This window comes from Lissotriton helveticus, chromosome 3_1 (genome assembly GCF_964261635.1).
Source record: "Lissotriton helveticus chromosome 3_1, aLisHel1.1, whole genome shotgun sequence".
Classification (NCBI taxonomy): Eukaryota; Metazoa; Chordata; class Amphibia; order Caudata; family Salamandridae; genus Lissotriton; species Lissotriton helveticus.
The window spans coordinates 676,911,763-676,983,851 of record NC_136061.1 but is presented as its reverse complement, the minus strand read 5'-3'; positions in this window follow the sequence as shown (position 1 = coordinate 676,983,851).

Sequence of the window (72,089 nt, the reverse complement as noted above, 5' to 3'; positions counted from 1 at the left end):
ATCCGAGTCGCGAATGAACCCCACTTTGTTGGGCGCCAATCTGTAGAGGTGGACCTCAGCAAGACCTACCAGTGCTAGGTGTTCGCCCTTCTCTGCACACAGGTATTTAGACCAGTGAATAGTAGTTGGCATGGAAACTGAAAAGTCAAAGAGATAGTTTATTAAACCTCATGAGGTGGAACTAGATTCACACAACACCCTTCGGTAGAGTATGAAGTAGCACACGAGTAGAAGAACCATGGGTCTTTTATACCCACACAGGGGCTCAAAAGAAGAGGGTACAAGCATACATAGGAGAGTTACATACATAAATGGTCATACAGAAATGCACAAAAGTACGAGGTGCCAATAGTTGCTGACTTTAGTAGAAACATCTTGGCCGTAACAAACCGAAACAGGTGCATGGGCAGCTACAAACTTCTCTGCTCATGTGCAGAGTAGCAGAGGCGAAGTATAGCCAGTTCTTTTTTGAGCAAGGCACAATGGCAAATGACAGAGAAGAAGGAAAGAGCACATGGCGAGCACATGGCAGACAAAATGGCGGCTGGAAACAAGATGACTTCAGCTAAATGCTAACATTGATCTCTGCCAAATTTCCACATTGCTGTAAAGTGATGTGCTCTGGGCACTGTAGCATACCTGTGGAAGTAGTGCTAGTTTGCGTTTATACAATACAGGGAGTGGGAAGCGAACTACTCACCCCTACCGTTCTCAAGAGTTGTGGATGAAACAATTAGCTCATTGCTGTAAAGTCATGTGCTCTGTGTAGTATTCCAATGTAAGTCATAGTAGAATGTTAATATGTAATTCTACTAGAATGTAAGTATGTAATGTTAGAATGTAGGGCTGTCATGAGGGGAACCTTGGGGAGTTTGTACACGGTGCTGGAGAAGATGGTTGCCTTGTTGTCTGCTCCTGTTGGTGGCTGTTTAAGGTGTCTTGTTTTCCTGTAATAAATCTACTTATCAGATCCACTGCGTTCTGCCTCTTCACTATGTTGAGTTCCTCCTCCAAAGCCCAGACACTGCAGGAACGAAGAATGGCCAGATCCACTACCCTTGCCCATAAGCTGCTCACTAGATATCATACAATGAGTCAGCAGAGGGACAATAGACAGGGGGCGGGAAAGAGGAACAGACAAATAAGGGACACCGGGACCGCTTCCTTCAAGTCTTGTAAGAACAGGGGATTTCTGCCTCCACGTTTCTGTACCTACAAAATAAGTCATACATTACACACTATTATACTTCCTTCGACAGCCCCCATAGCACCCCGCAAGTCCAATTCATGACCATGCCCGGTAATACACAGAAAAAACCTCCTTACCCTTAGATGATACAGCAGGAGTCTTGTGGAGAAATCCAGCGCTGTATATCAACAAAGGGCAATCCAAGGGGGGAAATGACAGGGTTTTAAAGGCTTTTCCTTTATCTTAGAGCCTTTGATAAAGGGGGAAAAAGTCGTTTCTGCGACAGAAAAAAACCCCTTTAGTTCCTCAGTAACCGGGTGAATGATTGGGGAAGTGGGGAAGTATCCGGCACGAACATCCAACGAAGACGGCTTCCGCTGCTGCATCGGCTCGCTCCGTAAGGGTCTGAATTTCGCTCCGTCCAGCACAACGAAGCGAAAGGTAGCACAGAACGCGGAAATGTGTCTCACGTAAGTGTCGAAGTTCGTCAAACTACAAGTCACTACAGACAAAGATCCAGCCGGACTGCTACTGTTCGTCCAGTAAAGAGGGCGCTGGAGCCCCAGCCACCCATTAACCCGTCCGGGCTATAACTCCAAAGGATTACAAAAAGAAGGGGCAAAACCAAGGGAAACAAAGGAAGAAAAACGGCTTCAGGGAAACAACAACAGGGAAAACAAGAACAAGAAAGGAAAGGGCAAGAAGTTCCAAAGCCTGTGCCTACGAGCCCGTAAGCACAGCAACAACACAAGGAATAAGTAATTAACCAGAGCCCAGGACCAGGAACCAAACGACTAGATACCAAGCATCGTGGGAAGGGAGAGTCCAGCTTTTAACTCCCACAGGTAGGTCACGTGATCACACAGACATGGTCATGAAAAGAGGACTAGGCTCGATCCCATACACACTACATAAATTTGGCGACGAGCGGGAGCAGGTAAAAAGAAGGCAGCACTCACCAATATTTCAAAATTGCTTGCCTTGTGCTGAAGACCCGTTTCCTTTGTGTAGCTGTTTCTACTAATCCCAGGGTCATCGGCTCATTGAACTATGTCATCCGACCTCTGGTAGGATTTATATTTTTAGATTTTGAGCTTCCTCAGCCTCTTCACTACACTCTGGTCGCTGTACTACCCATGTGTAAGTAGTGTTAGTATGCGTTTATACTAACCAATGCATCATGGTCCTAGGGAGCGCGACTTCCCAGGCGCAACTCATACAATGTCCCGGGGTGTGCATCCCCGGGACATGTGTGTTTGCTATTAGAGGGCGGGTGCATGGCTTCCACCCTGTGATAGCAAATTCTTGTTTGACTAGTTGAAGCGAGAGGAGGAAAAACTCGTATCGCTTTAATAGAGCAGATTCAGATGGTAAAAATGGGAGAGAAGCAAAAAATAATGTTTTGTGGCTAATCCTATTATTATATTGCGGGGTCTCTTTAGGACTGTGGATCTTAATGTTACTTGTAAATTAGGCGCGGGAGGGCACAGAGACGTTTCGCAGCCCTTGGGACAGTCACCTTCCCGGTCATTGTTTACTAGTTGTTCAGGGCATTCCAGGCCAACTGAAGTCCGGGGATCGCCACCCTCTGGGGCATTACTTAAATATGCAGTCCCTGAAGCCTCGGTGGTCCAAGGCAGTGCCTTATTGGTTCTGTAATCACACGGGCAGTACTCAAGGTGTTATAAAGTGATACACTCATAGAACCCTTGCAGTTGTAGAATTACCCAGGCTTCATTTGTGTTATAGTCAGTTGGATTATGTTTGGTAGTTGCCCCGCTAAATCACAAACATTTTCCCTCATAATCTCCTATAAACAGACGATGTTTACAGTAAACTATGGACAAGTGTTGTTAGAAAAAGAAGGCCTATACACTCAGCTATTTATTGGAAAAAAAATAACCTTTATTAAAACACGTATAAATGGAAACGTAAGTTTATAGGAACAAACAACAGTATAAAATGAAATACGTGAGTTGGACTCCTGTGGAAGAAGCGTTCAAAACCTGCAAGACAAAAATGAAACATAAGTATGTGTGCCATGTGGAAGAGGTAAAGAAAGGTAGTCTGAATGAAAGGACGATAGTGAGAGGGAGAGGGAGTGGGTGGAAGGGACAAGAATAGAGGGAGGAGGAGACAGAGCGTCGGCCTCCTGTACCCAGCCCTCAGTGTTTACCCTCCCGTCGCCCATTTGTCTAGGACGCTGGGGTCCACGAGAAAGAGTGTGGTCCAGCAAGTCCTTAAAATGAAACATATGAATGAGGCCAGAGTGTACATTATTAGCTATGGGAAGATTGCTTGCCTGCACCTGTGCACCCAGGGTGCTGCACCCCAGCCTCTTCCCCCGCACTGTGCTTAATTGTAGGTCCTGCGCACCAAGGCTTCACTTCTCACCTGCCACCAAGGGGTGTCCAACGACATGTTGGTGCAAGCTCTGAGTCCGGAGTATGTTTGTAGAGTAGGAGAGCAGGTCTGCGGTCGGGGACGGTGTCTTGATGCCATGATGGAAGGCGTCAGAATGCCCAGGACATTATCGCCTGGTGAGCTCCCGCTCCGCCCATTTTGGGTCCATCAATTCAGTGTCTGAAAAGGGAAAAATAATTTAATGGTGGAAACGTCTGGAGGTAAATGAGGGTTTATTTCAAGCTTAATAGAAAACAGCCGTTGAGTGCATCCCTCGTTTTTGAAGTACGATCTGCCAACTGTTAGCGGTAATCGTGGTTCACAGAGGAGTAGGAGTGCATGAGAATACACAAGGTTAAATAATAATATGTTATATGAAGGTTCACATAGAAAGGAACAGAGCGCATGGTAGAAGCATAATGTGCGCCTGTATTGCAGTGGTGGAAGGCTGTGTGCATGTACACTTAGTAATGATCTCAGTATAGTGCCCTAAAAGCCAACACTAATGGTTAAGGGTAGTGCACAGCCTATATTTCTACGTGTTCCTCCCAAAAAATGTCGTGCTCTCCGGTATCACTCCCCTCCTGGAGTGTAGACAAATATTAAATGAGTTGCAATCCTACAGCCTGTAAGATTGTCACCTGAGGCACCAATGGTCTGCTGAATGTCCTTCAGCTACTGTGATTCAAATAAATAATTCTCTGAACTCAATTTCTGTTTTGTTCTTGTTTGTGGGTTTTATTCCAATGTTTCATTTCAAGTTTACTTTTCACTTGTTTTCATTTTGTCATCCCAATACATTATACATGATCCAATGCATTTCGGCAATCTAATGCGCCTTCATCAGGGATTATCTTCGGTAACGCCGTTAGCGCGTGTGCTTCTCTATCTCTTTGCTTTCAAGCACGCGCGCTAAAGTTTATTACAGTTAGAAATATATAAATGTTTAAAATATTTTAGATTATCGCTTGCTCTCATATACTGTTTAAAGTTATTTAGATATACTTTTGATACAAACAAAATGAGGGAATGGCATACCCGGCGCGACACTATATGTGTGTGACATAACACAGGGTCTGGCAGCGTGTACGCATCGCCTACGCAACGCGCAGTGGGCGTGACCCCATACGTACATGACGTAATGCGTGGCTTGGTACTGCGTACCCATCGGATACCAAAGTAGCAGCTGGGGCAACTTCTTGCGTATATGATGCTACACGGGACGCGGTGCCACAAACTCGTCGGATACGAAATGCGCATCATTTATGAGTTTAGGGATATGATGGATCGGATTCACGTGGTGATGGAGCTTGGTACGCTACCGGTATGGGAGTGCAGTTAAAAAAAAAATTAGAAAATAAATATACATATTGTTTTGGGAAGATATAAAACATTACATAATTTTTAAAGTTAAAAAAAGAAGTATAATAGAGTTCCAAAATATAAAAAAAATTATAAAAATACAGGTTTTATAAACATTAAAATATGAAATTAATATTTAAAAAACCTTTGAAATTCACTGAATAAACCATAGGTTTTACAGACGTTATAGTTAGGAACTAGCATTTAAAAAATCCTTAGAAATTCACTTAAAACACCATAGGTTTCAGGGGCGTTATAGTTAGTTGAACATTTGACTCATATAAAACCAGAGAAATTCGCCTGTTATAGTTAGTTGAGCTAACTATAACTCGCTCGCCCGCGATGCACTGCTGATGATGTCACATATTACATCACTCATGACATGGTCAGTGACATTACTGATGACATCTCAAATGACATCACTGCTGGCATAACTCATGACATCATCCAGTGAATGTGTGTTACTGTAAAGGTTAAATATGTTTTATATATATATGCCAAGGTGTATTGAAGAATGAGTGCATTTACAAGTGCCTAAAGGAATTATTTTGTATTTGCGTGACTGACTGTATAAGTGATTGAACGTGTTTTACGGAATGCATAGGTTAGTGACTAAACTGTGTAAAAGTCTGTATTAGTTTCTCCGTTGGTGTGTAAGCAACTGTGTGGGTTGCTGAACAGCTACATGAGTGTCTATATAGGTTATTGATTTGTTGTCTGAGTATCTGTATGGGTCCCTGAGTGTCTGTGTGGGTGGGTGCATGGGGGAGTGTATGAGTCTGTATGAAAAAGCACTAAAGGTGCCCCCTAAGAATTTCTTTTAGGTCTAGAGGAGGGGGGAAACGAAACTGTACAATATGTAGAAAACCTCTGAACTGACCTCTCTGATTTTACAAAATGGTGTAACTCAAAAAATGTTTTTTTTAATAAAAGACAACGCACAACCATATCCAAATATCCAAGAGACAGTGACTTTCTTTTGGATTACATTTTATTTATCTTTCATTTCTTTTTATGATGAAAAATATATTTTTTTGCATTTCAAAAGCAATTTTGTTGGTTTTTACTAATTTTTTTATACAAAACAATGTTTAACAATTAGGTAAAAACTAATCACAAAATAACATCACAAACTTCTTCATACATGTTGTCAAGACAGAACCCCACAAAGACAAATATATATTTTTTAAAACTCGGTAAAATCAGCCTTATACATTCATTCAAGACAATCTCACCATTCAGTCTACTCACACATACATACTCTCAAATTCTACAAGAAATATAGAAACAACAGACAAAAACTGAGATTCAAAGACCCATTTATGAGATATTATTCAGATATTTGCACTGGGCACTTTCCCCAATTTCTTTTAAACGGTTGTCCTTCTCTTAAGGGTCCTTCTTTGTTGGTTTCTCAGGTGTCTGTGTACGGCCTAAGTGCGTTTCGGTGTAAGCTAAAATTGTGCCACCTTCATCAGGGCCAACAAATATATATTAGTATTCTTGTGAATCTGGGGGTTCTTCACATCTGCAAACAATATAATAGGCATATATGAATATGTGCATTGTCTTTGAGACTCCTTATTAGTTTAATTTCTTTATTATCTGTTTTTTTCTAATTAAATGTGTGCTCAGTGAAAGAGTAAGATCATAGATAGAATAGCATGAAATAAGAGTAACAAAGGGTATAAAGACAAGGTGGGAGGCTAGTTAGCCTAAAGTAATCCCAGAATGTGTATAGATTATAGTTTTGTGCTGAGCTATCACCAAAAGAAAAGGAATGTACAATACTATTACCTACTGGTATACTCTTACAAAGACTTTTAGGGGTAATGTACTCTGGTTAAATACCTCTTTATCCTATGGGGAACACACATAAGAGCTGTGTCAAAAAACATGTTCTAACAAAAACTGGTTAGTAGTCATCCAATGATTTAAAAACAGAAATGGAGATACCTACAGGTGTTTGGATATCAAGAGATATGGGCTCTTTTTTACTTGATGCTTATTATAGCATGTCTTAGTATGCAGCTGTATATGTTTTTTTTCTTTTTTGAGTCTGTATCACATCTCTGATGCGTTTTTATCTTTCTTTAAAATGGGAATGAAGCACCTGCAAACTAAAACATGCAAGCTGTTATATAGGAAAAGCTCTCTCTATGTATCAGAAAGTTGTCTGGGCATGCTAATGATCTCACCTTATCAGTAACTTCACGTTCTATGTGATGTCCTTATTATGTTTTATGACTCTTCTGTTCACGTTGAATGTAATCAATGCGAGAGGAGTAATCAAACATTAATACGACAGGGGAGAGAATGTATGGAAAGTACACAACCAAATGATTAAAAAACAAGATTGCATTTATTCATATGTGAACTTATTCATATTAAAAATGTTTGTTAATAAAAAACATGATAATCCAATAATTGCATAAACAACTCAATAATACAGTATTTATATACTTATAACACAATTACATAAGAAAGTCATAAAACAGTGGCAAACAATGTTAATCGACGCGCGTTTCGGCGTTGTTGGGAACGCCTTCTTCAGGAGCTACAATAAAATCTGAAAAACATATACAAAGCAAATTTAAAACCAAAAATTGCAATCTCAAGTTTCAAATTGAACAGTGAGAAGTACATATGAAGAATATATCTTTAACTGTGCTTACATAACAATGACTCCCTACTTGTATAGCTAATAGATGTAGCTACACAAGGTACAGACTAATGATTTTATATTTGAGCAGTGGTCTATGAGCAGGGGGGGGAATGTAATGACAGTTGCGAAGTGTCTTTTCTGTTAAACAAAAAATGAAACGATGTTCAAACCAATTACGCCTCTCTGGTTGCACAACTCCAAAAACGTATTACCACTAAACTTTCCTAATTCAGATGACGTGGGTATTACCGATGCGCCTCAGAACGCTGGTTATTTTTAGACGCAAAGCTGTATAACTATCGGGCGCTTAGACAAGGGATTATTATTAATGCTCTAGTCACATAGGTCCTCCCCTATTTCACAGTTATTTACCTTTGTCGTGTTCCGTCTGCGCCGGTCACGTCTGCTGTGTCAGTACTTCCAAACAGGGGCTGTATTGTTGGTGCTGCCGGTCTATTTGTAGCGTGAAACTAGCACGGAGGGTTCCTGTCGCGATATTAGCATCGGTCTTTTCCGGGAATTATGAGAAAGAGAGATAGGACTAAGTAACTAGAAAAACTAAGTTCTTCATATCGGGGAATGCCGCCGCCATTGTTTAGAATTACATAGAAGGATACTTAAAGTGTGCACATTGGAAATGTACAATTATAAAAAGAATTAAAAAAAAATAATCTATATAGATCTTTTTATATTTATTTAATTGTACTATACTACGATCATGCATTTGTCAATATCGACATTTATGGAACATTAAAAACCCATATGCATCACATTGCAAACATTAATACCGGAGCTGCCAAATGATGTTTTCTATTATCAAATTAAAGGGTACAATGTGAATGGCCATGCTTGTTATATGGCTAGGTATCTTTTATGTGTTGTCGCACGGATGGTGTCCTGTGCTAAAGATATCGGTTAAAGAAGAGGGGATCATAGCGGCAGTCAGTGAGTCTGACAAAGTAAAATCTGCCTACAATGGGTAAAATACATTTCATTTTGTAACTATCCAGATGATTTCCTCATTTACACCGTGGCGGACTGTGTCCAGAGTATAAATCCAATTTGTTTCACGTTGTTTTCTTAGCCTGGTGGTATCTGTGCCTGGTACTGTTCTTACTCGCTCTAGAATGAGCCATCGCATGTCTTGTTCTGTGTGTTTTTGGCTTTGATAATGGCTGACCATAGGTGCATTTGATTTCCCTGTTCTTACGGCTGATTTGTGTTCTGAAAAACGCAAGCGAAATTCTCTTGATGTTTCGCCAATATATCCAAGTCTGCAGGGACATAGTATAAGATAAATGAGGTTTGAACTTCTACAATTCGACATGATTTTAATGTTGCCTGATTTTTTTACCATATGTCCAAGTGTGACTGATAATGGCCTGGTCACAGGCGTGGTAGTTGCCACATCTGTGGTTTCCCATTGGTAGTGGACGTCCGTCCATGGTCATTTGACTGGGCAGTGTGTTGATCTTAAATCTACTATGGACCAATTTATCTTTCAAATTCTGGTTTCTTCTTAATGCTACTAATGGTTTTTCCATGATAGTTTCTTCTTCATTGGTGTTTAGAATTTTCCAATTTTTCTCTATCACTCGTCTAATTTTATAGTTTAGACTTGAGTGGTCCACCACACAGACAAGTTTTTCTGTAGCCTGTTTTGGGGTGGTATTGAAAAGGGCATCTCTATTGAAATACTTTTCTCTCTTTAGAGATAAACGTATTAATCTCTTAGGGTATCCCCGAAGTAACAAACGATTTTTAAGTTTCTCTGCATGGTATGTGAAATCTTTCATGTTCGTATGTGTAGAAATTCCCCGAAGGGGATTGAGCCTTTTTGGCAAGAAGGGTGGTAACTACTATGTTCCAATATTATATTCTTTACCGTAGGTTTCCTGAAAAGGCTCACCGCCAGCTCACCTTCTATGTTTTTGATCCATATATCGAGGAATTCTACCTGTGCTGTTGAATAATTGCTAGTAAATCTCAAATTCTTGTCTGCCATGTTTAACCACGAGATATATTCTTGTAAGTCCTGTTCTGAGCCTGTCCAGATAAAAAACATGTCATCAATAAACCTATGCCAACTTGTGACATTCCCAAAAAAAGGTGCTACTTCATTGAAAATATGTTTTATTTCAAATTCTCCCATAAAAATATTCGCTATGCTGGGGGCACAAGATGCCCCCATAATGCTGGGGGCACTAGATGCCCCCATACTGATTCCCTTGATCTGTTGGTGTAAATCTTTTTTAAATTTGAAAAAAGTATTTTGCAAAACTATTTCTAGACACTCTAAAATGAACCTGTCTGGTCTCTGCCCCGGTGTCCTAGCTAGGAGCGCTGCCACCGACTCCATAGCTAGGTCCTGGGGGATGTTCGTATAGAGCGACTCTATATCAAGGGTTACCAAAAATTGTGTAGCGTCATTGAATGGGGTATGTTCCAAGACAGATATCATGTGTCCGGTGTCCTTTATGTAGGACCTGTAATTGGTGGTGAGGGGACAGAAGAAAGTGTCAATGTAGTTTGACAGAGGTTCAGTGCATGAATTTATGGACAACACTATGGGCCTCAAGGGCAGAGTGTATGAATCTGTGAATAGGTGTCTGAATGGGTGATTCATTGGTTGTATGGATTAAAAAGTACACCTGGGAAGGACTGTATGGGTGAGTTAGTGTGTGTATGGGTGTGTTGGTAAGTGAATGAATGTCTCAGTGGTATATCTGTGACTAACTACATATGTTTGAAGGCACTATATGTGAGTTTTGGAGTATATAAATGAGTAAACGTGAGACTAAGTTATTTGGAGAGTGCGTGTATAAATAAGTGTCTGCTTCTGTCAGTGATTGTATAAGACAGTAAATATGTGTTAGTATCTGTTTAAATAAGTGATATGGTATGTCTAAAAACAACGCAGTTGGTGTTTATGACTGTATACATGAGTAAATAGGTATGTGATTCATTCTTTACTTTACTGACTAGGTGTGTGAGTAACTCTATGGATGAGTGGCAGAGTGTGACTGCATGTATAGATGTATGAGTGCATATTATAGTCCTGTATTGAAGAGTGGCTACAAGTGTAAGTGACTGGATGTGTGTGTAGACCTAGGAAATAGTGAGTGGTTTGTACTTTATGGCATTCTTGTGCGTACGGTTTCAAAAATAGTAGTCTGCATTTAAGAATGGGTGTATTAAAGTTTACATTAGAGCATCAGTATGTGCATCAGATTATCACGTGGATGATGTCATGAGTGATGTCATGAGTGATGGTATTTGAGATGTCATCAGTTATGTCACTGACCATGTCATGAGTGATGTAATATGTGATATCATCAGCAGTGCATTGCAGGCACACGAGTTATAGTTAGCTCAACTAACTATAACAGGTGAATTTCTCTGATTTGTATGAGTCAAATGTTCAACTAACTATAACGTTTTTTTAAAATGCTAATTCCTAACTATAACGTCTGTAAATCCTATGTATTTTTTCAGTGAATATATATAGACAGATAGATAGATAGATAGATAGACAGATAGATAGATAGATAGATAGATAGATAGATAGATGGATAGATAGATATCCGGCCCTGTCATCAATCCCTGCTGTGCACAGCCAAAGTTAGGCACCCACACAGACTTGGGCTCAAGGTCTCACAAGTGCAGTGTGGGCTTGGAAGCCAGCAGAAGGCTGGCCGCCCATCGGATTTTGGGTGCATGGCCAAAGACATTTGTAGTATGAGGTTTGGAACCTGCGGGGTTTGGATGCAGAGCCTGGCAACTTGTGATCACCCCTCCCCTTGGGGGTTAGGCACCTACAGGCAGAGTTATGTGCATGACCCGGTGCTGCCAGAGGCAAGCACCTGTGGCCAAACCTCGCCACATATGCGCAAATGCCGTGCACAGTGGCGAGTTGGTGCAGGATTTCAAGAGTGGATTTGGTGACTGCTCAACTTAAAATATGATAAAAAGCACCGAAATTCACTGAAGAAAAATAAAAGGTTAAAGAGATGATATAATTAGGTTAATTAATAAGATCTTATCTTACATTTCTTTTTTTTAAAACAGAAATTCACTGAAAAAAGGTTAACTTGACATAATTGTTAGGTGTTGAAAACCAGATATAACCTTCACCTCATTCACACACTGCTTATGATGTCACATATTACATCACTCTTGACATGTTAAATGATATCACTCCATAATGTCTGATTCATTATGCATCTAATTCAAGCACTGCGTCGGAGGCCACCCCTAAAACTGACAACCATTCAAAACTTCCATGCGGGCTAACCAACACTGATTAGTCTGCATCACCAGAGATTTGGACTGGTTTTTCAGAAAACGCAACCCCTAAAGGAGGAAAAATGTGCCATAGTCAAGATATTGTTGAGATGGATATTGTTGAGACTTATCAAAGTCCTTTCCCACTAAAAAACTGAGCTACAGGTTTCTCTACTTTGGTGAAACAGCAAGGGGCTGATGATAACCCAAAGGGAAGTGCAAAAATTCAGGAGTTGAGGTTTTACAGGGAAATTGTAGGAAACAACGGTGAGTAGGAAAAATGGGCACTGAGAGGTATGTTTGCTTTAGGTTTAGGCACAGCATGAAGTCCTATTCTCTCAACATATCTTTTAGGATGTAGCAGTGGCAAAGCTGTAAAAAAAGATCTGGACAAGGTTTTTTTATTTTAATTTAGACTGAACTTTAAAACGCTCTTTTGATTTGCTTTTCTCAAAAATATACAGATACAGAAAGCACCATATTGTGTTGGCCTATCAGAAATATGTTCAGGTGTCGAGAAATAATTGCCAGTAACAAACACTGGCAAAAATTGGAGGTGGATATCCTCCACTTTGAAGTGTTTCTACACAGGGCTGGATGAGCTCCTTATTCCATTGCACATTTCCCCACTGGTGCCTCTGCCACATTTGTCAGCTCCCCGAGATTAATTGCAGCAGGCACAGAGAGCCTTCAAGAGAGACAGAAAGAGAGGGCAAAAGGGAGAAGGTAGAGAAAAAGTGATCAGAGAAGGAGATGCAAGAAAGGAGAGAGAGAATGGATGGATGCGATGAGGTGAAGGGAGCAAGGCTGGTTTGAGCTTTTTTGCCAGGACTGCTCTGGTTCCCTAGTCTGGCCCTCTCTGAACAGTATCCATGTGTTTAAGTCTTTGATATTGATGACCAGCCAGCAACCACCTTCCTTCTTGTCTACAATGAAGATATTGTTAGAAGTTGGGAGAGAGGCTTGATCTAGGGTAGTGAGAAAACTCCAGGTGCAAGTCTCTCACATTCTGGAAACTCCAATCATCCTGGGTAATCTGGGTCTATGATACCCGCAGCCCCTAAAAGGTTTTGGCTCTATGGGAAAAAAGTCTTCTCCCTGTTGATATTCGACTTAGTAACCTATTTTTCCGTGGATAACCTTTTTAAAGGCAAAAAGGAATACCGGCCAGCCTACTATTCCCTGCCTCTGCTGATCCTGGAAAAAAAATGTTGATTGAAAACTTTAGTCAAAGATACTTTGACCTTTTCTAAGGAACTGGCAAATTTAGACACTTCCTTTACAAGGGGCTCACCACCTAAAACACCCCCAGCCAATTGACCAGCATAATTACTGGCTATGTCGCAGAGTTTATGGTCAATCGTTAACTGAATGGATCTGTGTCTCTCTCTGTGAGGAGGGCACAGTTTCTGTTTCCCAAACACATATAGCCCATTGGGCCAAGCCCGGTAGTATGTCGGGGTAACAGAACTATCATGCTCCCTGGCTGTTAAGGTCAGATCCAACATTTTTGAAAGAGGACTTGAGAGATTCAGGCGTTCTTCTTAGCAGGTCCACCAGGACAACTCAATACCATTTATGGATCCTTAACCCACTACCCAAAAAAGCATGATAATTTGGGTCCATCTGTGTTCACAACTTAACTCTCAGAAGAAGGGCGATGACACTACATCTTTTGGTGACTGTGTACTTCCTTGGATATTGGTTTCCTGAGCCAATATTGTCTGAAGGCTGCTGTTCTTGCTAAGGAAACCCAATCGGAGGAATGTGGGTGCACAATCTGCTCTGAGTTGAACGTAGTACTTAGAATGCCAGATGGAGCTATGGTAGAAGGGTCTTCCACAGCACTTTCCCCAGGATGCCTGTATTCGGACACTGGATGCCATGGGGGACTTTAAATCCCCTCCTGAGGCATCAGAGTTGACTTCTACAAACTCTTGACACTGATTATTCAGAAACAAAATCTTTCTTAGTATCAGCTCTCTAAGGCAGGCACCCTAGAGGTTTTTTGGCCTACTAAGCCTTCGCTGCCTGCAGAAGGGACCTTAGTTGCTGGGGCCTGGAGGGCTGGGGTATCTGGCACTAGTAGGAGGGAAGAAAAACGTCTTCTATTGTTGAGGCACGGGGCCCAAGGGGGAGACACAGATTTTTGCATGGATTTTTTAATAGATTGGTACATAATTAACTAGTTCTTATTAAAAACCTAATGCTATGTTCCCCAGGAGTGAGGTCAATTCTAGTAGGATTACCTTGAGACATCTTTCTGAAATGGAGAACATTGTGGCATTTTCTATTACAGTCTCAGTCACCGCACACCCATATCCAAATATATATTCACTGAAAAAACCAAAGGTTAGAGAGATGTTTCAGTTAGACTCAGATTGTACAGGCACAAACCATAGACATTCTGCAGTTTTAGGCACCTGAGCTAACTTGGACCCCCTTAATGCACTGCTTATAGCCTCACATATTACATCACTCATGACATGGTCAGTGCCATCACTGATGACATCTCTAATGACATCACTGATTGTATCATCCTGCGAGTTTGAGTGTTTTGTAAATGTTTTTCACACTGAAAAATATATAGAGGTACTACATGATTACATTTATTTTCTTTCTGTAGTATGAATGAGTTTTAGTATTTTTCACATATACATTCTGAAGTGTAATTCTTCTTTTAAAGAGGGTGTACTATTTATCAGTGAACTAGCCTCTACACTGACACATGTCCCCTGTTGATATATGTGTATAGTAGTGCTTTGCAACAGTCTAATTTATTCATTGAGACTTCACTTCACAATGATGGCTGGGTAGAGTTCTGTTTTATGACATGCTGACCAGTATCCTTAGACCTGTCTCCTTTGTGATGAATGACTGTAGTACCAAATCACAATAAATTAATCTGTGAAGACTTTTCTCTCTGGTGATGACTCAGTGTAGTAGACATTTACAAAAAGACTGAACTCTCTGCTCACACCTTTCTCTCAGATCAAGAACGAGTTTACTAGTGGTTAGTGACATAGTGCCTTGTCCACTCAGACCTCTGTACTGGGTATGTGTTGTAGTCATATGTGTAAAACTGACGTCTGCACTAAAACCTCTTTCCATGTTGATTTGTGGTGGTGTTGGGTTTTATGATAGAGTAACCTATATAGAAAGATTTCCTATTTTAGTGATTCGAGTAGCGATTTATAAGAGACTGGTGACTGTAAGGGTTGGTGAGTGGGTGTGTGAGTATCTGTATAGATCTGTGTGTGACTGGGTGCATGAGTGACTGTATGAGTGTGTGAGTGGATGAGTGAGTGGGTATGTGAGTGTATGAGTGGGCTTATGAGTGGCTGTATGTGGCTGTAAATGTTTATCTGGGTGTGTGAGTGGCTGTATAGGTCTGTGAGTGTGTGTGTGATTGGTTATCTGGATGTGTGAGTGGGTGTGTGAATTGGTGTATGGGTATGAGAGTGAGTGTGAGTGTGTGAGTAGGTGTATGGGTCTGTGATTGGGTGTCTGAATGGCCATATGGGTCTGCGGTTGGGTCTATGAGTGGTTATCTGTGTGTCTGAGTGGGTGTGTGAGTGACTGCATGGATGTGTGAGTGGTTGTGTGAGTGGCTGTATTGCTGTGTAAGTTGGTGTGTAAGTGGTTATGTGTATGTGTGAGTGGCTGGGTGTGGGAGTGATTATCTGTGTGTGTGTGTGTGTGTATGTGAGTGGCTGTAGGAGTCCCTGAGTAGGTGTCTGAGTGGTGTATGGGTCTATGAGTGGACGTGTGAGCGACTAAGGGACTGTCAGTGGCTGTATGGGTGTGTGAGTGGTTTTATGGATCTATGAGTGGGTGGGTGAGTGAGTGAGTGACTATATGGATCTGTGAATGGCTGTGTGAGTAGCTCTATGGGTGTGCAAAGGGGTGTACGAGTAGTTATGTGGGTATGTGAGTAGCTGTATGGGTCTGTCAGTGGGTTTGTCAATGGCTGCATGGCTGCATGAGTAGCTGTATGAGTGGGTGTGAGAGACTGCATGGGTGTGTGAGTACTTCTGTGAATGAGTAAGTTAGGCTTGGCAGAGTTCACGGTGTTCCACATCACGCTACACAGAGTTCTGCCAGTGGCACCGTGTGACAAGTCGTGCTACTTGCACGGAATTTTAGAACCGGCTGTTTGTCCCATGCTGTAAAATCAGTGTGAAAGCTACCACACGCATCGCAAGAGAGCGCTTGTTCTTTCTGCCGCTCAAGTAGATGTTCAAGTAGAGCTGCAGCATCCTCAACACGAGCGGAAGGATTCCTCAATGTGAGCTGTAGCGACCAGCCGTGATCGCCTGTGTTGAGAAATCTCAGAGGAGGTGGTCTGGAGTAAGATTTTCCTCGTTCGTGCTCACCAACTTAATGTCGGCAAGCAGCAGAAGAGGACAAACTCTGCACCACAGAATTTTCAGGAACTCTATGCGAAGCACGGAGTGGAAAACCCTCTGCAGACTCCTTCGGTGGAACAGAATTTCACACCCAGACCTGGTGTAAGTGATGATGTGTGACTGAGTGTGTGAGTGGCTGTGTGAGTGAATGCTGGTGTGGGTGTGTGAGTTTGCAAATGTCTCTATGGGTATGTGAGTGGGGGTATGAGTGGTAGGGTGGAAATACACGCACTCACAGACCCACTTACACACTCTTATACCCTCATAAGAGTGTGTAAGTGGGTCTGTGAGTGTGTGTATTTTATTTTCCATTGGGACTGGATCTGTGGATCCATTGAGGAGTCAGATGCGGGGCACTCTGAGCACTATGCTGAATCTTTGGATCTTCTCATGTACAAAATATTTTTTGGGCCAATTCCTTGCCCATCAGGGGTCCCTCAGTGACTGCTCTATCCCATTCATGGGGTCAGTGTATCTCTACCATGACCCCCTTCTATTATTTTTCACATTTAATTTCAGAGGTCGGGAACATGTCCCGATACATAAAATGGTGGCTACAACTTTCCCCTCAAGCTGCATCCACCAATCAAGGTATTGCTTGTGGCACATGGATCCGCGCCCTTTGATATCTATAAATCTTTTTACTTTAATCGCTCCAAAACTACTAAATGGAATTACAACAAGTTAAAAACAATATCTTTCTGGACCAATATCTAACCATCTTCCAAATTTGGTGTAAGTCTGTCCCGCTGTTCAGGTTGTAGCCGTGTCTAAAATCCCTATGGGAAATTACATTGGAAAACACATTTTGTGATGCCCTCTTATTCTTAGCCATTGCTTGATAAATCAACCCAAAACTTTCAAGACAGCAGCTGAAGAGAGTGGCAAACTAGTTTTGAAAATTATGGAAATCTTGTGAAGATTCGTTAAACGTGCTAAAGTTGATAGCAAAGCAAAAAATACTTTGTCTGTGGAAACTAGGTCTTAAACTTGAACTATCCAATCGGCAACCACCAGTAAGTAATATATATATTTCAGTAAAAAAAAATTATATATATATATATATATATATATATATATATATATATATATATATATTTATATATTCAAACACTCCTCACTCCGGAATATGCCGCTGCCTTCCAAATCAGCGGGTGTGTCGTCGTTCAAAGACCTCCGTAGTTAGGTCTTTAACATTTCTCCTCTCCCATGTAGCAAAGCACCACGAGTTGACGACACCATGTGTTGGCCAATGTAATTTATTTTAAGTCAGCCTGAGGCCTGTCTTAAAATAAATTACTTTGGCCAACACATGGTGTCGTCAACTCATGGTGCTTTGCTACATGGGAGAGGAGAAATATATATATAAATATATTATAATATAATATAATATATTTTCTTCAAAGAAACACTCGCGCTCAGATAGAAAACCAGGATTTAATCCACAAAAGTTTACGCTTTTCGACAGCAAGCTGTCTTGGTCATACGAATTGTATGTGTCTACAGGAAGTCTTATACATGACTGCTAACACAAAAAACTGACTTATGATTGACAAGTAGCCATTGAAACAACAGCGGCCATTACTGAGTGTCCAAAAAATGCCGAAAAAATGCAATATAACTATTACATGTTAAGAAACTCCACACTTTGAGTTGTCATTACAGACCTTCAACCGACATCGATAATATATATACTAATCACAGATACAATAAACATTGGTGATGTAACGGCTGATCAAATGTACTGGCGATAACATTACCGCTCGAAATTGGACACGTAATGCGCTACATACGGTGTCCTGCAACCTGGTGAAATTTTGCTTGGAAAACACACTTTAAGGTCATATTGAGTGTGGCTGCGACATAGTGCCTTAAAGTACTTGAATTCGACATGGTGTCAAAAATGTAATACAAATGTAACAGTTTTATATGGCCACACTCGAGACTTGCTCTGGGTTGCATGCAGCATAGTGCCTAAAGAATCAAAAATTGCATAAAATTGCAAGAGCTGTCCATAAAACAAGAGGCAGGTGTGGAGAAATGTAATACGTACATATACATGCTATTATAAAATAGACTCAAATGGCCGATAATATCAATCCAAAATACTATAACATTAAGCAGTCTGTATAAGGTCCCTCAAGCAAAAGGAAAGGAGGTGCCCAAAAGATGAATTTAGTGTATAAATAGTGAAAATTATATAGAAAAAAGTTGAAAATTAATCTTATCTGTGATGGACCCACAGGACATGGAAGAAAAGGGTAGGATGTCTGGAACGGATGAGACAGTCCGCAACTTCAACAACCCTTCCTTTCCTCCTGTGTAAAGAGAAAATGAATAGGTGATATTAAAATCAAGTCATACTAAACTATTACATCATAGTTCAGTTGTACAATTAAAAACAGGTAAATCTGTATATCAGATGAATACAATACAGATAGCAAATATAGCAGTTCCGAAAATAGACATATAAAGTTATTCATAACGTAGGTGTGTTGATAATTCTTCGTCCAGATTATGGCCCCCGGGTACTTGGTTTCGAGTTCAATTATCCATTTGGATTCTCGTTTACGTAGGAGAAGGGTTCTATTCCCTCCCCTGGGGCCAGTGTGGACTTGTTCCAAGGCAAAAAAACTGAGTAGAGAGCTATTGGATAAGTGGAAAAGCTCAAAATGTCTGGCAATAGGGTAATGCGGGTCTTTTTTATTGATGGCACGCATGTGTTCAAGTACTCGTTTTTTTGTCATGAGAGTGGTGCTGCCCACATACCACAGTTTGCACGGACATACCAAAACATACACACAGTAGGTAGACTACATGTTAGGAAATGTTTTGGGCGAACTATATCCCGGGATGCAGACGGTTTTAACCATACCGCTGTTTCAACAGTGCCCACAAGGATAGAAAGCTTTAAGGTTGTGTTCACTCGCTGGTTTTCTAGATGTTATATAATTGTGGACAATGTGGCAAAACATGTGCCCATCGCTGTGCCGCAAATCTGTTTAAATAGAACACCATTAAACATAAAGATGTTGTTGGTAAGGCACAGTGACATCATTTCCAACAGCATATTGGTATGATACAAATATTCAATGGGTCTATTTTTGAGGTAATGGAGACATTTCTTGATGCCCTCAGTGTGATTTATGATGGTATAAAGAGAGTTGACATCGAGGGTGATCAGTAGATCACCTGGTTCCCAAATTACCCCTTGCAGTTTGTTCAGGAAGTCAGTACTATCCTTGACATTGGATGCAAGTCCTACCACATAATCACGTAGGAAATAGTCTACATATTTCGAGACATTTTCTAGGTCACTGCCTATAGATGACACAATAGGTCTCCCTGGTGGTGTAGTGGAGTCCTTTTGCTCCCATTTATACCATCATAAATCACTCTGAGGGCATCGAGGCATGTCTCCATTAAATAGACCATTCGAATATTTGGAATATACCAATATGCTGTTGGAAATGATGTCACTGTGCCTTACCAACAAAATTTGTATGTTTAATGGTTTTCTATTTAAACAGATTCACGGCACAGCGATGGGCACATGTTTTGCACCAAGTTTTGCCAACCTCTTCCTTTGCAAGTGGGAAGAGACCATCAGACAAGATTGCACCCTAAGTCTATATTTCTCTAAGATTAAGCTTTGGCTTAGGTATATAGACGACCTTTTCCTTATCTGGACAGTACGGAAGAACTGGCCACAGAGTTTATTAGTAAACTCAACAGCATCAAGGGAAGCAGGAGGCAAGATGGCGGTCGCTTGAGACCGCGGTGCGCACTGACAAGAGCTTGGCTGAAAGTATGCGGAATCGAAGCCTTCTTTTGAACAACTGAGGAAACCTTGACTGAAATAATGGATTGAAAACAATGGAGAACGGGACACCTGCGAACCTGAGAGTGGCCACGAAAGACCAAGTGCTAACGTTTGGATCCCTAATTGGCCTTTCCATCATCCGATATCTATGCACACTTAATAATAGTCACAGGAACTGTTGCCTGACCTACCTTGTGAGCGCACAAGAGCAGAGTGGTGCTCCGATCAGCGGCGAGGGCGGCATGGCTCCAAAGAACGTTGCGGTGGCAGCAGCAGCAGCAGTCCCGAAGGCAAAGGCAAGGGCGGCGAGAATGGCTGCGCGAGATGCAGCGGACTCGGCCGGACGGACATGTCCTGAGCCTCCCCCGGGTGTAGGAGTGGCCGGGATACCCGAGAGGACCCCGGCCAAGGTCCCCAACAAGGCAGGAGCAATCCGGAAGGGGAGCCAGACTACTCCCTCCGTTGTAGACCTCCTCCGACAAACACCGGCAAAACTCCTTCCGGGTCAGACCGGGAGGAGTCAGACGGCAGCTTTGCACACATCAGTGCCGGTTCCCGCGGAGGAAAGCGAGGAGACGAACAGGGAGGCGAGCGGCGATGGGGCGAGTGCTGAAACAAACGCAGTCGGGGCAAATGGTAACAGGATGACACAGGAGATCACAGTAAGTACTTTACAGGCTATACAGACTGGTGGGGGTGATGTTAGTAAAAACGATGTAGAGGTGGAAGAAACACAAATACAAATACAAACAGAAAACAATTCATTGTTAAGAAACACCACTCCTACCACCTCTATAACTCTTGAGGGTATTAGCCATAAAGGCAATCAGCTGCTAACGGATACTTGCGCCCCTGGCAACCGGCTTGTTAGTACAAACCAGATATTCTCCCACTAGTAGAGTTAACAGAGCTAACAGGGATAGTTGGATCTCTGACTGCTCAACCGCATGAGAATACTAAGGTAGCTGATAAGGAAAAGGACAAGGATCCTAGTGACTTTTACTCATTCTCGGATGAGTTAGGGTGGTCTGACTAATCGGAACAAGATCTATGAAGATGGAGAGAAAGTCGGGAGGCAATTAACCCTTGGCACCCGCCAGAAACAATCTCTTAACTTAATAACTAGTATAGAACTGGAGGGCCAGGAGTTTACATCACCTGAGGACATACTAGATACCTTCAGAAAATATTATCAAAAGCTATATCAAAATGAAGACATTTTTGATTCTGAAGCTACTAAAGAAGCTCTTACTAACTGGGTGATTGAACCTGAAGGAAATCTAGGCATAGACGAGGTTACTAGGCGAGATCTGGAAAGGGATATAACATATACTGAAGTACAATTGGCCCTTGCAGAATTAGCTTCAGGTAAAGCTGCAGGCCCAGACAAATTGCCATTGGAACTCTATAAAATTCTGGGTGATATTATAATACCTCTTCTTCTTGATCTATTTATGGGAATCCAAGGGAGTGGTATTCCCCTGAACTCATGGAGGGAAACTAATATAGTTATATTCCCAAACAAAGATAAGCCCCCTAACCTACCCTCATCATATCGCCCAATATCATTGATAAACTCGGATTCAAAATTGTATTCTAAGATTCTGGCTAATCGGCTCAGGGGGATCATCGAGCATCTGGTCTCCCCATGGCGACATGGCTTCATTCCGGGAAAGGGCACAACGGATCATACCCGTCGGGTTATAACACTATTTGATGTCATGAGTGCGGTGGGGGGCCAGATGTCGATGGTCCTCCTTGACGCCGAGAAGGCTTTTGACCGAGTTTCCTGGGAATTCCTATGGGTAGTGTTAGAACAAAATAATCTGGGACCCTGCTTTATAAAATCTATTAGGACAATGTATCACTCCCCCAAGGCTAGGGTTCTGGTGATGGGCCAGGAGTCTGGTTTATTTGATATACTTAGAGGTACTAGGCAGGGATGTCCCTGCTTCCCAATTCTATTTGCCCTCTATATAAACCCTTTGATTCTGAAACTACTTGCTAGTGATGCAATTAAACCGATTACGGTTGGCCCCTTCGACACTAAGATATTAGCATATGCCGATGACGTGGCGGTCGTAACACCTGATCCCACAGAGGCAATCTTAGAAATTGAACAGATCACCCAAGCTTTTGGTCAGTTTTCTGGGTACTCTCTCAATAGGGGTAAAACAATGGTCATATGTACCGCAAATACTCTCTTTGAAGATTCTAAAAAGGTAGAGAGCGCAATCTATTTAGGAGTGTGTATAACCCCCAAAATAGATAAGATTATTGAACTAAATTATGAGCCCCTTCTCCAAAACATAAAGAAAGATCTAAAAAGGATTGATAGCTTACACCTTTCAATTATTGGCAGAGGTAATTTCCTGAAAATGAACATACTCCCCAGAGTACTGTATCTATTCCCTTAATCGTGGAAGATAAGATCATCAAAGGTCTTGAGTCCAAAATGAGTCAATTTGTATGGAGCTATGGAAAAGTAAGGAGATCTATGCGTTATCTCTCCCTCCCATTTACAAGAGGGGGTCTAGCAATCCCTAACATAGTACTATATCTCTGGTCCTCGCTACTTCAGCAAATGATGCCATTATGTCTTATAAAAATATCAGAGCCAATCATAGGAGATAATTATATACCATCAATCTATGAGTTGGCAATCGGATGTAAGGCTAATGGTCTATTATTAAAACAAGTTGAACCATCATACTTCAAGAAAGTCAAGTTTAAGATAATAACTAGTGCCTGGAGAATTTGGAGGAAAACTATAAGGTATCTTAGTGTTCCCAAATTTAATCAGTATACTTCATTATGGCACTCCTCTTTGATACCCGAACAAGGCAACGACGACATCTCGAGGAGATGGGAACATTTGGGGGTGCTCACTGCAGGCGACTTTCTACAGCCAGGCCATACTAACCGGTTCCAGTATCTACAAGATAATTTCTTAGTTCCGAACACCGACTCCTTTAAATTTATTCAAATCAATACGTTCCTTAATCTGAAAACTCCCGACATTTCTTTAAGTAATATCCCCTTATTAGATTGTTTGGGAAAGGCTACAACTAGGATCAGTACTATTTATGACATCCTAATTGAAAATCAAGGCGATGATATTGAGACTACGGAAGTGGGCTGGGCAAGGAAATTAAACAATTCCAACATGGATATTGATATGTCCCTACACCTCCTAACTAAGCTTTTTGTTTCCTCTAATCTGAAAGCCCAGTTATACAAAACAATGTATAACCTTTATTATATACCCGCCAAATTACATTCTTGGGGAAAAAGACCGAACTCAGACTGTCCAAGATGTGGAATGAGTCCTGCACATTTGATCCACATGCTTTATGAATGCGACAAATTAACACCTCTCAGACAAATGATAGCAGGCTTCTGGCAAGAAGTGTTCGGGCATACTTTAGCTGAATCCCCCACTCTTTATATTTTGGGATATGATAATACGCTTACGCATACTAACGAAGAGAAAACATGCCTCTTCCTAGGAACCGCAGTATATAGAATAATACTCCTCGCCCGATGGAAGGATTTGAATCCTCCTAACTTCCAAATTTGGTTGGCCCGGTTCTTAGGTATCTTTAACCAAGAGAAAGCGATCTTTGCATGTAAGGGTATGAAGGCCAGAGCTCAGGGAATTGGAAGCCTATTGAAATTTGGAACAACAGTAATAGATCTCTATAATGAATTGATACCTGCAGGGATAGCTATGTGAAAACCGTTAATATAAATTATTATATATTGCTTTAAAATCTACCATTTTATTGGATTGTATTAATGAAATTTTATCATGCTGAATTATGTGATAACAATTTTTCTACTATATGTCAGTCTCTTTTGTACAATCCTTATGTGTTGCCAAATAAAGATATTTAAAAAAAAAAAGTAAACTCAACAGCAACATAAGTAATATAATTTTGACAAGCAATATGAGTGGACAGTCCATTGAATTTCTTGATATTCTGGTAACACCCAAAAACAACGTCTTGGAAACTAGCCTCTTTAGAAAAACCACGGCCGGCAACACACTCCTTCACGCTCTCAGCAGCCATCAGGACACCCTTAAATGGAGTATCCCCTATGGGGAGCTGTTGAGAGCGAGAAGGAATTGTGGTAGTACAGCCACATTTGAACAAGAAAAGGAAACCATGATTAACCGATTTTGAGACAGAGGGTACCCTGAATGGGTACTTGAAAAGGCCATCAACAGAGTAAATCAAGTTGATCAGGCACAAAGTTTGATCCCTAAAGATGACAATAAAAGCGCCGAAATACCCAGCAGCTCTGACGAAACCAATAGATTCATATTTACCTATAGCGGCAATCATGATCAGATACGTAAAATACTTGCCGATAAATGGGACATTTTGACTAGTGATCCAATTATTGGGTCAACGTTTGCGTGTCGACCCAAGATAACCTATAGGAAAGGCCGCAGCATCAGGGACATCATTGTCCACAATGATTTAACATCTAGAAAACCAGTGAGTGAACACAACCTTAAATGTTTCTATCCTTGTGGGCACTCTAAAGCCTGTCGAAACAGCGGTATGGTTAAAACCGTCTCCATCCCGGGATATAACTCGCCCAAAACTATCAATCAATTCCTAACATGTAGTCTACCTACTGTGTGTATGTTTTGGTATGTCCGTGCAAACTGTGGTATGTGGGCAGCACCACTCTCATGACAAAAAAACGAGTACTTGAACACATGCGTGCCATCAATAAAAAAGACCAGCATTACCCTATTGCCAGACATTTTGAGCATTTCCACTTATCCAATAGCTCTCTACTCAGTTTTTTTGCCTTGGAACAAGTCCACACTGGTTCCAGGGGAGGGAATAGAACGCTTCTCCAACGTAAACGAGAATCCAAATGGATAATTGAACTCGAAACCAAGTACCCGGGGGTCCATAATCTGGACGAAGAATTATCAACACACCTAAGCTATGAATAACTTTATATGCCTATTTACTGAACTGCTATATTTGCTATCTGTATCGTATTCATCTGATATATTGATTTACCTGTTTTTAATTGTACAACTGAACTATGATGTAATAGTTTAGTATGACTTGATTTTAATATCACCTATTCATTTTCTCTTTACACAGGAGGAAAGGAAGGGTTGTTGGAGTTGCGGACGGTCTCATCCGTTCCAGACACCCTACCCTTTTCTTCCCCGTCCTGTGGGTCCATCACAGAGAAGATTAATTTTCAACTTTTTTCTATATAATTTTCACTATTTATACACTAAATTAATCTTTTGGGCACCTCCTTTCCTTTTGCTTGAGGGACCTTATACAGACTGCTTAATGTTATAGTATTTTGGATTGATATTATCAGCCGTTTGAGTCTATTTTATTATAGCATGTATATGTACGTATTACATTTCTCCACGCCTGCCTGTTGTTTTATGGACAGCTCTTGCAATTTTATGCAATTTTTGATTCTTTAGGCACTATGCGGCATGCAACCCAGAGCAAGTCTCGAGTGTGGCCATATAAGACTGTTACACTTGTATTACATTTTTGACACTATGTCGAATGCAAGTACTTTAAGGAACTATGTCGCAGCCACACTCAATATGACCTTAATGTGTGTTTTCCAAGCAGAATTTCACAGAGTCGCAGGACACCGTATGTAGCACATTAAGCGTCCAATTTTGAGCAGTAATGTTATCCCCAGTACATTTGATCAGCTGTTACAGCACCAATGTTTATTTTATCTGTGATTAGTATATATATTATCAATGTAGGATGAAGGTCTGTAATGACAACTCAAAGTGTGGAGTTTATTAACATGTAATAGTTATAGTTATATTGCATTTTTTGGGCATTTTTGGACACTCTGTGATGTCATCAGTGATGTCATTTGAGATGTCATCAGTGATGTCATCTGTGATGTCACTGACCATGTCATGAATGATGTAATATGTGACATCATCAGCAGTGGATTGCGGGTGCGTGAGTTATAGTTAGTACAACTAACTATAACGGGGGACTTTCAATGGTTTTGTACGAGTGAAATGTCCAACTAACTATAACACCACTGAAACCTGTGGATTTTTCAGTGAATTTCTGAGGTTTTTTAAATGCTAATTCCTAACTATAACATGTCTGAAACCTATGGTTTTTTCAGTGAATTTCAAAGGTTTTTTCAAATGCTAATTCCTAACTATAACATGTCTGAAACCTATGTTTTTTTCAGTAAATTCTAAAGGTTTTGTAAATGACAATTTTTAAATATATTTATTCTTATATTTATTTTTGTGATACTGATTTACTCATTTTTTTTAAAACAATTTATTTTTAGATATTTTATTTTTTAAATTACATTACATTGTGTGGCCCCCCTTCTTTTTATTTTTTTGGGCCCTCGACCCCATCCCCTAGAGCCTGACCCGCAAATCTAAATGTATTAAATTTTTTTTTAGGAATGGGATTCCTATGGAAGGAAATACAAGTTACTTGTAAGTATGCTTGGAACTACTTTTCATGGTCATTGCTGGGCTAAAAGATGCTCCTGATAACAAATGAATAAATCGGAATTCGTTTTACGGATGACTTAAGGTGAATATTTTAAAGTTCAAAAACTGCACACTTAGAAGAATTTTCAACTGAAACCAGTCAATGTCAGCCTATGAAAGGAAATTCACTTAGCAGGTAAATAGTGTTATTATAACTTTTTCTTACTCAGGGGTGGATCCTAAATCCAGCACTGCTGCATCACCTCTAAACAGTTGAAAGAATGCAAATTACCAAAGACGCTGGGAAGCCCACGTCTCTTTTTTTTAAAAATATCGCTACAATGCACGGATCATACGCACACCCTGCAAATATACCCAAATTTATTTTAAATGGGGCCAAGGGGGTCCTTGTGGAACCACCTGAGCAGACCTAGAGGTTCAGGGTGTGTCTACCCTCCCCCTTTTCACGTTTTAAACTCACATTTCACATGCTTCTTCAGCCTCCCTTCTACCGAGGCATAAAATGGCTGCCAACAGTTTCAAGTTTTGAATGTTGTCAAGCGCTTGACAGCCAACTAGCATTCAGCGCATGATTGGAAGGCTGCGCTTATGGTACAATGACAATAAGCGGAGTATCCGTATTCAATTTTTTATGGGAATGGAGCCGCATGGCCCCCCCTCCCATGGTCAATTCCGGGCACAGTGGTCACCACCCAACGGGGCATGGCTAATAATATATTATCGTTTTATGGAGGAGGGCTGCATAGCCCCCCTACTGAAGACACTTCAATCCCCGGAGACCTCATTCCCCGGGGGCGGCCTTTTTTAAAAAAAAATATTATGGCCGTCACCGTTGGGGACCGTGCGAGGGTCTTCAATTCCCCCACTGGCACACCGGCTCCCCGCCTCCTGCGGTAGCCGGTGTTCTATCAACATCCGAAGTCCATCTGTGTATATACCACCTAGGAGTTGCCTTCACTTTGCGCATGCATGTTTGTAGTAGCACATCCGTGTTAATATTACGTATGCGCACAATACATCCCACCGTCTGGCTATGTACCCCTAACGTATTTCATTTTATTTGCGCATGCTCAATTACAACATGCCCAATCACAGCTCTCACACCCAGTGACATCATGCTCAACCAATCATCCTTATGCAAAGCATTTATAACCTGCCAACCTTCTCGAACTTTTCCTATTCTCCAGTCACAGCCATTGATAGTGTTCATATCCGCTTCTTCGTAGGTGAGCACATTTTTTTTTTTAGAATAATTAAATTAATTAATCTGAATGATCTTTAAATACCGCGTAAATGCACATTTTTGTTCAATTTGACAATGTTGTTTTAAGCACGCTTTCCTACTTTTTTTATCGTGAAAATCGACTTCGGAACTTTTGTTTCTAAGCAAATCACTTAATCCTGCCGCCTTTAATTTTGTAAGTAGTGCGCCACGTGCTGCTTCCTCCTCATGCAATGCACATGTAATCAATTGACCAATGATGAATGTTAGCACGCTCTTCATGTTTTTTAATAATGTTAAACTTGATTTGCTATCCCTAGTTCTGTGCAAATCACTTAATCCTGCCACGTTTCTTTAATTTGCCAAGCGCCACGTGGCCATTCACGCGGCAGTGTGCCACGTGCTCTTCAACTTAATGCGATGTAGTTTTTCTCATGTAAGTAGTGCATCACGTGCCCCATGCATTGCAAAAGTAATATTTTCTGCAATAGTGTATTTTAGCACAGTTTCCAGCTCTTATACCTCCAATATCTTACATTGGTAGGCGATGTTTCTAGGCAAATCACTTAATCCTACCACCTTTATTTTGTAAGTAGTGTGCCACGTGCTACTTCCTCCCCATGCAGTTCACATATAATTGATTGACCAATGTTGTATTTTACAACGCTCTCCGTGTTTTTTAATAATGTTAAACTTGATTTGCTATCCTTAGTTCTGTGCCATGTTTCTTTAATTTGCCAAGCGCCACGTTGCTGTTCCCGCAACAGTGTGCTACGTGCTGTTCAACTTAATGCGATGTAGTTTTTCTCGTGTAAGTAGTGCGTCACGTGCCCCATGCATTGCAAAAGTAATGTTTTCGGCAATAGTGTATTTTAGTACGGTTTTCAGCTCTTATACCTCTAATATCTTACCTTGGTAGGCGATGTTTCTAGGCAAATCACTTAATCCTGCCGCCTTTAATTTTGTAAGTAGTGCGCCACGTGCTGCTTCCTCCCCATGCAGTTCACTTGCAATCGATTGACCAATGTTGTATTTTACAACGCTCTCCAAGTTTTTTAATAACCTTAAACTTGATTTGTCCCCTGTTCTATCTCATTATACAGATATCTCAACCATGAGACGTAGTGGTCACCACAAGCTGTTTATTCATGCCCAAGCACTATACCAGATAGTGGTCAACCACTCGACATACCATATCCACTGACTGCTCTCCATATGCTATCAGATCAAGGCCAGGAGTTTGTAAATGAAGTGAGTGACCAATCTCTGCCTAACATTTGTATAATGCAATTCTATCTTCTATTTTGCTTCCCAAATATTACCTCTGATGATTGCTTTTCAACCCCAATCCTATTGAGAACAAATGTTTTTAAGTACATTAAAATTAATCTTGGACATATGAACAACATATACATTTTTAACTCTTTTTTCAGTTTGCAGAATGTTACATAAATCAGCAGCAAATTGCCGAGGTTGAAAAAAGTATATCCTCCTCTTCCAACTGATTACACCGATGTCTCAAATATGGCATTTACTAGTTGTCTGAACCTTGGAAATTCACACATTTTTAATGGATAACATTAAGGTAAATACTCTCAATATGAGTAGTCGACAAGTTAAAAAGTAACAGATATAAGTACTTGAGGGGTTTTTGGTATCAGATAATGTCCAATTCACACTTGTATGGATTAGTCTGATACAGGGTGGATCTCTGTATAACTAATGGATGATTAGGTATTAGGATGGCATACAAAGCTCCCAACCTTCTTACGTTTTCTCTTAAAGGGTTCCAAATGGGGACGAATATTAGGTTGTGCAGTAGAGGTTGACGGTGTTGCTTCACTGGTACTTGGGCCTTCTCATGAAGCAGAAGGAGTCTCTCTCAATATCCTTAACTCTTCCCTTCCAAAGTTGACCGGATTCTTAGTCTGCAAGTCCTTCTGCATACTTGCAATTCCACACCAGTACTCTTTATTGGGGTGTCCTCCTGAAAGCAGTCTTGCATATCCGGCAAGTAACAAACCAAAGCGGGGTTCAAGTTGAGAACTCTGTTGGTCACAGTGTTTACACAAGGTAAGCAGAGTGGCCTAGATATTCAGTACTTCCAATTAAATGCATTAGAAATAAAAGAGCCTATTTACAAACTCCTTGCACCACTTTTGCGTCACTTTCAACATGAGAAAAGTAACACAAAAGTGGCACAAGAGTTTTATAAATAAGCCCTAAAAAATATTATCCTGTATAATGACTTCATCTCTCACCTAATTCTGTCTCATCTGTGAATCATTTTAAAGACCAGTTCATCTGTAAAATAAATATGATGCACTAGGCACTTTTATACAAACACCGTTTGAATGCAAGCCTATGACATAAGTGAAATCTATCAGGTACACTGCACACATTAAAAAAATAGAAAATATCGTCAAGTGTTACTTTGACTTATAATGTGTGACCTCATTTAGTCACATCGATCTAATTTTAAACACTCATTTTCTTTTTTGTTTTGCAGAAAAACTACACTACTTCTATTGGAGCCCATATTATATGTTGTTTGTTATATTGTTTTGTTAAAGTTATGATTCTAGTTATTTATTGTATTGTTATCATTTAGTTATACTTCCAGTTATTTATTGTTTTAATAAAAGTTAATTAAAAAAGTATATACGTCTTTTTTTTGTGGGGGTAGCAGTCCACAATAGAAATGATATTTATAATTTCAAGTATAATTCTGAGGCCAGTTCTTCACCAGATATTTACCAGAGTGTATAGCTAGAACTTACGGTTCCAATTCAAAAGAATAAAAAGTACGACGCCATTAGCAACATAGTGTGGTGAACTTATAACTTCTGTGCTCACATAAGTGTTCAATGAACTGTTACTATAGTAACAGGCAGAAAGCCGTTTGGGGGTAGGGTTAAAAGTTACTGGCTGTACTGAAACCGTTATATTTACCCTGGATCCTCTACATGACAGAAAGGAAAGCAAAGTAAAACAAAACACTGTGTAGCAGATTTACAACCCCCTTGCACCACTTTCGCATCCAACCCCCCTACAAAATTACAAGTCTGTGAGCCTCAACAACCCCCCTCAAGCTCCGGGAATCACCACCCCGAGAATTTGGGTATTACGGGAGGCAGACTGCTTTGATCCTCTGCCGTAAACTACTACGACCGGCTCCTGCAGTGTCCCGGGGTGCCTACCCCCGCTATACTAGTGTTTGCTTTGACAGAGCGGGACTCTCACGACTCCCGCCCTCCCATAGCAAACATAGTTTGCATTTTGAAAGACTGAGCAGTGAAATCTATTCTCACTTTCAAAATCCAAAGCAGATTGCATTTACATATAGAAATTAGCATCTACCCATGCATAAAAGCAATACTGGCTCCCGAAGAACGCAAAAGTTCATCACACAATGTTGCTAAAAAAACAGCAAGTGTGCTCGACTTCTCAATATACTACCTTATCCTACGTAATGTTATTTTTAATCACATTCTGATAACCAATAAGAATCATGCTTTTAAAAATCAAAAACATGCACCCTAGCTTTCTGTGTAGAATGTTGTCAAACAACCAATCATTTCTTTTCTGTTTTAACTTCACTTTTCCCCCAAACTCCCTTTGTCTATTCTAACATATGCCAAAGGCAGAAATGGAACTACTCCAATCTATTTTGTCCACAGATTGAGAAAGCTATGAAATAATGTGAATAAATAGGTTTCTACTTTTCTCCGAGACTGTTGAATGGTGTCCATATACCACAAAAATCTGCATTTCAATATGCATGGCATCTATAGGAGAGATGCTATACATTTTACAGATGAAGGGAACAGAGTCTTTCTCATGAACTTAAGACTCTACATCGGTACTTACTTGTAACTACTAAAATCTCTCAATAAACACATGGGCCCTTTTTAGAGCCACCCAACATCTATACATTTAAGCTTGATGTATATCTCAAAAATACATGCTTCTTTTTTTTCGGCGGCGAAATGCGCGGATCCTACGAGCATCCCGTGACTTTTTAAAAAAAAGAAAAATACTATCTTACTTTTTTGGCCCTACAGGTCCTTATGTGACCCCCTGAGCAGACCTAGGAGGTCAGGGTGTGTCTACCCTGCCCCCTTTTCACACGTTCCACACATATTTCAATGACTTCTTCAGCCTCGCTTCTACCGAGGCACAAAATGGCTCCCAACAGTTCCTGATTTCGAATGTTTACAACCTCTTGACAGCCAATTAGAATTGAGCTCGTGATCGGGATGGTGCGCTTATCCTACGAGGCCAATCCTTGCACAATCCGCGGATCCTCCGTGCCCATAGATATATAAATGATTTTAACCGTAATTTTCAAAGAAACTACTGAACAGATTGACACCAGATATGTGGAAGGCACAAGTCGGAACTGAGGACTACCTCTCTGCCAAATTTGGTGTAATTCCGTTCAGCCGTATGAGCTGTAGCCGTGGCTAAAGGTCCCACGGCAAATTGCATAGGGAAAACACGTTTTGGGACCCCCCTTTTTCACAGCCACCGCTTCACTAATCAGCCTCAAACTTGTTGCAGATTTCGTATGGATAATAGGTTCTATCTATAACTACCTACTGGCAACCGCCATTAGGTTATATATATATATATATATATATATATATATATATATATATATATATATATATTACAGAGTACAGTAAGCTTACAGTAAGCTTACAGTATGCACCTCTAGATATACTTATGATTTTACTTTTGATTTTCTCAGGAACTACTGAACGGATTTACACCATTTAACAAAAAGGCCCATCTGCGAACAGAACTCTACCTTTTTGCCAAGTTTGGTGTAATTCCTTTCAGCCGTTCGGGCTGTAGCCCCAGCTAAAGGTCCTATGGGAAATTGCATGGGGAAAACGTTTTGGGACCCCTAATTTTTCTCAGCCCCCGCTTCACGAATCACCCCCAAACTTATATATATATATATATATATATATATATATATATATATATATATATATAACCTAATGGCGGTTGCCAGTAGGTAGTTATAGATAGAACCTATTATCCATACGAAATCTGCAACAAGTTTGAGGCTGATTAGTGAAGCGGTGGCTGTGAAAAAGGGGGGTCCCAAAACGTGTTTTCCCTATGCAATTTGCCGTAGGACCTTTAGCCACGGCTACAGCTCATATATATCAGCTCAAATATATATATATATATATATATATATATATATATATATATATATATATATATATATATATATATATATATATATATATAACCTAATGGCGGTTGCCAGTAGGTAGTTATAGTTAAAACCTAGATTCCATAGGAAATCCGCAACATTCTATTTGGAATAACTTTTGCGCCGGAATCTTCACGAATTTCTCCAAGAAGATGGCCTGCTCCGCTCCGCTCCTTCCCTGAAAGTTTGGGGGTGATTCGTGAAGCGGGGGCTGAGAAAAATTAGGGGTCCCAAAACGTTTTCCCCATGCAATTTCCCATAGGACCTTTAGCTGGGGCTACAGCCCGAACGGCTGAAAGGAATTACACCAAACTTGGCAAAAAGGTAGAGTTCTGTTCGCAGATGGGCCTTTTTGTTAAATGGTGTAAATCCGTTCAGTAGTTCCTGAGAAAATCAAAAGTAAAATCATAAGTATATCTAGAGGTGCATACTGTAAGCTTACTGTAAGCTTACTGTACTCTGTACCTTCCCGAGCACAAGCTGAATGCTAATTGGCTGTCAACTGTCTGTCAACACTCTAATCCAGAAAGTGTTGGCAGCCATCTTGTGCCTCGGTAGACTGAGGCACAAGAAAGCAGAAAAACAAACGTGTAGAATGCAAAACGGGGGCAGGGTATAAACACCCTGATCCCCTAGGCCTGCTCAGGGGGTCCCACAAAGACCCTCAAGGCCCCCCCAATTTTTTTGGGGACAAAAATCACAGGGTAGACCGCAGAAAAACAAACGTGTATAATGCAAAAAGGGGGCAGGGTAGAAACAGCTCGACCCCCTAGGCCTGCTCAGGTGGTCCCACAAGGACCCTCAAGGCTCCACTTTTTTTTTTAAAACCCGGTCTGCTTTTTTTCAAATTACCCCCCAGGGGGACCAAATCCCGGGGGCATAGTGAAAAAGAAGTATGGGGGGCTCCAATCCCCCCCACACTGCCCCGGGGACCACCACTCCCCGGGGCAAAGCAACGCAGCCCCCTGGCGCATACTGTGGGTTCCAGGTGGGCTAGTTGGTCCCCATGGACCCACAGTATGCAAGGGGAATTGGTTCTCCCTCTGCAAACGCGCCAAGGGGCTGCTTTGCAGAGAGGCGTAAAAAGGGGCGTGGCCTCATTACATGTCTCTGCAACGCAGCCTCCTGGTGCATACTGGAGGTTCCCGTGGGCTAGTTGGCCCCCAGGGACCTCCGGTATGCAAGGGGACTTAATCCCCCAACTTAGAGCACTCTACAGGGCGCGTTAGCACAGTGGTGAAGGTAGGGGGCGGGGCTTGAGGTGATGAGAGTGCAAACATGCCCTGAGGCATGTTTTAAGTTGGGGAATTAATTCCTGTTCAATCCAGAGGTCCCTTAGGGGGCAACTAGTCCAACAGGTATCTCCAGTAAGCGCCACGGAGCTGTGTTGCAGAGTGTTGTAAAAAGTTTATAAAAAGTTGTAAAAAGGGGGCGTGCCCTTTGAACAACTCTCTGCAAGACAGCTGCCTGGCGCATACTGGAGGTACCTGGTGGGCTAGTTGGCTCACAGGGGACCTCAGGATTGAAGAGTAATTAATTCCCCAATCTAGCTCACTACTATTCCTGAAAAGTAAATTTAACTGTACTTACCAGTAACTTAAATTTCCTTCCATAGGATATCATTGCCTGCTATATAAAATATATATAAATAAAAAAAATATTACATAAAAAATATATTTATTACAATTTCAATATTTTTAAAAACATTTTTTTTCAATTTATATTAAAAATTTGTAATGTAATTTAAAAAATAAAATATCTAAAAATAAATAGTTTAAAATAATGTAGTAAATCAGTATAAAAATAGTATAACAATTAATACATTTAAAAATTATCATATACAAAATACTTTGAAATTCACTGAAAAAAACATAGGTTTCAGCCACATTATAGTTAAAAATTAGCATTTAAAAAACCTTAGAAATTCACAGAAAAAACCATAGGTTTCAGCCATGTTATAGTGAAAAATCAGTGATGTCATTTGAGATGTCATCAGTGATGTTATGAGTGATGTCACTCACCATGTCATAAGTGATGAAATATGTGACGTCATCAGCAGTGCATTGCGGCGCGCGAGTTATAGTTAGCTTAATTAAGTATAACGGGGGAATTTCAATGGTTTTGTATGAGTGAAATGTCCAGCTAACTATATCATGTGTGAAACCTATGGTTTTTTCAGTGAATTTTTAAGGTTTTTTAAATGCTATTTTTTAACTATAACATGGCTGAAACCTATGGTTTTTTCAGTGAATTTCTAAGATTTTTTAAATGCTCATTTTGAACTATAACGTGGCTGAAACCTATGGTTTTTTCAGTGAATATATATATATATATATATATATATATATATATATTGCAGCTCCATTCGACCCTTGCTTCAGAGACGAAACGCACTCGCGGGAGTATATTGCAAAGAATTTTATTACGGCTTTCTGACCAAAACAAACAGACGCGTTTCAGACCTCTAGTCCTTCGTCAGTGTTAGTGTGTGCCATGTTACCCGGCACAATATATACATTTCACTTCCTGTCATGTGAAAAGGAAAAACGGACAAAATGTGCAAATATTTACAATAGGGCAGCCATTACTAAGTGGGTTCAAATGCTTAACACAGTGACATATTTATAATGTGTTTTTACACTTATGATATACTAATGCCCCTTTCATTATACTAAATGAAAACAATCTTGCTGTGTATCAGCATGTCATGGCATTTCTAACGCCCTATTCACGAATATTTTCACTATATACATTATGGACACCGTTCTGTACAGCGTAATCCTTGTACAGTTGCATTACGGGTTAAGATGTTATCTTCATGTTATATAAACATATAAATATAACCCAAGTCGGTGAAAATTATTCAAATCTCGCCGTGTATCGGCGTATCACCGACATTGACAGAAACGGCCAGATCACAATGCAACATGCATCATCATTTCTGTGATATAACATTACAAGTTACAAATTTACATTATCAATAATTTCCCTTCATCAACACAATAATCATACCAATAGGGAATAACAAGGATACATATCCCAAATATGACACACTAGGAAGATGTCATCTTAGAACAGTATACATCGTACACTCAAAATTGAGCCGTGTATCGGCTTACCCTAAGGATTATGAATTCGCACAAACCCTGTTACCAGTTTCAATGCATATGGATCCATATGCCCCAGACCAAAGGTAAACGATAAAGAAAATTTGTGTTCATATTTGATAGGGAAAGGAAAGGAGAAATGAGACAATGTGAAGGTGAAAAGCAAAGAAAAGAAAACTATTTTCTCTACAAAAAGATTCTAATGGAAGAATCTTCGAAAAAAGTTAGAAAAGGCTAAAGGAGGTTAGGAAAAGTTAAGAAATCAAAGGTTCAGATAAATGAAAGGGAATGCATTCAACCTGCACCCCTGAAGCTGTTACAATTACAGCAAAGATGAGGACAAACCGTCTACAAGCAATACAGTTCTTAATTCATCAAATCTGCTTGTAGCGTTCCATATGCACACACATATATAGTCCACCCACTGCATGTTAGATATTCATTTTCCCATATATATATATATTTTTTCACTGAAAAACCCAAAGGTTGCAGGGACATTGTAGTTAGCCTCAGATTTCACTCATACAAAACAGAAAGTCAGCGCAGTTATAGTAACGTGAGCTAACTATAACTCAGGCCCCCGCAATGCACTGCTTATGACCTCACATATTTCATCACTCATGACATGACGTGGTCAATGACATCACAGATGACATCTCAAATGACATCATTGATGACATCTTCCACTGATTTTGAGTGTTTTCTAATGTTTCTGAGTGTTAAACACATATACTATGGTATCACAAAAGTTAAATTAGCTTACTTTGTGCCATATGTATCAAGAATATTTCCAGTCACCAAAAGCCTGATTCACAAAATCAGGCCGTTTGCACTCGGAAAAATGCATTTTGGTATGCATCATTCCCAAATTGAGATTCGGTAACATGTTACCGAATCGAAGTTTGGAATTGCGAATACACACCAATTTGGTGTTAGGAAGGGGTGTGTTTAGGGCAACCCTTACTAATACCGAATTGCAGTGATATGTAAGAATATTTGCCTGCCAGAATTTGGTCACTAAACATTTGTATTATGCCTCCACCCATTTGCAAACAGAAAGGCGTTTCCCAAGGGACCCCTGCCTCTTTGTGAAGGTGCATAAAAATCTTTTTTCAGAGCAGGCAGTGGTCTCACGGACCACTGTCTGCTTTTAAAAAATGGGAAAAAACTTTATTTTTTTAAACCCAACCAATTTTCCTTTAAGGAGTATGGGCTGCATTAAAAAACAATTGCTTTATTTAAAAGCAATCACAGACATGGTGATCTGCTGACTCCAGCAGGCCACCATCCCTGTGATTTTAGCGATTCCTAATGGGTTGCAAATTGCAACCTACCTCATTAATATTCATGAGGTAGGTTGATTTGCGACGCACTAGAAATCACTAGGAATAGTGATAACCTGGTTGTGATTCCCAGAAAATCGCAATTAGGTCTTCGCTATTCCTAATATTGATACATCTGGCCCTTTGTATACTACTCATAAGAGATTCTATTTTAAAACATAGATTATGGGAGTGTCTGTGTAATTGTGTATCTCCGTGTGTGTCTGTGTGTGTGGCTGAATGAGTGAACAAGTGAGTGTGCAAGTAGGTATGTGGGTGAGTTAGTAGCTATATGAGTGTTTGTATGGGTGAGTGGTTGTGTAAGTGGTGTATGGATGATTGAGTGGATATGTAAGACACTGTATAGATGAGTAATTGTGTGAGTTCTGGTTTGGGTGAGTGAGTGTGTGTGTAAGTGGCTGTAAATGGTGAATGAGAGGGTACATGAGTGGCTGTATAGGTGAGTGAGCGGTTGTGTGAGTGGGTATTAGAGATGTTGCATGGGGTGTGAGTGGTTTTGTGGATGATATCATTAGTGATGTCACGAGTGACGTCACTGATCATGTCAAGAGTGTTGTAATATGTGAGTTCATGATCATTGCATTAAATGGGTGTAAGTTATAGTTAGCTAAGGTAACTATAACTGCTCAATTTCTATGGTTTTGTGTAAGTGAAATCTGAGCTTAACTATAACGCCTCTGTAACCTTAGGCTTCTTTTGTGAATTTCTAAGGTTTTTGAATTCTATTTCCTAACTATAACATCCATGTAACCTTTGTTGCTTTCAGTGAATTTCTACATGTAAAAAAATCTATTTCCTAACTAAAACGTCCCTGTAACTTTTGTTTTTTTTCAGATAATATTTATGGTTTTTATGTTATTTCCTAACTGTATTTGTATGACAACTCACCCTTGAGGCGGATAGCCGGGGGTTCTTTGCGCTCCCTTGCGCGCTGAGCATTTATTGGTTGTGATTGGGTGTTATTTGAACGAAAAAGACACTCGTTTTTTAAACATTGTTAATATTTTAATCAGGAGCTTTTTTAGCAGCCCCCACCTAGAGCGAGACTCACATCGCTCCAGGGCCCCCCCTCGTGTCCGGCAGCGCCACTGTTGCTAGGCGCCAGGCACCACTAGACAATCTTTAGGCGCCATCTTGGCCTGGGGAAGGATCGCGGGACTGATCTCCGCCCCTCCACCCTCCGAGGAGATTTAAGGGCTGATATCACCGATCTACGTGGTATTTGTATGACAACTCACCCTTGAGGCGGATAGCCGGGGGTTCTTTGCGCTCCCTTGCGCGCTGAGCATTTATTGGTTGTGATTGGGTGTTATTTGAACGAAAAAGACACTCGTTTTTTAAACATTGTTAATATTTTAATCAGGAGCTTTTTTAGCAGCCCCCACCTAGAGCGAGACTCACATCGCTCCAGGGCCCCCCCTCGTGTCCGGCAGCGCCACTGTTGCTAGGCGCCAGGCACCACTAGACAATCTTTAGGCGCCATCTTGGCCTGGGGAAGGATCGCGGGACTGATCTCCGCCCCTCCACCCTCCGAGGAGATTTAAGGGCTGATATCACCGATCTACGTGGTATTTGTATGACAACTCACCCTTGAGGCGGATAGCCGGGGGTTCTTTGCGCTCCCTTGCGCGCTGAGCATTTATTGGTTGTGATTGGGTGTTATTTGAACGAAAAAGACACTCGTTTTTTAAACATTGTTAATATTTTAATCAGGAGCTTTTTTAGCAGCCCCCACCTAGAGCGAGACTCACATCGCTCCAGGGCCCCCCCTCGTGTCCGGCAGCGCCACTGTTGCTAGGCGCCAGGCACCACTAGACAATCTTTAGGCGCCATCTTGGCCTGGGGAAGGATCGCGGGACTGATCTCCGCCCCTCCACCCTCCGAGGAGATTTAAGGGCTGATATCACCGATCTACGTGGTATTTGTATGACAACTCACCCTTGAGGCGGATAGCCGGGGGTTCTTTGCGCTCCCTTGCGCGCTGAGCATTTATTGGTTGTGATTGGGTGTTATTTGAACGAAAAAGACACTCGTTTTTTAAACATTGTTAATATTTTAATCAGGAGCTTTTTTAGCAGCCCCCACCTAGAGCGAGACTCACATCGCTCCAGGGCCCCCCCTCGTGTCCGGCAGCGCCACTGTTGCTAGGCGCCAGGCACCACTAGACAATCTTTAGGCGCCATCTTGGCCTGGGGAAGGATCGCGGGACTGATCTCCGCCCCTCCACCCTCCTCCCTCCTTCTTGGATGGATAAAAACAGACTACCTTCCCGTCCGCGCAGCGGGCGGGCGCAGCGGGCGCGCCGGCGGCGCGCCGAAGGCGCGCCAAAGGCAAGCCCGTCTGCGCCCGTCCGCGCCGGACACGGGCCTAGGGCCACCCCCCCTGGCCATAGTGTTTGCGTAAACACAGTATCCTACCCACGTTCTGCGTTGATTGACCTTCGCCCACAAGCCACTGAAAAATGCATAAGGCACAGCCCAGACTTTACATCATCTAAAACTGTATTGGATTGTAATCACTGCCAAATGTCCATTCCCCTATTAAATAAAAGAGCCAGTAGCGAAAACTCCATCCAGGTAAATCAAGTGTTTACGATAGCCCTCATTAATGTACGCTCATTAGCCAAACATAGGCAAGAAGTAGCCGATGTACTTATTGATAGGAACATAGATGTAATGTTCCTGACAGAAACTTGGCTGGACAAAGCCTCTGACCCGGACCTCGTCATAGCCGTTCCACAAGGTTTCAAGTCTTACAGATTAGATAGAATTGGTAAGAGAGGCGGTGGGGTTGCTATAATCGCCCGTGACTCTTTTGGAATTCGTACTACTGTCATTCCTTCAACGGCATGTGAGGCGCTTCAATTCGATATCTATTTGTCCCCTTCACACAATTTTAAAGGTGTATTACTATACAGAAGACCAGAATCACGGTCGGAATTTCTCACAGAAATACTCACTATCCTAGAAACTACAGCTATGGATAAATCTGTGACTCTGTTAGGTGATTTTAATTTCCATTTGGAATGTAGCGAAGATAAGGAGACTACCTCATTGCTATCTGAAATGGAGATCTTTGGCCTAGTTCAGTTGGTGAAAGGACCTACTCATAACGCAGGTCATACCTTAGATGGTATTTTCACCAACTTGGAGAATATACTAGTGACTGATGTCCTACCAATGACGTGGACTGATCATCACTTGGTACTGGCCACAATATTAATGAATAAAAAACCCATAGCCACTTTGCTCCCCCCCAAACATGAAATGTTTAAGGTCTGGAAAGACGTTAATATTCCCAGTCTTCAGGAGGCGTTACAGAACTCTATACCCACATGGGCTACTGATCCAGAAACTGCTACTAATCAATATCATACATGGGTCGGCCAGGCGGCCAACAAACTGGTACCTGAAAAAAGAATGTCCAGGAATAGAAGATCCCCCTCAGCACCATGGTACACGGAGGAACTAAAAAAACTAAAACAGCAATGCAGAAACAAAGAAAGAATTTGGAGGAAAAAGTATGAGAACGAGGATAAGATAGTGTACAAGGGCCTGCTAACCCAATATAAACTACTGATCACAGAGACAAAAAAGAAATTCTACACTGAGCAAATTGAAAGCGCAAAAAACTCGAATAAAAAGTTGTTTGAAATAACCAAACAGCTTGCGGGAAGTGTCCCAGACCTTAACCCCCCGTGCTCACAAGATTTCTGTGATTCACTGGCTTCATTCTTTTTTAGCAAAGTGAATGACATATTTTCAGCCTTCAATCTAGCCGATAACCAATGCCTTGAAAAAATAAATACCCCATCCCCAAGTATAAATTTTTCCTGTTTTGCAGAGGTTACGGAAGTTTATATTCAGGACATTATTAAAACAATTAAATCTGGATCAGCCCTGGATCCATGTCCCTCAAACACCCTTCGTTCAATACTGGATACGGTTATCCCAGCCATTACCCAAATAATTAACCTCATGTTCCGCACAGGCATCTTTCCAAACCAATTAAAAAAAACTTTACTCAAACCCCTTTTGAAAAAACCTGGCTTGGACAAAGCAGAACTTAAAAACTATCGGCCTATAGCAAATTTACCTTTCCTTGCTAAAATAGTGGAAAAAACCATGAATATTCAACTTACGGAATTCATCGAGCAATACCACCTGCTCGATGAAACACAATTTGGATTCCGTAAATATCATGGAACGGAAACAGCACTCATCAAAGCGGCAGATGACATTCGACTCATCAGAGACCAAGGTGGCACTGCACTGTTGGTACTCTTAGATTTATCTGCTGCTTTCGACACGGTTGACCATAAAATCCTGGTCAACCGTGTCGAAAAGATGGGTGTACAAGGCCTAGCAAAAGATCTGCTAGCATCTTTTCTAGCAGAGAGATCCCAGGCAGTTATACTGGGCCTGTTTGAATCCGCTGAGTTATCGCTGCCATGTGGGGTGCCTCAAGGTTCATCCCTTAGTCCGACACTATTCAATATATATGTGTCGGACCTCGCTAATACCATCAAAGCGCACGGGATGAACCTTACCTCATATGCGGATGATACACAGCTGATACTGGCTGTCAGGAACAATGGGGAAACAGTGGCGGAAAATTTCAAGACAGGTATGCTGGCCATTGGAAAATGGATGTCAGCAAACTGTCTGAAATTAAATTCTGATAAAACTGAGGTGGTCACCTTTGGCCACCTCAGTCCTAGCTGGTCCCCAACCTGGTGGCCATCATCTTTTGGAGCCGTACCCAAACCAGTTACGAAAGTAAGAAATTTGGGTGTCATCTTCGATGACAAGCTAAATTTTCTGGCTCATGCTAATCAGACGGCCTCTACGGCGTTTTACAAACTACGTCTGGTTAGGAAGATTCTTCCTTTTCTTCCTACTAATGTGGGAAAGACACTGGTCAGCGCTCTGATATTGTCAGCACTGGACTATTGCAATGGCTTGTTTGCAAACGCACAAGTCAGGATAATAAAGAAATTGCAAACAATCCAGAATGCGGCAGCCAGACTTCTCCTGAACATTCCTAAATTTAAGCCAATAAAAGAATCCCTGAGGAGTCTTCATTGGCTCCCGGTCAGGAACCGAATTAAATTTAAAACACTTTGTATCGTCTACAAGGCTTTACATCAACAAGCACCTCAATTCCTGCGCGACCATCTTGTCCCATACATTCCCACTCGAATGCTACGATCAGCAGGACAGAATGACTTGGCAGTGCCTCGGACTAGGCTGGTCAACTGGGGAGACAGACGTTTCCTAGTTGCCGCCCCAAGATTGTGGAATTCTCTCCCACAAATCATAAGAACATGTCCGAACCTAATGTCCTTCAGGAAGAAACTGAAAACCTGGCTGTTTAACCTCTGAAAAACATCCTCAGTATCAAACAAGTGAGTAATACAATACAGCGCCGAGACGCCTGCGGGCAATTGTTCGCGCTTAATAAATTCTAAAAATAAATAAATAAATAAACTGTAACCTATAACCTTTGAGAGTGTCTGTGAGTGAGTGGAAGAGTGTCTGAGTGGGTATGTGAGTGAATGTGTGAGTGTCTCACTGGATGTCTGAGTGGGTCTGTGTGTGTGTGCCTGAGTCTCTGAGTAGGTATGTGAGTGGGAGAGAGAGAGAGAATGTGAGTGATTCTGTAATTGGATGCATGAGTGTCTGACTGGGTCGGTGAGTGGGTGTACGTGTCCGAGTTCATCTGTGAGTGGGTGCATGAGTATTTGAATGGGTCAGTTAGTGGCAATGAGAATATCTCAGTTGTTCTGTGAGTGGGTGCAGAAGTACATGAGTGGGTTCTGCTCATTTTCTGCTTGTTTTCTGCCTTTTTCTCTGCTCACTTCTGACCTTTATTTTTCCTCTTTCTGATCCCGACTGGCCTTTATTTTTTCTTCTGACCTCTATTTTGCCCCTTTCTGCATATTTCTGACTTTTAGTTTGTCTCTTTTGACCTTTATTTGGCCTCTTTTAGCTTGATTATGATATCTATTTTGCATCTTTCTTCTAGTTTCTGACCTTTATTTTGCCTCTTCCGCTCGTTTCTGACCTCTAATTTGCCTTTTTCTGCTTGTTTGTGACCTTTATTTTGTCTCTTTTTACTTATTTCTGATCTCTAATTTGCCTATTTCTGCTCGTTGCTGGTCTTTATTATACCTCTTTCTGCTCCTTTTTTAGCTTTATTTTTCCCTCTTGCTGCTTGTTTCTACCCTCCTTATTTTGCCTCTTTCTGCTCGTTTCTCACCTTTATTTTGCCTCTGTCTGCTCCTTTCTTTCCTTTATTCTGTTTCTTTCTGCTCATCTCTGAATTTCATTCTGCCTCTTGCTGCTCATTTCTGACCTCTGTTTTGCATCTTCCTACTCATTTCTCACCTTTATTTTGCCTCTTTCTGTTTGTTCCTGACCTTATTCTGCCTCTTTCTGCTAGTTTCTCACTTTTTTTGCCTCTTTCTACCTGTTGCAGACTTTTATTTTGCATCTCTCTGCTCTTTTCCTACCTTTATTTTGCCTCTTTCTGCTCACTGCTGACTTTTATTCTGCCTCTTTTTGGTAGTTCCTGACCTTTATTATGACTCTTGCGTCTCATTTCTGACCTCTATTTTGCCTCTATCTGCTCATTCCTCACCTTTTTTCCTCTCTATGCTCATTGCTGACCTTTATTTTGTCTCTTTCTGTTCATTGCTGACCTTTATTCCGCCTCTTTCTGCTTGTTTCTGACTTTTATTTTGCCTCTTTCTGTTCATTCCTGACCTTTAGTCTGATTCTTTCTGCAAATTTTTGCCCTTTCTTCTGCCTCTTTCTGACCTTTATTTTGCCTTTTTCTGCATGTTTCTGACCTTTGTTCTGCCTCTTTTTACTTGTTTTTGGCCATTATTCGGCCTTGTTCTACTCCGTTATGCCCTTTATTTTGCCTGGGACTGGAGAGGAGGGTACCTCAAGGTTCTTAGCCGCCTCCTGTGGGAAGCGGCATTGCTGTTCTGTTTCATCTCTTTCCCTGTCCACTTGTCTGTGGGCAGAAAAAGAGATGAAACCTCCTCCAGCGGACAGGAGCACTTTCAAGGCTCCTGCCTGCTGGAACTGAGTATTTGCTTTTGATTGGAGGGAGCTGTCACAGCTCCCACTAAGCACAATGAAACAGCTATGTGCCAGGGGTGGGCACCCAGGGACATAGCAGGAGCTGGCCTTGGAGGGTAGCAGTCCCCCAGCGCCATTATTGGCCCCCCCTACTTTCATTTGCAAGGGCAAATCCTGGGGAAGTCATGGGCCATTGATCCCCCTCCCTATTTTTTAAAAAGGGATTGCCCCAGGGAGCTGGTGGGCCCTGGGGTTGGGGCAAGTGGCTGCATGGCCACCTGTTAATTTTTAACACTGGCCCTGGGGAGGTTGTGGTATGCGGGCCTGTGGGATCTGCCTGGCCCCCTCTAAATCTAAACATTAGCCCAGGCAAGGTGGTGGTCCCCAGGGCAAAAATGAGTTGTTGGAGGGGGGCCATGCGCACCCCTCTTTTTAAAAAAAAAAATGCTTGCATGTCCCCAGGACCTGGTCCACCCATAGGCTATAATGGAAACAAGAACAGGACAATACGCTTTTTTTTATTTTAGCCACGGATTTGCAGCTCCATTGCGAATTCACAGAATCGTTTTGTTTTTTTAATGCTTTTTTGCCTAGGCGCTGGGCTGAGCTGCCGCCTGCACCGGGAACCAAACCGTGAGCCCTGTGCTCTGGTCATCTGCCCTGGCCGCTGCACCACACCTCTCCCTGAAAGACCTTACCATTGTGCAAGTGGTCATGTGAGAGCCATGAGAAATGCTTGCTGGATTGATAGAAATAAATCTGCATGGTTTAGCAAATCCAGAAATCCATTGTCAGACTGCTCATCCTTCGTTGACCAGATCTCAAACCATGTGACTGCTTCGGCTTCCAGGTTTTCAATGTCATACATTTCTCTGATGTTTACAATATGGTATTTGTATTGCTCAAGTGCCATTTTTCCTTGTGTTTTGGGTAAGGTGAGAAAAGACTAAAATGTTTCTTGTTTTGATTGCCAAACTGGCTTTCTAATGATGCAATGATAGAGTCCATGTATGACACATAGATAGACTGGCGATACTAGTCTTCCACAAAAGAGGAACCAAAATAATAACAAAATACTTGCCGGCCACACCATCTGGGAACACAAATTTCAATGTTAAATTTCTTTGCCATTGTTTGAACATTTGAAAACATTTCCTTAAATTGCTCTTCTTTTTTTTGTCTGTGATCAAGGAACACAATCAGATGGTCTTGCACGTGATTACACACCTTGGGGATATCAAGTTCAACAGCTTGGAGAGCCTGGCTAACAGATTCCAGTTTTTATGAGTAATCTGAAATTATGGACAAGCAAAAGAGAAAGCTCATGGTGCTTATGGAACATTGCAATTGGCATGCATCCTGGGTGTGCTTGTGTGTTCTGAAGGCCTGGTTTCTGCTTTGGTATTCTCCACTTTGTACATGAATGGGATGAGGACTTAGGGACCTGGGGGTAATGCTCTATTACTTACCGGTAATCTTCATTACTCCGGTTCCCATTGTCCTCGTCCCATTCATAATCCCCTCCCTCCCGGGCGGCCGGCCTTCCTCTTTGGGCTTGGCAGTACAGGCGGGATGCTGGGTAAGTACTGCTTATGTACTCCCGGTGGGAGGGGCAGTATTAGGGTCCCAGCATTCCTCTGGTCTTTTTTTCTATCGGGAGATGGTTATCTCCACTTTGTACATGAATGGGACGAGGACAACTGAACCCTGAGTAATGAAGACTACCGGTAAGTAATAGAACATTACATGGGGTTAATGCAGTGACTGAGTAACACCTCATGAGATTAATGGAGAGACCTGGTACCATCTAATGGGATTAACTGAGAGACTGAAAATCATATTCTGGGATTGATGGAGAGACAGAGTAACACCTAATAGGATTAAGAGAGTGAGTGAGCTAACACCCGGCACAATTAATTGACAGACTTGATAACATCTAACAGGACTAATGGAGAATCTGGGTGATACCTATAGGGATTAATGAAGAGACGTGGAAGCCCATATCATGATTGCCAGAAAGTCAGAATAAAACCTAACTTGATTAACTTAAAGACTGGGTAACACAGAACAAGGTTAACTAAAATACTAGATAACCCTAAAAAAGATTAACAAAGAGACTGAGTAACACCAAATGGGATTAACAAGGAACCCTGCACTGCCACCTTTTATCAATAAAAGCATGAAACAAGAGGCCTGCTTGTGTTTGGAAAATGTCACAGCTCAGCTCCTGGGAGCTGCCGAGCTGCTCTGCCTGGCTTCCTATTAGCGGCCTGGCTGGCACCGGGTTCCTGCTCAATTCAAACAGAGGGCGCGCATAATCTGTTATGTCTGAATCGCATTTCGTGGCAGATAATTCTCTTAATAAGAATCAATTAAATTTTTTTACGATCTGCTTGCACGGAACAAGTCCTGGGGGATAGGCAAGATTATGTTTTTAAACCATTAATTTCTCCTGATTATCATACTGCTTCCCTCATGTTAATTGCTAAACCCGGTGGGATCTCACTAGCATGAGCTATGGCCCAGAATAGACAACAAACTCAAAACTCAGCAGCAGTAGGGGTTACTTTACCGCCTTTTGCACACATTTTACAGGCGCATTAAGCCGTGGCTGGGGCTCTGCGTGAGTTGGAGGGAGGGCTCTCTGACTGGCCTGCAGAAAAACAGCTGTATGTGGCTGACTGCAGGTGGTGGCCCTGTGACAGAAGCATCCGAGAGACCACCACTGGCGACTGAAAGAGGCCACCGGTAGTCCAAGTGAGAAGGAACAGTTGTGCAATATATGATTGACGCCCATGCAGGTACAACTCCATATAACTGTGCACAGGACAGGATGGGAACATAACTCTATTAGTCCTGGGTATGATGCAGTTAAGGCCCATGGGAGACGGATCTGTAATGTATGAGATCGGCAAGAAGTCTTCCACTGACCATAAATGGAATAATTACTTAGTACTGTTAACACAGGGAAGTTATTCAATGTGAAAAGAGTTTTAAATATTTCTTAAGTAAATATTTACAGTATTAGCACCTTTATAGATGGCAAACAGACAACATCACAAAGGACTTCAGAAGAAAATGAAAGTAAATGAAGACATAACATCACATATAAATTATGACGATCATTTGTTTCAAATGTCCTTGATTTTATTAGTAATAAACTGAGGGCCTCATTTATGAAAAGTGGCGCATCGCTGTGAGAAAACAGCGATGTGTCACTTTTCATTGCGCCCTCCTTGCGACACCAATGTTGTGTCATATTTACAGTATGACGCATCACGTCGCAAGGAGTTACAGATACATCAGTATTTCTGACGTATCTGTAGGCGCAAAAATGCCGCATTGCTGGAATGTGTCACCAAAGTGACGCAACTCCAGCAATGGGTCATTACACATGGGCAAGTCCCATGTGAAATGTGCTTGCATCAGTCTTACACCTGCCATGAGGCAGGCGCAAGATATTGACGCATTTGCGTTCTAGAAGTCACGCAGTGCAATGTCATAGATTTCACTGCGTCACTTCTACAAGGCTTACTTGCGTCAGAACACCCACCCTGCATACATTGGGGCAGATTTACAAGAAAGTGACGCATCTATAGAGATGCGTCACTTTCCTTGTGTCACCCTAAAAAATGCTTGCGTCGTATTTACAATATGGCGCAACATGGCGGAAGGATTGACAGATGCCTCAGAAATTCTGACGCATCTGTTGGGGCAAAAGTCATGCATTGCTGGAGTTGTCTCGCAAGCACGACGCAACTCCAGCAATGCATTGTGTGGCCTATTCCCACTACACTGTGTCACTCCTTACTGCTGCTTCAAGCAGGCGTAAGGTTTTGACACAGTGGTATCCTAAAAGTGACACCGTGAAATCTTGTATATTTCACTGCGTAACTTTTACTAGGCTTTCCTGCTTAGGAACACCCCCCATGCATACATTTTACCTGATGCAGGTATAATGTGATGCAGGGCTTTACAATGTGACGCATCTCCCTAGATGCGCATGTTGTAAATAGGGCGCATTGTTTGCGCCGTGTTGCGTCACAAAAAGTGACGCAATGGCGGTGCAAAGAGGAGCAGGGGCTTGCAAATCTGCCCCATTATACCCGGTGCAGGTATAATGTGGTGCAGGGGTTTACAAAGTGATGCATCTACCTAGAAGCGTCACTTTGTAAATATGACGCAACATGGCACATTTTTTACCCTGCTGGTGCATCACAAAAAGTGATGCACCGGCGCAGCAAAAGTGACGCAAGGGCTCATAAATAAGCCCTTAAATTATTGTAGAACCTAGAGATTACATTTCATATAGATCTTTAAGAGGGCAAATGCCCTTTTTGATTAGAAAGATCTCTTACTTCCACATTTCAAAACATGTTTTCAAAGTTCATCTAGTGCGTTAATGTTGCTCATAAATATCGACACAACATTGTTCAATCAAGTTCTTCTCCTGGGATATATTACGTAATTTTGCAGGACAAAGGCGTTCATCCTTTTGTACAGAGGAACACTGTATTGATCATACATTTTTCTGATACTGAAGTTGGCCACTGTAAGGGTGCCTCGAATAACATAAAAATTCTTTCCTGACAAAAATTTGCCTTGAAGTGTGGAGTAAAACACTGGTGGTGGAAGGTGGGGAGTAGTGGATTTGAGACTTCCCATGTTAGATACAAATAAACCGCACTGTTAAATTAATCTTCAATTAAACTAAAATGCATTTAAATATATTCAATTACATGAAACATCTTTTCATGAATCTTAAAGTTAAAAAAAATCCCCCTTGACAAATATTTTATATTATGCATTAATAATTATTAAAGGTGATGTATAGAAATAATTCAAACTAATTCAATAATATTTTTAAATTCAAAAGTTATATAAATGCTAATGTAAAATTACATTATTTCATTTTTAGCAACTTTTTTAGCGTTCAATTACATTCATTTATATCTTCAACTATTTAAAATAATGTAATTTAGTTACAATTATTAAGTCCTTACTTTAATTATTTCCATTTTGAAGGTGTTGCAGTAACAGTGGTTTGCAAAGTGTGGTGCTGGACTTACTACTGCTCTTTTTCAGGAGTAGTAACTTTATCAGGAGCGCCTCCTCCATGTGGGCGGAGGAGCGTCGCCCCACTGCTTTCTCGCAGTGTGGAAAGCAGAAACATAAAATGGTATAAATAGCATTTTATGTTACTGCTTCTCGCACTGCGAGAAAGCAGAAGAAGGGTTTAGTTGGGGGCGGGAGAGTGGGCGGTCCTGCTGCAGGGCAGGAGAGAAGTGGCTAACCCAATATTGTGGGTACTGACTGTTTGGTCGGCCCCACAATTACATATTTCTGCACAGGGTATGACAAAATAATTAAGTAATACTATCCAAAAATGTGTTGCATTATGCCACATAATTTGCCTTTTGTGCCACATAATTTAGTCAACCCTGATGCATAATTTGTCTCTCTCCTGCCACATAATTCTAGTGGCCCTGGTTATGCATCAAAATTAAAACCAGAAGATTATATATTTTTGTCCTGATGAAGGTGGGGTTATTTTTTGGAGCCACCCAAATGCAATTGATGATTTTTTGACTATCGTCATAACTCTTGCATTATACAAGTCTAGCAACAAATATATAGCCATATTTGTATAACAACATAGTTGTCTGGAAGGCTAAAAACTTTATGACATATCCTATACTATTCTATTGGTCTTTACAAAAAAGAAGCTTTTCTTTTTCAAATCGGGCCTGATAACGGCTTTGATGGTCCTCCTGCGGGCTGCCACACCAACGCCCTGTGTGAAGACCGCCAAAGCCATACACACCCACCCGCCAGTTACGTTTGTAATCTGTGGTGGGCGGGCAGTGCTGTGGTGGTGTCACGGAGGTGCCTTTCAGAAGGCCCAATGGTGAGCCTAGGACAGGTACCACCGTCACATTGCTGCAGCAAGTTTCTGCATGGAGCGGCACGGACCATCTGGTGCATGCCGCACCATACAGGAACTGGGGTGTACATTTGTAGGGGGCACAACATGTGCCCCCATTGCATCTGCCCCTAGGCCCTACAGGGGCAGGGGGGCCTGTTCGGGCCTGCTTTGTTGCCTGACTAGCAGCCTTTCCATGGTAGGATAACTGACATGGAAAGGCTGGCAGTGAGGCAACCACAGGCATAAAACAGGCCTCTGCAGCCCCTGCGGTGAGGGGGGCCCTAAGCTCCAAGGGGCCCCCTCAGAATACCACTTTGTCTGGAGAGCTCCTGATTGAGTCCAGAGGGGGCCCCTCCACCTACCTTGCAGGGGGGCCCTCAAGTTTTGTTACGCCACTGGAGGCAACTCGTAATATGCTCGCTGTGCTGCAGTTGCACCACCAGCATATTACTCAGCCTGACCGCAGTGCCCCTGTCAGGATCCCTGGTGGCTGCATCGGTTCAGTGGTGGTCCAACTGCCAAACTCGGAATACGGCGGGCAGACCGCCAGTCTGGAGGTTCGTGGACCGCCACCACGGGTTTGGCACTCCAATGGGCCATCAAACTCGTAATCACCCCCATAATCTTGTTCCTTTTCAAAGATTAGTTGGTAATTTAGGGAAACATTCTGTTTGTGTAGTTTGCACTGACCCTGTCACCTTGGTTTTGAGGGGCCACTTTCATATTGCTATAGAACAACAGACGGGCAAGTTGTGACAATTATGAAGCAGCATCAATGCATGATGCTGCGAGTGCTTGGACATGGTCCTCTTTGTAAACTTAGGCAAAAACTCAGCATATACATCCGCTGGATCGGAAACATGCAATAGTAGGTTTTGGCAAATCAGAGGAGTGCTACCAAAGGGGTGAGCTCTGGCCAAGGCTCTACCATTGCCTCACTGCCTCAAAGATCCACAGGCAAACACCTCAACCTCTAGAAAGACCCAAGATAGAAGAAAAACTTTGCAACTGATGTTCCCATTGCCAGCAGTTTAAGTCCAAAGTCATGCCAAACAAGCATCATACTGACTTGTGTATAATATGCACTATGAATGAATGTAATATGCTTGAGTTTAAACCTCCCATTAGTGGATATGTATTGTGTTTGCTGGCAGCAGGAATCCCATTGAGCATTCAAAATCTCACAGAGCAAGTGTTAAGCCCACCTGGACCTGGCCTGGGGCACCCTAGTGCCAACCCAACCAGCTATCATGTTGTGCATTGTGGTTACTAATTTATTGGTGTTGGGGCTGACAATTATCAGTGAGAGGAAGCCCTACTCCCCTTGTTCTGTAAGCACAGAAGGGTAGACTTCACACAGAGTATGGTGGCCTTTGATATGTCAACACCTCAAATGCCAAATCCAGAGAATCATTCAAATATTCTGTGAGGGTATTGAACCTGCTGCTGAAGAATAAGGGCCTTATTTAGAGCTTGATGGATGGAACACCCGTTACAAACATGGCAGATATCCCGTCCGCTGTATTACGATCTCCATAGGATATAATGGGATTGTAATACGGCCAATGGGATCTCCGTCACAAACATGATGGAGTATTCCCCTCCATCAAAATCTAAATAAGGCCCTAAGTACCATAGTTAGCTCAAACTTTTTGTCAAGTTGTTTGATCACCCCTGTTTCCCTGGTTACATCTACTTGGGGATTATTAATTAAAGGGAAGTGAGGAGAGTACGTCGACTCTACCCCCCACTCTGACGCCTGTCTCGCCCGTGCCCAGATTGTGCCCTTCATAGTGTGGCTCTCCTGACAGGTCCGTTTGCAGACATCACTGTAGTGTTAAGTAGCACTGGGTATGCAAGCCCCATTTCAAAGTGGTGGTGGGGAGGCAGCCTCAACTTGTGGAAACATTGATGCACAAATTTCACCTGGGATACTAAATAATCGAGTCCAAAGTTTGGGGTTGCAAAGCCATCCTTTTTGTCAGGCAATTGCATTTTATTTCATTGTCATTCTGGGCTATTGCTCATCCCATAAAATCTTGATCATTAGCGACCTAGTTAGTCGAAAATGCCTATGTGTGAGGAAGAAGAATATCTAGCAACAGGTAGAGCAGTTTAGGCAGTAGAACCATTTTGTTAGGGCAGCTCTAATTGCTACTGATATTCTTAAACATTTTTTGATCAGGGAGGTAATAGTGTCCTTACATTTACAGTAATTCTCCTTAATTATTACATCTATGTCCTAGTTCTATAATACACCCAGGCATCTGATCAATTCAGTTTGTCATGTAATTGGGAATTCCAATGCTGGCGTGGTTGTATTTATCATTAAATGAAGCATTACATACTTAGACCAATTTAAAAGTAAACATGACTGTCTAGCAAATGTGATGCTCGCCCTTACGACTGTCTTCAGGTTTAGTTCTGGATCATCAGTCATCAGGAGGATATTATCTGCATACATAGACAAGAAGATCCTACAAGTGCCATGGTAATGCTCTGAGTGTGAAGAAATTCTCTGAGAATGCAGATGAAGGGCTCCACGGCCAGCGCAAATAGAATCGATGACAAGAGGCAGCTTTGCCTTTTCCCTCCGCTGGTTGAAACTGGTGAGGATAATTGCACATTTATTTTAATTCAGGCAACCGGGACAGCGTACATGAGGTTGATCCACTGAAGCATGGTCCTTTGCATGCTGATATTTTCCACTACTGTGAAGAGGAAAGACCATTCGCTAGAAAGAAAAGCCTTGGTGGCATCCAGGAACGTGGCAACCGTGGCTATATTGGGTCGAGTTGGTAGTGACTGCAAACAGTGTGTGCAAGATCTTAGCTGTAGATCTGCCAAATATAAAGCCCAACTGTTCTGGCCTGAGGAAGCAAATTATTGGTTATACTTTTGGCCAGAATTTTGTTCTCCACAATAATCAATGATCGGGGTCTGCAGGAGTTGTAAAACTGTGAGGACTTGCCTGGCTTGAGGAGGGTAGTGACTGTAGCCTCACACTGTGATGGGACATCATCCCTCAAATTCTTCCTCATACACTGCCAGCAGGAATGGGAATTGGGTCATCTCCTCTTTAAATCCTTTACAGAATTCAAATGTTAGACCACCCCCATTAAGGTCAAATCAATTCCTTATGCTCATTATAATCTTTTATTTCCTCTAGGGTAATACGAAAACAGAGTGGCTCCCACCCCAGAGTCAGGCCATGCTAGAGTGGCTTTATCAAGATACTTGTAGATTTTTGTGACTCCCAGGTCTGACTTCGCAGAATACAGTTCAGAGTAGAATTCTATGAATTTATTAAGTACGTCAGCCATGTGATGAAGTAGCCTGCCATTATCTATTTCAAGCAGTATAATATCAGAGAAGGCCTAGGGTGTACAAATAAGACCATCCAGAGTGTGACCATGGTGCTAATTCTCCCCATATATCCTAGCAGCTGTATATTATCCCAGGAACTTAATTGCTCTTTCTACTTTCCCACTAAAATCGGCTAAATTAGAGTCCAGATCAGCTAGCAAAACAGGGTCCCTAGATTATAGGCATGCTCTAAGAAACCAAAGCCATTTTCTTATGAGTTCAGTGTGTTGCAGATAGATTTAAGGATATTGTGGTTCTTTGATATGCATTCTTCCCATATTACTGTTTTGAATACCTCCAACAACATAGGTTTATTTATTTCAAAGTTGGACAGAATATGGTGCGATAGCTCATTAAACACCGAACATAGCAGGGCAAATGGATGTAGTCAACATATTTGATGTGTACACATGCTTATGGGGATAGTGAGCAAAATCAAAGCACAGGAGTGATCTGAATAGTTCCTGGCGAGGTCTGCAATCAAAATAACCCGGCTGGTCATATTTCCCCAGACAGTAATCTGTTATGGAGTATGACCTCTGTATCACAGAGTGGAAGGTGAACTCAATGGCATCTCGGAATCTGAAGTGAAACAAGTTAATTAGCTCATGCTGTTGCATTATATTAAGCAGCATATCTCTAGCTCCTCCTGGCTCCTCCACCCAAACTGTCAATCTCGGCATGTAATGTTAGGTTCATATCACCACCCCCTATGATTGGCTGCGGGGAGAGGTCAGAACACCTATTCATTTTGTTATATAGGAAATTGGGATCATCATAGTTTAGGCCGTAGGTGTTCATAAACATGGCAGGAGACCCACGCCGTTTTCCCAGTACAGTTAAATATCTGCTCTCTTGGTGTGAAATAGTGTTGCGGTGCCTATATTTCATACTTTGCTTTATCAGTATGGCCACTACCACTGAGTAAGTGGAGTAGGAGGGGAAGAAGCTATGACTTCCCGCAGCTACGAAAGAGACCACACTGGTGGACAATCTTGATGTTGTGTCTGTTAATGTAGGCTTGATCTGGTGGATCTTGCAATTAATATTCAGGCCCCTCAGCTTTTATGTTAGCATTTTGAGTAATATTGTGGTTCTGTCACCCCTGACCCGATCATCTGTTGCTATTAACCCATGTGTTCACTGGAACTGTTTCATCCCCCATGAGGTATCATAGTGAACCAATGTCATTGACTTCTAGCCATCACTGAGGTCCATTTGCCATTACCTCCAAAACTCCCCGTCCCCGTCCCACATCAAGCCAAATTTCACAGTGATTATCTCCAAAACAGACGCCTGGCTTATACACTCATTGCGAACCAAGCATTTAACTCCACTGAACCCAATAAAATCAATCTAGCACAACTCTAGGGGTGGCCAAAGAAGGAACAGAGATCTTGTGGCCAAATAATCATGACTGTTAGCACCTCTAGCGATCAACCGCTCCATAACATTGCAGCACCATAAACCCCAATATTCAAGGAGCATAAACCCATATTGATATATAGTAAGCTACTGCCTTTGACTTTTAACCATCAGCTAAGCATATTGCTAATAGCTAACTTACCCTACTGCACTGTCTCAGAATACAATGATTTCAGGAACAATCTGCCCAGCAGCATTCAGCAACTTTGGCGAGTTAATATCTTTCCTTAGTTGGGATTCTGTGTCCAGTGTCATCATCTCTCTTGGTTATGTTGTGGGGAGAGATTTACATTTGAGAGGATGGTGGCGTCTTTTGCGTTAGTGAATGCATAGCTTTTACCCCAAATGGTGAACCAAATGTAGGAGAGTAGGATCTGCTTCTTATAGTTACCCCCACTTTTTGCTGATGTTTCACTGTTTTTCGACTTTAGTCTGGCTGCGGACCTGCCAGCCAGGACCCCAGCCTAGCTGCTTCCTCTCTAAAAGGATTCCATGTACTTTAGGTACATTCCAGGTTGGATACTGGGGTACCCTTATGAGTCCCTAGTATATGGTACACTAGGTACCCAGGACATAGGTACCCCACAGGCCTACCAGGGGCTGAAGCATGTATTGTGCCACCTCTGGGCAGCCTTCCAAAATTTCACCACAGGTCTGCTACAGCAGCCTGTGTGAGGTGGTGTATGCACTCTACCTTATATCACTGCACATTGTTTGAGAGGGTGCCCATGCATGAGCAGGGCCCCTCTACAGCCTTTGGAATCTATTCTCCGGGGTTGTTCTGTGATGCAGCCAGACCATATACTTTAAGTGCATTATAACATCGCGGTAAATGCTAACTTTGGAATGGCTGCAAGGAAACATGTTGTGCTTGGTGTCAAATACCATGGAATCATACCTCCCCACCAGTACTGGTGACGGAGGTATGATTCCACCCTCCTAGAGGGAGAAACATGGCCACACCGGTACACCCGGTACCAGCTTAATAGAACCCTGGATCACAAAATGGATGCTGCAGCCACAGACACGAGTCTGGCCTCATGCTACTGGACAAAACTCCGGCAGGGGAGGCCTGGACAATAGGTTTCCTGTCACAGAGAGGTGTAACCACCTCCCAGACAGGCTTTAGTGTATTGGGGCTGGGTGGGTACACTCCAAGAGTGCTTTTAAGTCTGCACTGGGGCACCTTTGATGTCCCTGTGCATAGCCCAGTTCAAACCGGTTGCAGAGGCTAACAGTCCCTGCTCCGGCATGAAACTGGACAAACAAAATGGGTATAGCCACCCCTCTTTCCAAACCCTCCCATAGAGGGGTCCCCGGAGTTTGTCTCACCCCTTCTTTGGGTATAAAGTAGGAACCCCTGACTATAGGACTTCAAATTTACCTGGACGAAACTCTGATTCTGAATCCTGGAACTTTGACGATCTACAAGGCGCTAGATGACTGAAGGATCTCTCTTGGAGTAAAGGACTTACTCCCCTGCGTGGCAGGCACCAAAGGTGCATCTGACCGGTTTGCATCTCCAAAGCTCCCGCCGGACTACGAAGAATTTGCAACACAGAAGGTGGGTTTCCAGACTTTCCAGAGGCTGATCCGAGCTTCCAGCAAAGCTGAGACCCGTAGCCCTCGTGGGGACTGTGGAACCAGAACCCCTGGACACCGTGCAAATTTGCAAGTGCATAAGCTTTTTGACAATCCTTGAGGCTGTGCATTGGGTTACTTGTAGCCCAGACCCTGAGCAGTAAGTCCACTGAAGATTGCCAGCCTACACTCCACGAGTTTCCCATGAGCCGGCCCTTTGTGTTGTCTCTGACGTACCTTCGCGATCCTTGGTCTGTCGACTGGTGGGTCCCTGAAAAGGCAACTTTAACTTTCCTTGAGCTTCTCTGGTTGCTCCAGATGCACCCTGACTCTCCATTGCTTGGGGAGTCCCCTGGATCTTGGTGGTCGTCACAGACGCATCTTTTCTCTTCCTGCGTGGGTTGCTGCCAAGGCTTGTTGTGTTCAATCCGAGCACCGATGCCGTAGCACTCGACATCCTTTGTGGGACAGCTCGAATCCAGCTCCTCGTTGTTGTCGATGCCTCCTGGTCCTCTTGGCTGCAGAGTCAAGCTTCACTTCTTCGCACCTGAAGCACCCGACATCGGTGGGCATTGGTCTATCGTGCCCTTGGTCACTGGCAAGTGGCCCAGGCTCTGTCCCCTCTGCTTTCAGGTTCGCCACATCTTTGATCTGGGCTTGGATCACACCGGACACTTTTCTTCTTCACGGCAGCAGCACTTGGCAGCAGGTCGCCATTGAAAATGATGACGATTCCCAACACCATTTGACTTCTCTGGGTGAGGTAACTCGAGTACTCTGGTGCTCCTGTGGGTGTTGGCCCTAGAACTCCTTAAGTCTAAAGGGGTTTGCTCAAAGTCTTCTCCTAAGTGTCCTTAAACTTTAAAATTCCAACTGCGACTTTCCCCATAGAAGCCAACGGCGCTCGCCGTTTGGTTCTCACCCAGCACGGGTCCCCCCTGGGTCCCCGGTGTCACTGCCTTGGGTGGTTCCTTGGGGTGACAGCGATTCTACGTGCTCTAGGCACTTTGTCTAGTCAAGTCGTGGTTCTTATACCACTTTCTTAATATATAGTTTGGTCCGCCCCGGGGCCCATTGTATATCGTTCTATTTACTGAAGTTCTATTGTGTTTCAATTGTGTACTCTGCTCTGTAATCTCATAAAGAGATTACTAGAGAGTGTTTAGTAATACATACATATATTTCATATATACCTTGTGTGGTTCTCCTTTCATTTAGCTATTCAAGAGGTTATAATCTGGTAAACCCCACTGCTTTACACTCCTTGAAGACTTAACCTGAAGGCTGCTCTCCATAGCTACCACTAGGATAGCTTTCAGTAAAGGTTATCTTTAAATCTATCATCAATAAAGGTTGTTTAGACTGGTGCAAGGTGCCCACTATAACTAGTGGACAGCATATGCCAGGCCAGCTTCTCACACCAAAGCCAAGCAGAGTAGAACATGGCATATTGAATGAGCATGTCACTGAGTTTTTTTTGATTGGGAATCATTTCTGCCTCGCTTCTTGGACATTAAGAGTGAAGTTAGAGTATTATTATTTATTTATTTTCACATTTGTAGAGCGCTATGTTACCCGGAGGTGTCCTGGCGCTAACTTGATTAAACCAGTGTATGTGGGTGGTTTAGAGCTTAGTGAGAAAAGAGCCAGGTCTTGAGCGCTCTTCTGAAAGCCATCAGGTCCGAAGATTGTCTGAGATTGAGTGGCAGTCTATTCCACGCCTCTGCCGCGCCAAGGGAAAAACTCCTGCCTCCCCACCGCGCTTTCTTAACTCTGGGGACTGTTACCAGCGCCTGCTCCCCAGATCTCAGGTTTCCTCCTGGTTTATGCCAGTGGAAGAGCAGTTTCATACACCTAGGGCCCAGATCATGCAGGGCCTTGAAGACCACGCAGAGTGCTTTAAAAACTATTCTTTTGCGGACTGGCAGTCAGTGGAGTTTCACCAAGTCCTGAGCTACCGAGGCAAACTTAGGGGTGTCAGTGATCAGGTGGGCGGCTGCGTTCTGCAGGATCTGGAGTTTGTTTAGTAGGCCCTGCAGGGCATTACCATCCGGCTGTTACAATAGTCCAAGCGTGAGAGGCCCACACCAGTAACGACAGTTTTCCTATGCTCCCTCTCCAGATAAGGAAGAACTTTCCTGATTGTTTTGAGGATGTAGTGCGTAGAGGAGGACAGTGCATTGATCTGTGGTTTAAAGGACAAAGAATCGTCCACTAGTATACCCAGATTTTTAACCTTTGCCACTGGGGAGGAGAGGGGTCCCATTTCATCTGGCCACCATCTAGGGGACCAAAAAGTGTCCTTGGAACCAAAGAGCAACACTTCTGTCTTTGTGGAATTAAGTTTGAGACAGTTTTGAGCCATCCAACTGCCCACCTCTCGCAAACAGCCTCTAAACCTGTCAGCTGTGCTACCTGATTCGCCCGGCAGCAGTGACACCACTATCTGTGTGTCATCTGCGTATGCTGTGAGATTAAAACCAAAGGATCGAATAACCGGGGCTAGGGTAGCGACGTACACATTAAAAAGGGTCAGACTGAGTGAGGACCCCTGGGGAACTCCACAGGGAAGCACAAAAGGACGCGATTCAAAGTCTCCCAGGGCCACCGACTGAGTTCTGTTGGAGAGGAAGGCCTGTAAGATCTTCAATGCCTTTCCTTGAATTCCACTGGCCCTCAACCGGTCCACCAACAGCTTGTGATGGACCGTGTCGAAGGCCGCGGAAAGGTCCAACAGGAGCAGGGCGGCTCTGCTTCCTGCATCCATCACTCTTCTGATGTCTTCCACGGACTTGATCAGGGCGGATTCCGTGCTGTGTTCTGCACGAAAACCATGTTGAGATGGATCCAGAGGTTCTCCTGTCTTCAAAAAGGCGCTTAGCTGCGCATTTAAGTTGCCTTCCATAATTTTGGCTGGTAGGGGTAATCTTGCGATCGGCCGGTAGTTGTTCATCTCGGCAATGTCCAGGTTGGGTTTTTTAAGGAGGGGCAGAATGGAGGCTTGTTTCCATTTTGCGGGATATTCCCCTTTGTCCAGCATCAGGTTGAGAAGGGGAGTAAGTCCGGTTGCAATGATGGCGGGAGCTAATTTAGCTATTGAAGTTGGGCATGGGTCGTGGGGGGAGCCTGATTTTGTCTTCAGTAGTCGGCTCACTACTTCCTTCTCACTGATAGGCAGGAATTGCAGGAGTTTTCCGAATTACTATATGATTCCGGACCAGCGTTAGCAGGAGGGGTCATAACTAGACTGTCTAGGGAAAAAAAAATTGTTTCCACTTTTTCCCGGAAAAAGGTGGCGAGATTCTCACAGAGTAGAAGACTAGGGGGTATTTCTATGGTTTTAGTGGCTGCCAGGGAGGACACTGTTTGGAATAATTCCTGATGAGTGTTGCTGGCTTCTTTAATCCGTTTCGTGAAGAATGCCCGTTTTGCCTGTATAATTCTTTCTTTGTAGGCTCTTTGCTCTGTATTGAGAATTGTTTTATCTGTCTCACTATAGTTTGTCCGCCAAATTCTCTCAAGTTTTTTACACCGCGTTTTGTGGTCCCTGATCTGTTCAGAGAACCAAGGGGCGGCAGAATTTGCACGAGTGGAGTAAGTAATTTTAGGGGGAGCCAGATGTAGGCAGGCTCGTTCCAGCCAATTCGTGTAGGCTGAGGCTGCTTCCTCCACATTATCAGAGAGGGGCATCAAAGAGTTTTTTAATACGTCATCTAGCGTTTCACCCTTTATGATGTTCCATTTCCTGACCTGTCTAGGGGCGTTTCTAGTACTGGATGGTTTCACGGGGGTGATTAGAATGACATTGAAGTGGACTGCTGAGTGATCAGACCAGGGGACCGGCTGCACCGATGATACATTTAGGCTGGGATGGTTTGAAAAGATCCCGTCCAGGGTGTGTCCTGCCTTGTGAGTCGGATCACAGACCCATTGTTTCAGATCCACCCCCTGCAATAGGTCAATCAGATCACGAGTGTCTGGGTCCGAGTCACATTCTAGGTGAAAATTAAAATCGCCCAGCAGAGTGAAAGCTTGGAAGAGGCTACTACTTCGAGAACCTTACTCAGAGCTAGCACAAATGGGACTTTAGTACCTGGGGGTCTATACACAAGACAGCCTCTGAGGGATTGATGATCGGATAGGGTAAGGTTAAAGAGAAGAGTCTCCTCAAGGCCTGTGGGTCCAGATTGAAAGGACCCTCTAATTGAGTTGTGGTGAATGATGGCTAGGCCACCCCCTTTCTTCTTTTCCCGATTTTGAGTATAGCAAACATAGTCCGGCGGAGTGGCGTTACCAATGTCAGGACCTGAAGCAGCATCAGTCCAGGACTCGGTAATGAATGCTATCTTCACCCCGAGTCCCGAATCAACTCCGCTACCTCGGCGCTGTGTTTGACCAATGACCTAGCATTAAGAAGTAGGCACTTGACCGCGGGATGATTTCAGAGGTTCATCCTTGTGGTCCCTTTGGGGAGCGATGGGTTGCCAGAGCAATTTGGGCAGTGCCTGTAGGCAGTTGGAGCATTGAGGAGGGTTATTTCGAGCGTTGACCCCCGGTTCCATGACTATGCATCCTACTGCAATGGCGTTGCTCCTTAAGGCCCAAAGAGCCTCCCTGTTATAGGTATATCTTGGGGTCAGATCGGTGTGTACAGGAACAGGGGGTCTGGCCCTGGGCGCGGGTCCGGCGCGGACGGGCGCAGACGGGCTTGCCTTTGTCGAGCCTTCGGTACGCCGCCGGCGCGCCCGCTGCGCTCGTCCGCTGCGCTTCCTAGTAAAGGTTGCCATTATATGGAAGAAAGGGCGGGAGGGGCGGAGCACTAGACTGCTCGGCCGGCTCCTCTCCCAATATGGCGGGACCCACGGGGGGAGCTGCCTCTGGCTCGGTGAAGTGCAAATAAGCGGTAAGTGCAAATTAGCAGCAAGTATTTAAAATAACATGCGAATTAGCAGCAAGTATTAAAATAACATACAAGAACTAGCGCATTTAAAACAGATTATGGTATACAAAGCAGCAGTCGCGATGTCACCATCCACGGTCCCGGCTTCCGCCTCAGGACACGCAAGCAAACCACTCACACTAGCAATCAGTCAGAATGCTATTGTGACTCATACATGCTCGATATTGGACCTTTCCTGGGATTTATGTGGGATCCTGTCCTTGTCTTTGTTGTTCAGTAATTTAGTAAGAATAGGGTGTGGCTGAGCACCTGGCACAGACCTGGGTGCCAACGTGCAGTGATCCCACTCCACCACAAATATCAATGAGCATTTGCTTGATATAGTACTCTGCATGTGCCATGGCAGTAGCTTTAGAGATACCTTTATTCAAAGATTTCTTTGTTGTGAACATGCTTCTAAACCTTGCAGGGTGCTATCCATTAGCTACTCTGCATGACTGAAATGTCGACCGTGGGTTCGAGAATGTTTTCTCAAGAATAGACTAGGCAATGTGTCCCTAGAGACAAGATTCAAAACAGCTTTTCCAAATACAATCAATGAGTATGGACTGACTCAAAAAGAGAGTTTGAGATCAATAAATTAGGAAAAACATGGAGGTTTATTAAAATATCAATGTGCAACACAAAAGGCAAAACTGGTCTAAATACATCAGCCATAAGGTTTTGAAATCAATTGCTATAAAGGCTCCAAGCTTTTAACATAGATGCAGCAGCAATTAGCAAAACCTGAAAACATATTAAGTTCAGAGTGTGCAGCAAATTGATAGAACATCTGACAGCATGTCTAGAGGCTCAGAAAAGAGTTGTGGCTCACCCCCAAATTGATGTACTTTTCTAACAATTTTCAGCATAGAAAGCAATGGAAATAACACAATCAGCATTTGGTGAACAAATGTAACACTACAACAACAAATCAAACACAGTCATGTAAAACCAAAATCCTTGCACAACTCCCCAACCCCACAAAAATTAATAATTATGAACTCCTTTTGCTCTAATGTCTTCAGAGGTGTTGGAACAAATCTCGCTACATTAATAATGAAAAGACTCATAATGAATGGCCTACTGTGAGCGAACATGAAGAGCCTTCAAAAGTATCTAAAGGCTTCCTCCGTAGTGTTTCGAGAAAACATGTCATCACAAAACAGAGTGCACATTTTGCTGCATGCTGTGTCAATGAGAAATATAAACACAAGATGAATAAATGAATATTATTAATACAATATGCTGTCGAGGTCTAGTTTAGCATAGATCAGAAAAACATAGCTATGTACATATTACAGCATTATCATTTCAATTGCAATAGATTCATATTAATATGCAAATATGATTTCAATCAGAAAATAGATTCACCATCTTCATTCCTTAATTGTATCTTCTCTGTGACAGAGGAGAGTGCTTTGAGTAGCTATGAATGTGACACTGCATCGTTCTTTATGTCTGAGATATGGCATTCTGCCATGCTAAAGAGTGTATGCTATTTGTCTAGTCTCTCCTTTATGTCGTCTAGGCTCATAGTCATGGAATCCATTTGTGAATTATTTGAGGTAGGGCTACTTTTCATTTCCTGATGAACGCTCTGCACTTCCACTCCATCAAGTTCACCTGCTTCATGGGTTGCCGCTGTCTCAGGGTCTTTATCCTTAGAACGTTCCTGTGAGCTTTTAAGAGGTGCAGACAGTGAGTTTGGTAGAAGGTATTTCTTTAGATAGGAGGAACAACTCCTGGCAATTCTACTCAGCAGCAACCGCCTCCAACTTCCCCATTTTCCAGAACCTCTGGAAGCTGGTAACCAAGATTGGATTGTACACATAGTTACTGGGATACAGCATGAGCGAACCTTTTTTACTTCGAAAGGTCATCCTTGGCTGACCGATCTGGCTTGCCCATGCTGTGTCTCATTCGCTGCTGGAAAGAGAAGGTCTACACCATCAGCACCGTGTTCCCCACCACCGCCACCTCTACCAGCATGGGCCAAACAGCAGTCCACCAGATGCCCTCTGCCTTCCTCTCAATCATCCAAGAGTGTGCCCCCAGATGGGCAACTCACCGTGGCAGATCCCCACAGGACTCATGGAAGTGCAGAGATTTTAAGTCCCAAAAGCTGACTGGATAAGTGTCACCCTGCACCAACAGAGGAGCTCAGTTGTAGGTTCAAGTTGGCAAGGACACGGTGCATTGATTGCCCTAGTGCAGAGGATCCTACCATGACTCCAGCAAAATACAGTTAATAAGATTTTAAATGTAATCCCTGCTATCCAGTTCTGGGTTGAGGTCACCCCAAGGCTTGTTCTTTTCACTATGACTGGGCAGGACAGCGGTTAGGTATGATGTGGGAGCTGCCGCGGCCCTCACTTCTTCATTTCTTCCCCACAGCGGCTGCCGTCATAACTCGCAGGTGTCATGGCGGGTTGTGCGGGGGGCGTGCATATTTTTAAAAAAACCAGATTAAAAATAAAATAAAATAAACTTACTGTTGCGCTGGGTCCTGCGTCTCCGCTCCTGCTATTCTCCATCTCAGACAGAAACACAGCCATGCCCCAGTGACCAATCACAACGCGCAATGCAGAGTTTTGATTGGTAGGCACCCAGACCCCCCTTGACCAATCACAATGATGCAATGCAGCGTTGTGATTGGTTTTGAGCATTCTGGTTGGATGCTCAACCAGGGAATGGGAGCCTGGGCTTGTTCTCGATGCAAGCTGTAATGCAACCTGCATGGAGAACAGGGAAAGTGCACATGACTGGTTTGGGCAGCCAGAGAGGACTGACCAAACAGTCATTGCGCACTTAGGAGGGCGCAAACCACTCCTCCCCTTCCCTGCTCCGAGAGAAGAGCAGCCCCTGCAAAGCAGAAGACAGCATAAAATGATAATAACTTGAAGTTATCATTTTATGCGTCTTCTTCACACTGTTTAAAAGCAGTAGGGCAATGCTCCTCCTCCACAGTGGAGAAGCCGCCACTGTTCCCACTGGGGGCTTCACGCATCACTGGCTGTCTCCATTCCACCAGCAGAGCCTCAAATCAATGAACGCATGGTCTGCAACTCCTGCGGGCCGCGCCCTGCATTCTGTTCTCACAAGCAGCCTGATATCTGGGTGATGCATAGAGTAAGCACGCTGGGAAACCCCACCTGTCCTGTGTGCTAGCACCACCAGTACTAAAGCGAGGGCATTCTTTATTTATTAGGTAGTGGTTTTATCCAACAGGGAAAGATGAAAAGGCAGATTCTCTGTGTGGATAAAAGCCCCAGTCAACAAAGCAAATTCAGAATGCAGCCTTTTAGCTTCGGATTTATCAGTCAGAGATCTTAAATCTAGGTGATTTGCTAATGGATTTCACAATGAAATCATCTGAAAAAATTACAACTACATTTCAACCTACATAAAAGTTACTTTTTAAAATATTTCCAGATCAGACACTTCTTCACAAAATGCATAAGGTTAACTCCCCTAGTTCATCAGCACATTATTCTAAAACTAATTCTAGGGGCAAACCTATCGTCTGTCTCTGGTTTATATACCAATCCTTATAAACTATTTCAGATGAAAGGACTATGTGGGCTAATAGTCTTCTGAGCAAATCTTGTCTCTACTTCAAAGGTTTTGCAGGATTATTACACCTACTCAACTTAGAAGTCAGGTACACTGTACACTATATGATTTTGTATTATTTAATCATAACTTTTGTAATGGCACAATGTCATCAAACGCTGGAAATGCCCTCAAGCAGACACTATCATATATTTGCTAGTTCCTCTGAATCTGTTGTTTTCCAATACCAAAATTAAGTGAAATCATAAAATGACAGATCAAACAAAACCCTTTCACACTCCTTCTAGGGATCAATGCAGATGATATGACGTTATATGCCTTGTCTTTTGCCCAACTAATTATCCCCAAAAGGTGAAAGGATTGTAAATCCTTAACATTTCAAGAATGGTGGGATGAACTAAAATAATTTTATGAAATGGAACAGATTCTTGTGTTATGTTATCCATATTTGTAGAGTGCACTCCCACACAGGAGGGTATTCTGGCTCTGAGCAGGTGTGAGACTAGACAAATATAGGGCCTTGTGGAACTACTCGAAAGACAATGTCTTCTGCTTCTTCTGGAATTCAGGAAGTTAGGAGGAGGCTCTGATGTGTAGTGGGGAAGGTTGTTCCATGCTTCAAGAGCAATGTTGGAGAAGGCTTGACCACCGGATCTGGTTTTCCATGTGTGTGGGATTTGTGCAAGTAGGAGTCCATACAAGCGGAGGTGTCTTTAAGTTTTGTGAAAGCAGACGAGATTGCTGAGGTATACTGTGCCAGTGTTGTGTAATGCCTTGAAAGTGTCGATGAGGAGTTTGAATTGTGCTAGTTTATGAATGGGGAGCTAGTGGAGCTTCTTTAGGCATGGAGTGATGTGAGTGCGGCGTGGGTGTTTCAAAGTGATTCTGGCTGCCGAATTCTGACTGGCCTGCAGCCTTCTGGTGACTGCTGCTAGTGAAAGCTGCTTACTTTGCATCAAGTGCAAATGTAAACTATTAGCTTTTTTTTTAAAGATAGACCGTTACATTTTTGTCAAGTTTTTATTTTCTTTCTTCTTTCTCAAAGAGTAACGTTAATATTGTTCTGTTGCCAATAAAAATAAAAATAAGCATTGTCAAAGCCATTATGTCTCGCATTTGGGAACTCTTGGTTTGGCCAGTGCTTTTAGCTATGCTCACAGCATCCTTGATGTAGTGCAGCATGGCTAATATCTTACTTACTGCCTGTGATGCTGACTAGCATGTAGGTTGTCAGTGAAGGACCTCCACTTCTGTTTATCTTGGGCAAATTCCTGTACGGTGCCCCAGTTATGGTTCAGGGTCTTCATTTCTGTTTCCAAAGTTTGCCTCCAGGTATTCTTTGGCTTGTCTCTCTTCTATTTGCCTTCTGTAATCTGGTGGAAAGCTGTTCTTGTTATGGAGTATTGTACTGTTCTGATGGTGTGTTCTAGCCTTCTCCCTCTTTTTCTTATAAGCATTGTCACCATGCTCTCTTCTTTGGTTCTGGCAACCAGTTTCTGGTTGGCGATGGTTTGCGTCCACAAAACAAGTACAATTCTTCTTTGGCTAGTGGTGTGGAAGGCTGAAAGTTTGGCAATGTCGCTTTTTGTCATTCACCAGCATTCACATCCATACAAGAGTGTGGACTAAAAAAAGCTCTGATAAAGACTTAGCTTAGTATTGGTGCTGTACTGAGATGACCACCACACATTGTTCAGCATCCTGGAGGCATTATTGGCCTTGTTCAGTTTTTTATTGATGTCACTGCCTGCCCCTCCATCATATCTGATAGTACTACCTAGGAATGTTAATTCTTCAGACATGGCTAGGCCCTTTCCAACCAACTTCCGCCTTGATTGTTGAAGGGTTTGGGATGTTAAGTGACATGACTCCTGATTGCTTTCTGTTGAACTTCAGGCCCACTTGCTGTGCCTAGATGTTGACGTGAGATGTTGTTTCCTGCATAAGCTGGTGTCTGTGAAAGAGCAAGGCTAGGTCACCTGCATAATAGAATCAAGAAAAGAGTAGATCTGCCCCGTATTTGATCAAGTATAGGCTCAATTAGAGTCCAAAATCTTTCAATAGTCACCCATTTTAGCGCTCACCAATTAGTCAAGACCATATATACTTTAGACAGAGGCACTTTTATAGAAAAAATATCATTTTTATTCTTAATTGATTCATATAGTTTTATATATAACACAGTTGTACAAAATCATTTTTTTGAAAAGTTTCATGATAATAAGGTAAAAACATATATATGTATATACACAACCCATCAAACCTTCCAGCATTCAAACTTCAACAAAGTTCACACATCACAGCCAAACATACTCATACAAGACTCATTCAGACATTCAACTCAGATGGAATTCGAGGTATATTGCTCTGAGGACATCCTGAATATTCCTCTCAGCCATAGGCCGGGGATAGAAGGTGATAAGTTCAGGGTAGATGGTTTCAACGACTATTGAAAGATTTTGGACTCTAATTGAGCCTATACTTGATCAAATACGGGGCAGATCTACTCTTTTCTTGATTCTATTGTTCTTTCCCCCGCAGATCTGCCTCACATCCTAACCCGGGGGGCCCCTCACTTTGTGATGTATTAGATAGGTCACCTGCATATTCAAGGTCCTCCAGTGTGGAGAATAAGACCCTTCTAATTCCTCTGGCTTGGTGTTCTGTTGTAGGTCACATCACCAAGTTTATGACTAGGTTGAAGAGCAAAGCTGACATCATGCATCTCTGCCTCACACCTGTGTTGACTTCAAAGCCATACTCACTATCTTCCACCTAGGTTGTAAATTTATCATAGAACGTCTGGATGAGAAGTATCTGCTGCTGTATGGCACAGGTTTGCAGTATATGCCAGATGCTGTCATGGTGGACACTGTCAAAGGCTTTCTCAAAATCAATGAAGTTGATGTATAGTTGTCTCTGCCACTCTGTGCACTGCTTTATGATTATAAAGTAAGGAGCTTTTCAAGATACCCTCTGCTCTTGCAGAACACTGCCTGTGCATTTCTTAACTAATTGTACACTGTATTAGAAATTTGCTGTGTAATGATTTTTGCCAGGTTTTTACTAGGGATTGAGAGAAGGATGATTTCATGCCAGTTGTTGCAATTGATTAATGCACCCTTCTCTGGAACCTTGACAATGATTCCTTTGTTTCAGTCATATGGTACTTTCTTCCCCTCCCCTCACCCCCTCCCAGATTAATATAAAGAGTGATTGGACGATCTTGGCTAATGTTTTAAGGTCTGCCTTGGCCATTTCTGCATTCTGGTTATCTTGGCCAGGAGCTTTTCCATTCTTGAGAGATCTTAAATAACAAAAAGGGGAAAAAGCCTACAAAGCCAGCTGCCTCATGTTGTAAGCATATGCACCAAACATGTGAGCGCCTACAAAATGACTTAAGCGTTTTCTTTGTCTTTTTGTTTACTGATCCAATATGGATCAGTAAGCAAACAAAGTGATGTGATTGGGTTGGGGTAAAGAATGCAAGTGGGAGAAGCAACACAGAGGATGAAATCATGGACAGTGAAAAATTAACAGGAGTGTGGGGAAAGCAACACAGGGTGCCCGGGGGGAGCAACACAGAGGGCGTGGTCAGTGAAGCAAACAAAGACAGGTGCCAGTGGGGGAGGGATGGCAGCGAATTATCAGATTGAGCACAACATGAGTTAAAGAGCAGAGTAGAGTAACTCGAAGGGCGAAGCTGTATTAAACTGAAATTGTACATAAGGGAGGATCAAAGGACAAAGCTCTGGAATATGAAATTTGTATATTATCATGGAAATAAATGTGCTGGGAGAAGTGGGAAAACGAAGGGAGATGAGGAAATGCATTCACTCTCATGGAGTGCTATTAAAATATGAAAAAAGGATCCAGAAAGGCAGACACGCATGGAAGGATAAATATATCCAATCAGACAGATGGTAAACAGGCTGAGTTCCGCAGGAGGGACAAAGACTAGATGGGCGGACTAAAACAAACAGAAACATTGAATAGAAAGCAAGAAAATAAGATAGACAAAACTTAGGGGGTCATTAGGATGACGGGCGGACTTTGTCCGCCCGTCACCCTATCGGTATTCGGGACCGCCCGCCATAAGGGCGGGGGTCCTGTTGGGGGAATTAGGATGGGCCCGCCACAGTGGCGGGCACATCCTTCATCTTTAGCTTTGTGGTGGGCGGTGCACTCTGCACCGCCCGCCACAATGCTAACATTTTTAAAACGCATTTGCATATGCAAAGCGGCAGGCACCGCGCGGTGCCTGCCGCTTTGCATATGCAAATGTGGGGGGGCAACATAGGTACCCCCCGTGTGCAGCCCCCACCCCTCCTTCAGACCGCATGCCTTTCCGTGGCGGCATTGCCGCCACGGAAAGGCATTGTCAAATGCCATTGTAATATGGCTGGCGGTGTCTGATAGACACCGCCACCATATTAATCTTTTTCTGCCCCAGCCGCAAGGCGACCGGGGCGGAAAAGCGGCGGACGGTCTTTCCGTCCACCGAGGTCCCTCCTGCCATACTGATATGGCGGGGGGAAAACGAGTGAGGATGGCGGGCGGATTGCCCCCGCCAGGCTGGCAGTGGCTACCGCCAGCCTGGCGGGGGCAATCCGCCCGCCATCCTAATGGACCCCTTAATGTCAATGGAAAGCAATGGGCACAGTTGCTTTTTAAGTCAGCTATTTTCATGCTCCCAATAAATCTTTTTCACAACCATACAGCTGTGCTGTGCGGCAAGCTTCAACCTAAAAATGAGAAGTGATGAAGTGTTTGTTATATTTATTTCCTAATAATACTTTTTTTTACATTTATTTGGGACTGTGGTCATTCATTGTTTATTCATCTGAAAACAGACTTCAATTGTGAAGCTAACTTGACATGGTTAGGCTATTCTGTTTTAGGTTTAACCCTATAATAACTGATGAAACCCCACCAAAAGGGAAAGAGCTCCCATAAGTGTAAACATATAAACACTGATAGACACCTGCACAATCACAAACTAAAATGCCATTCAAAGAAAGGAAAGTAAGAGAGAATGAGTTATTTTATTTCTTCCTGGAGTTGCCAATACAATCAATGCAACTCTATTATAAAAGGTAGCTGCAAGAAAGACTGGTCTAAAATTATTTTGTTTTAGGTTTGTTGTTTAGGGATGTCATTACAATATTGCTTCTTCTTTTTGTTTCCTCCATTTATGTGTGGTTGGAATAAAGGTGAGGGTTTTAGATGCATGTTTTAGATCGAATCTAAATATTTAAACACTGTGGAGAATCTTTGATCTTTTGGCAGTGTTTAATTCTTTCACTGAGTGAAGGAATGTCTGGCTCATAAGAATCTTGCCCAATGTGTCCTTTCACATTTACCCACAAAATGGGTGAAACAATTTAATAGATCAGCTTCCTTTTCTAACAAGTGCTTCACGATGGAAGGTCAACTGCCAAAACCACGCAGCCTTTACACTTTCTGTGTAATGTGTAATGACATGTACCCGTGAAAAGAGTACTTTACCGATCCACATGGGATAGAGGTGAAAACATGACACAAGACGTTCCACATGCTGACAAATTTCATTGGTGCAAGGTGTCCCATTGTTATGCTGGTTGTTATCCTCGACTGGCTATTTACCCAAATATACTTTACTACTTGGGGTTTTGAGCCTTTAGTCACAATATTAACAGCCACATTTCAAGTCCTAGAGTAGAATGTGATGTCTGCTAAAAGATCAGTACTGTATTAAAGTGAGTCATTTGCTATGGGGACATCTAGAAGCTATGAATGACCCCGCCTCAGCAGCACCACCTTAATGTAGTCAGGTAAAGAGCGAAGAAAAGCAGTGGAAAGAATGCTTAAAGCTTAATGTTTAAGGGAATTTAGAATGCAGAGCTCCAAATTAATCTTATGTTATTCAAAAAGTTTAAAGGTTTCATAAGGAATTATGCTATTGGCAGGGGTTACCGCCCCTACAAAGTCATAATATTCAGTCTGGAGTAGGTCAATTACTGTTTCCAGGCGTTTGTTTATTAGAAAATGTGAATATAGCACTCATACTTTTTTAATCAATTAATAATACTGTAAACCAGACAGAGCCCTGAAACAGCGGGTGTGAAAGGTAATGAGATGGGAAGGAGAGTAATGACGTGAGAGTGTGAGTGCAATACCCAGACTTATAATGCTTAAAACAGTTCAACGCTAGTCGATTGATACACTGCTAGTTGGAAGACACTACATACCCTGCATTATCTCTCCTTTTAAGTAAATATGTGCTTTAAAACAATCACAGAAAACAAAACCCAATATGCTTTGTAAACACAGGAACACCTGTTTTCGTTTATTTTGAAGGTTAGGCAGCTGAAGAAACACTGAAAAGCACTGATTTCAAAAGGTTTCGAAAACACAACTGAGCTCCACTAAAAATAAACACTGAAAATAGAACATCCTAAACAGGACATCCTAAACATGACGCGTGTGTGCTGACATAGAATGAAATGCATACAAGGATATGAATTAGTAGAAAAAGAATGCACAAATACTTTGGATTAGTCGACCTCCTTGTGCTGATAGCTGGTTGCCTAGTAGTTGACATCTGTGTCAGAGCCCTGACTTAGATTAAATGACCCTTGGATAACAAAAATAG